We start from the raw sequence: 72089 nt of genomic DNA, 5'->3' as shown, positions 1-72089 counted from the left end.
GGGACCGCTCCAGCGGGAAGGTAAACGGCGTTTCCGTGCGTTGCTCTGGTTCGCCAGAAGCGGCTTTGTCATGCCGGCCACATGACCCGGAAGCTGTCTGCGGACAAACGCCGGCTCCCTCGGCCTATAGAGCGAGATGAGCACCGCAACCCCAGAGTCGGACACGACTGGACCTGATGGTCAGGGGTCCCTTTACCTTTACCTTTATGGAGTTATCTAACTCCTCCCTGTATAGGGAAATTTTTAAATGTTTTATTAGCTGCCCAGAGTGGCCGGGGCAACCCAGTAGCATGTGTGGGGTATAAATAGTAAAATTATCATTATGGAATGGGACTTCCCTATTTTCAATGGAGAAATGTTGGAGGGTATGTTCCAGTAATTGGTCTTGGCCTGGGATGTGTGGCCTGCCCAGGAAGTCATTAGACCATTGTTGACATCTTTGGAACCAGCAAGTGTCGCTAAGAATAGAACTCCTCACATGTTTTTTAAACAAGGAAGCTCAAATATCTAGAGACTGGAAACAATTCAAACTGAGGCTATCGCCTGATGAGAATAGATTGCAAATTCATTGCTCACATGCTTTTGAATGGATTAAATCTGTACGGTTTTACTGTCACAGAAGCCTACAAGAGAAAGGGAAAGGTGAAACTTGCATTTGTGACTAAAGATGCATTGGGCTGGACTTTTCAACAGGTTGGCTCAGTTTAAAGTGAATCATAAAATGATGTTCTGATAAGCTTGAGTCACTTTTGAGTTACTTTTCTGCTTTTAATTTTGGTTCAACATGCATAAGGTTATGCTCTGCAGCTTAAGGGTCAAAACTAGATGTGATGCTGTATGTGTCATTAAAAACTTCATAGTATTTTTTAAAAAATGATAATAGGCACCTCAGGAGAGAAGCTGCCTTTAGCCCTTTAGAAAGTTGCATGGCTGATCCAAAGATGCAACACTGTATATAGATTAATTCCAAGCATAGCAAAAGCCAGTTAATTTGCATTGCAAATTCTCTTCTTTTCTTTACTTAGATGTCACAGCAGAGACTCTTCAAAGCATGTGCCTGCTCTTTTGGATGCCACGCATTTTACTCTAATATTGCTTCCATATCAAACAGAAGAAATCAAATCACAAGCAAAAATGCAAAAGAATATTTAAAAATAAGAGGCACAATAACTTCGGCTGGCATTTGACTGTCACTTAAATTATGAAGCATGTTTATCATTGCAGGCTGGTAGAAAGAAGGAATTGACACCAGCAACAAAATCACCGCTTGATTATTTCTTCCTTTCCCACCCCCACCGGCTGCTTCCCAAAAATGAATGGCACTGAAGTGGATTAGCACTTATGCAGATAGAATTGTCAATGTCTCCTTGTTGAAAGTTTACAATATTGGCACACAGTGGTATGTTACATTAGTAAGATGAGGCCATGAGCATTACAAAGGGCACTTTTGTGTCATCCCTGGGATTAGCGAGAATGTACAGCTCAGGTGCAGACTGAGAAGTTACTACTCTGCTCCACTCCAGGCAGGGCCCCCTATAGTCACCTGGCCCTTTGCCACCTGGCTATGAGGAGGGGGTGAGCTGCGGTACGGCCAGGCTGTTTGTGTACTAGACACCACCATCCGACCATACCAGGCACAAAATATACCATCTTTCCCACTGCCCCTCTGCAGTGGTGGGGAAGCTCAGGCTCCGAGGGCTGGATGTGGCCCTCCAAACCTCTCTGTCATGGCCCTCTTAACTCTCCCTAGGTCACACCCCTCACTGGTCCTGCTTAACATCCTTGAGCTTTTTTGGCTGACTAAAATGTGTCCTTGATATAGGAGTCAACTCCTAGGGGCCGAGGTCCCTTCAGCCTCCCCAATAAAATATTTGAGGTGGCTGCCTCCCCTACAGAGTTGACGGGCATTGCCGTTCAAATGGTATGTGCACACCATGTCTTGAGATTGACTGTGCGGGGTGGGGCTTACATGGCCCTCCCCCGATTATTATTTTTCAGGACGTTTTTAATGTTTGATGTTATGTTATGCTTTTGTGTGTGTTGGAAGCCGCCCAGAGTGGCTGGGGCAACCCAGTCAAATGGGCAGGGTATAAAATTTTAAAAATATTTTAAAAATTATTAGTATTCAAGTTGGGACCCCTGGTCCTTGAATTCTGCTCATGCCTCTTGCTTTCCTGGGTGGAAGCTAGAGAGGGATGTTTGAGGGTATAGAGAAACTAACTTATATAAAGGTATAATTTATATTCATTGCTCCGCTCACTGCTGGCAATAGACCCTTGGGCGAAAACAGGAAAATTTCTTCATTGCCACCCCCTGCCCTGACCCATACCAGGCACAAAGGGTGGCTTACTGAGATGAGGGACAGGGCTTGTGCCCATAGCATGGAGAAGAGAGGCAAGCAGGGCAGCAGGAGAGAAAGAACAAAACTGTCCTGGTAAGTAGGTCTTCAACAGCATCATCAGGTCTTGGGGAAAGAATGATATTATTTGATATGGTTTTTTCACAGGGCGCTGGCTTCAACTTATTATTGATACATTTTGTATAGCCAGCCATCTAGCTATATTTGTATTTGATTGTATTTGATTCCTTTGCTATGGCTTGTGGCTGAGGCAAATAAATATTTTTATCTTCTTATGATTGATATTTGTAAACTGCTCTTTAACGGCTAAATAGCAGGGTAAAATGCTTTAAATAAATGCGTATGTAAACAGCATCCTATGTATCCAGCTCCTCCCTCAATAGTCATCTACCAGAAGCCATTCCACCAAGCTACAGCAGAATGAGAGATGGTTCTGCTGGGCCGAGAGACTGGCAGGTTTTGGCTCCTCCTCTTCTTGAACTCCTATTAGCAAAAATTCTGTAATGAAGAACTAATGACTGAGTTTGCTTTTTCCTCATCCTTCCCAGTGTCCTTCCCTTTTCTGTCATGTATTTTATATTGCGAGCCTGAGAGCAGGGAGGGATTGTCTTATTGTTCATATTTCTAAGCTCCTCTATAAGAGGCTTTTTGTCTGCCGAAGAACAGGGTAAAGATACCTCCAGAAAAAAACAAGAACATAAAGAAGTTATAAGCATCAGGGATACATTTGCGGTATCTCTCTCCAGGGAAAGCACTTGATCGTTACTGTATTATTTAAGACCATTTGTGTTGCATGTCTCTGCTGAATTGATCCGCCAATATGTCTCTTTCCCATGCTAAAAATAAATGTGCCATTCTAAGATGTGCCATTCTCCGCATGGACCATGGCAGCATTTTGAATACCAATTCAGTGAGGGAAAACTAGAGGCTATTACATGATTGCTCTGACTTTTCAAGTACAACCACATGTGTACACTGAGTAGTCTGCAGCCACTGCGCATTCCTCCTTACGCTCTCTGCTTGTTTCCTTGTGATTGTGCACCATCCTGCTACTTTTAAGCACCTCCTTTTCTTAGACCGTACGGTACAATTGCACACATTTAACGTATGCAGTTGAAGTATGGCTGGTTGAAATTCTGCAAGGTAAATGCAAGAAAGGCAGTAAGTTTAAAAGCTCCTTTTGCGCTTGGCCTGTTTGGGTCTCATCTGGTATACGGCAGCTTCCTACATACCTATGTAAAGTTTAACTATACATATTTACTTTGAGGATATTATTTTTTTGCATATTTCTGTGCCTATCTCTTGGTTAGCAATTGCTATTTTGATTGTTATTTTATTGTAATCTGCCTGGGTTTTTTTTAAAAAAATCTCTTTCTGTTATGACAGATGATAACAAATCGTTTTAGGCGCTGCTACAGGTCGTTTTCTTGAGCACCAGCTCATGTGCTTGCTTCCCTCTTTTTCCTTCCATGGAATTTTCCCTTTGATGGAAAAAGTGATTTAATCATTCAGTTTTGACTTAAACAAGAAAAAAAAATGTGCTGGCATTCTGTCAGGCAAATGCCTCATTCGGATGGCAGGCATCCAGCAACTTCATTTGGAAAGGAGCCTTCTGCATTCATAATTCATAAAAAGGTTGGCATGCGTCCTGTTAAAATAACAGAGGAAGAGAAAATATCCTTGCATTCAGAAACACTCTTCCCCAGCTTTTCGGAATTATTTATACAAAGGGATGTCATTTCCTAAATTAAAATCCACAACAACAATGTGTATATATAGCTGTGTGGAGGAGTAGAGATTAACAAACCTTTTTAAAAATGTGCCGGAGAACTGTTTGTGACGGTCACACATTATTCAAATGCTTAATTATCACTGAAAGTTAAGGAGGAAAAGGCAAACCCTCTTTTTTGCATGTTTACAAAGAAATGCACCACACAGGGCCATTAGGCAGAGTGAGGTGGATGGGGGGCAGCAGTGAGAAAAACCTTCCTTGGAGGTTTTTAAGCAGAGGTTGGATGGCAATCTGCCATGAGTGCTTTAGCTTAGATTACTGCATTGCAGGGGGTTGGACTAGATGACCCTGGGGTCCCTTCCAACTCTGATTCTGTGTTAGGGGAGAGCTGTTAAGGCCACACGACTTACACCCTTTCACCTGCTGCACTGAACTGTGATGTCTCATTGGCAGAAGTAAAGCTCAGCTGACATTGTGATCAGATGTTATGGACTGGTTGGATGCAGAGAAATGGTGGGAGGAACCAGCTGGGGAAACCCCAAGGGAAGAAGGCCCAGAGCCTGGGGACTGGGGGGTGGGACAATGATGGGTGGCCAGAGGGAGAAGACTGGGAAGAGGAGGTTTCAGAAGCTGAGGAGGGAACAGGGCTTAGTGAGCTTAGAGTCTGTGAAGAAATGTCCAAATCAAGCGGGAGGCCCAGAGGCAGACATGAATCTGACTGGGGAAGAGGCATGGATATCTCCCCCTCCTGCTGTGATAAGTTCCCCTCCCCTGTGGTCTCCCAAAACTAGGAGAGGCATGAAAAGGACAGAGGAGAATTTAGTTTCTCACAGAGTTTCAGATTGCTTAGGGAAAACCCTGGAGAGGAGGGGACTTAGGCAGCTGTGAGGATGCAGGGACCTCCAGTCTCAGGCTCAGCAACTGCTTAATGGGGACAAGAGTACCAGAGAGGAGTTGGTTTTCTGATGAGGCCTTACACTCCTGTGCAGATCCTGTTTTTACTAATAATTAACTCCAACTTGCTTGGTGTAACATACTGCTGGCTTACTCCTGTCATCAGATTCTGTATGTGAAATATGAGGTGCCAACTTGTTTTAGGCAACAGAATGGGCTGATCCTAGTGCATTTGTACATTTGCCAGGTCTGATCATATAGCAGTAGGGCATTTGTTAGCAACAGTTGAGCACCTTGCAGGAAATAGCCTTTGCTTTAAACAAACTTCTAGGGTGGGTGGATGAATTGTGCAGTACCTGGCCAGTGTCACAGAGGCAAGATCAGGATCAAATGAGAAAAATGGTTCTGATGAAACATAGGCAATAAAAGATTTAATTGGCACGAGCATTTATTTTGCTGCTAGTATATGGATTGAGAAACCGATCATCTCTACATCGGAAAATGCCATATATAAAGCAGACGGAAAGCCCTTGTGAGAGATGAAATGTCTGGATGTTCTTCAGATAAGCATGGGCCAATTCATGGAGGATAAAGCTATCAATGACTACACTTGGCATCATGGTCAGAGGCAGTAATGCTTCTGAATGCCAGGAGCTATGGGAAGGGGAAATGTTCTTGTGCTTTGGTCCTGCTTGGTTTCACATAGGAATCTGGGTGGGCACTGTGAGAACAGGATGCTGGACTAGAGGGGCCATTGGTCTGATCCAGGAGGCTTTCCCTCCCACCCGACCCCCTATCAAGGACATTAAGTGCCCTGTGCAAAGGATTCCAGGAGAGGGTGGAATACAAACAAAAAGGAGACATCGGAGTGTTTCCCAGCTGGATTTTACTCTGCCTCTCCCAACAGAGCATTCTGTCACCATCTGGCATGCGGGAAGGATATTTGTGGCATTTTGTTGTGCTTTTCATTAAAAAATGTAGTTTAAAATACAAGATTTGTATTTTGAAAGCTATGAGATAAATAATATATATATATAAAATAATGAAACCACTCAGGCATCCAAAGATGCTATGGATCCTAGCCTAATTCTAGGAGGAGGCATGAGTATATGGTAAATGGACCAATATTATTTGAATTGAAATTAAATGACATAACGCTGGTGGTGTTGCTTTAGTGCCACAATGATCCAAGATCCCACTCAATGGAACTTTGTTTTGATATATATTTTTTTATGGTCGGTGTGAAGTTATGGTTGCTAGTGGGATGTGAGTTGAAGCCAGAGAACACTTTCATTCAAAGCCTTTTACAAATGAGACAATTTTTCAGATGAATCAAAGAATTCTTTTTATAGCACAAAATAAATTAGATAGAAAACAAAAGTGCAACAAAATGCCTCTTACTGTAGGCTGCACAACAGATGTTACAACATGAATATATTTATTGCTTTCAGAAAGGAGCAATTCAGGGATAACAAGCAAAGGAGTTATACAACTTGCCCAACTTGATATTTATTTATAGGATTTTAGCCAACTGGGCCAGAAGCATATTGCAGCATATGGACCGTACAAGCAGCTTACAATGGTGCTGTGAACATCGATATTAGCATTAAACACAAATTTTGAAGCATTATCTCCATTATTAAAACGGGTACGTAACATGTAATATAATTAATGACAGGGTTATAAATTGCTACTAATCTGATTGCCCATGGTGAGTATGAATCACCTCTGGGTATGCTAGAAAGGGAACATTCGCTAATTTTGAGGAGTTTAGGTTCATTCATTCTTCCTTAATCCATCTACATACTAACATAGGAAGTTGTGGATAAGTGGACTAGTGCAAATTTGTGTGGGCTAGTACTATTTGTACACTCCTTGCCCCCCGGGCTGATTAATAACACATTTCTTCAGCCAAGTTTATATAATGTGCACATGCTGCTGTGTCTTTTACTGGTATTGCCTTCTGATACAAATCAGACTTCAAAACGACAAGCAGCCGCCAAAAACATTGATCATAATAGAATGCAACATCTACACCTTGCCTTAGGTAGCATTAATGGCAGCCACTGTTTCTCGGGCAGGCATGTGTTTTGCAGGCTGCAATCCAGCTCAGGAAAAGTACCGGTAACTGGAGGTCATAATGTCAGAACATTAAAAGGCATTAACAAATTATCTGGCATAGTGGTTGAGAATTAAGAATTCTCAGGGAAAACAGACAAAACAATAAAGATTAACAATCGGAGTTAAAGCATTCAAGAGTGAAAGCAGAAACTTTGGGTCAGCCACACGTGCTCAGATATACTATACCGTATTTCCATCAAAGAGATTGTATGCAACGTCATGGAGTTCTGCTATTCTAAAGGGATTCAGGTCAGGCAACATCTCAGAATTACAGCTATCAGAAACTGACCATGAGCCTGAGTTCCAGGGTTGTGGACTCCCACCTTCATTCTATAGCACAGGTAATTTATTTCCCAATGATTGGCCCCAAAAGGACTAAATTCCAGCTACTGCACAATTTCCAATGGCTAACTCCAGTCTTATAGCTTAAGCACCTTCGCCTTCTCAATTCTTTTCTGACAGCAACCCCCCTCTCTGCTTTGTATTAGTCATTCAAGAATTGCGGCTGAAACCTTTTCTGTGTTCCAACAGCAGTTTCCTAGGGAACAGCTTTTCAAAATATGCAGGTATACAACCCACCTGCACTGAAGAAGAAAAAAACATATTTTGATCATTTCTTTGTCCCCACCCCCACCCCAGTTCACTGAACTATTGACTGGATATGAGAACGTGTTTTATAGCCTGGTTGCCAAGCAGCCAGCCTTTTATTGGGCCAAGAGGTAAAATGGTCTTCTGTTAAAATAATCAGGATTGGGGGCTAAATAGTCAACTGACTTCAGAGCCTGCCCGCCTCCACTCATCATGACCCATCAGCTTCTCTCTCTACCATCATGCCCTGAGTCCAAGCTCTGTCCTAACTCACAAGGAGTTTTGTTTGTTTGTTTTGGTCTTGGCCTTACTTGCTCTTGCTCTGGGTGCCTCCAGGCTGTCAGGGATATGTGGGAAAGATTAAAGCGCATACCAGAACTTCAGGCGTGAGCAATGGAAGCAGACTGAGATGCTCTGTTCCCCTAGTACAGCAAGCCCACTTTTAAAACAAAATGGACTTTTTGTGGTTAGGAAAGTGACTAGGAAGTACATTGAAAAGTCTGAGATGAACAGATGACTAACAGGTAGATGACTAACAAGCAAAGTAGGACGAATGCAGACAAATCACTACAAATGTTCAGTGAAGATCAGATATAATCTAACTGCTGCGGGATGAATGCCCAATAAAGAGATCATCTGGAGGGGCCCTTTGTCTCCTGGCTCACCACTTTTGATACCCAATGTTCACAATCCTATTATGAGCTGCAAACAGAAAGTAAGCAGTCAGTGATACATCAATCTGGAGTGTGACTGTCACAGTTAATCCAGAACTTTGTTATAACATGATGACAAAGGTAGGAATGCTGTAAGGCAGACGGAAGCTAGTATCGATGATGGAAACACAGCACCAATGCATATTCTGCTTTCAGGTAGATTTAATGAAAGACTCTGTGGCATACTCAAGACATACTTAGCTAAGTCCAGATATAAAACGTGCTTAGCCCAGTTGTAACTATTCAGCTATGTACAGAATGAACATGCCACAAATGCAAAGGAAATCCATTTTAGCACAAACCTAAAAATATTTAGGTGATCCCCTAAGAGGAAGCATTTCCCCCCCTCCAAAACAAAACATAGATATCAGATAACAGATAACAGAGTAAATATTTACAAGTGCATTTCCTTTACAAAAATACATTTATTCCTAAGTAGGATAGACTGTCATTAATAATGACCTGGAATTTTTTTTCACTTCAATTTGAATGATTCATAAGCTAAACTTTACAACCACAAAAAGGTTTATTATGTTACCACTTTTGACACAGAAAAAGAAAAGGCTTAAAATAGTTCATACTTGAAAAGAAAATTAACAATGGGATATTATGCAATTAATTCTCTACGTACTTCAAGAGCCGTTAGAGTACCGATTTAACCACCAACTACATACAAAGAAGTTTAGAAGAATAACAACTAATCTCTCTCTTCTCTGGTCCCTACCACTTGTTGTGATTCTCAAGGCAGTTTATTTTAGACTTGGTGCTGCTCATTCATGCAAATCTGTTGCTGTGTCTACAGATCTTCCTCAACAAAATGCCATCCCATAGCCTTCCCTGCCTCCCAATTTAATACAGACTGACTGTTTCTGCGGGGGTTTTCTTTACTTATCAGATTTTCTGCGAACACAGTAAATCCATGGGATGACATTTTGATAAGGATGTTGTGTGGACACTGCACAAAACTTGCATACATGAGCAGCACTATATTCACAATAAACTGCCAGGTGGAAGCAGCTCACATCTTACAGGACACTTACAGTCCATCCTATGCAGGCAGACCCAGAAGTCAGTCCTACAAAGTTCTGGGGGTGCTCACACCCAAGTAAGTGTGTACAGGAATACAGCCCTCAAGAAGTTACCTGGATTATTATTATTTTAATGCCACAGTTTCTCTTTTCAATGGCTGACTGTAATGTGGTAGGCTAATCTATGCATTTTTATTGTCTAGTCTAGAAAGCAAATATAATTTTGTAGACAAGTTTTAAAGTTCAGTATTTTTTTAAAGTTAAAACTACGTTGAAAAGATGTATCAAAATGGACTATGTTGTGTATAATGAATAACACAGTGTTGCCTTATTTGCTAACCCACATGACATGATTGAAAGCAATGTTCTTTGCTAAAACAAACGAACAAACAAAAATACTACAAAGATCTGTAAAATGGATGTTAATACCTTGTCACATACTCCAGGCCTATTCTTTCTGGCTAAGGATTATGTAACTAAACCTCAAAGCTATTTTTAAAAGGCTGGATGAAATTAGGTTGATCAGTATTGGTTCATAGGCCAGGTATAGCAGAGCCACTGGCACTGAAGCAAAAGCCTTTGTACTTTTTTTGTAAGTGAGCATTTCTCAGGACCAATTTTAAAGCAACAGAGACCTTCAGGCACTATCCAGCATCTAAGATCATCATTAAATGGGAACCCCTTGCCAATAAAACAAAACAAAATAAACGCAGTTCTGGGAGGTAAATTCCATTCATAGGGGAAATAAGCCCCCTGTGTTTTTGTGTCATCTTTTACAAAGATAACTAAGCATTCTGGGAATATTTCCTGGTCTCTCTCTCTCTCTCTCTCTTAAATTACTAATCCTGCTTGCTTATCACTCATTGACCTTGGGAAATACGTATAAAGCAGAAATGCCCTTCTCTTATCACAGCACTGCTCTGCATAAAAGATTCTGCAAGAAAAGCAGAGTGTCACTTAGCACATTCAGCCTAACACTTAACTTCGCCAAGAGTCAAGAACAGTATACTTTATATTTCAATTGTCCAGAAGCGACACACACGTCTATCCTAAACTGCAGAAGAGGACACTTTCCATGCAATCTTTAAAGCAGTTTTGTGTAAACAACTTGAATAAGCATTTTAATCTGGGAAAACTGGGGATTTTAATCTAGGAAAACTGTTTGTGTGTGTTAACCCTACATACGGTAGTTTATATTCTAATTTAACAGTATTGCATTATATAGGCATTTGAGATTGGATGCCAGCGAAGAAAAAGAAAAAGAAAATCATTTGGCATGAAACCTTCGAAGAATACACATTACTAGCTAGTTGAAATTTCGTTCGAGGGAAGAGAAACCAGGCAGAACCTTTATTTCTGTGCAAGAGATAAATCTAAAACTGTAGCATTGGTTCAATCCTGCAAAAACAATCTACATATGTAACCTCATGTCTTATCCTATAGGGATCCCTATATGCCCTAAGCTTGTATAGGCATACTATTTACTGCTTACTTGCGGACACAGCAGTGCTAGAATTCTTTGGGCTGGGCATGCAGAACAGTAGTTTCAAATGCCCAGGGCAAGATTAAAAGCTTTCCATTTTTACTGTGAAAGGAAAATGCCCAGCCTGCACATGGGAAACAGCTTCAATGTCCATGGAGCAATTCTCTTTCACAGAACAGAGGAAGCTGGCCAGACTGTTTACCCATCCTGCCCAGCACTGTCCACTCTTTTCTCTCAGCTGCTCTCCAGGAAGCGGTCTTTTCTATCTTAATTTTAACTGAAGATGTCATTTAAGACCTTCTGCATGTAAATCATGTGCTTTATTGCTGAGGTATGAACTCTCCCAATAGAAAACATGCCTTGGAATGAGAATCCTCAGCACATACTAGGCTTATAGGAAGTGAGCAAACAGTGAAGCCATTGTCAGGTTTGGTTTGTTTTTTTTTTACCCCCAGTCAGTTTGGCTATGGATATCTCTGTGTGCGTTATCTTCATTTATGCAATATTTCTCTGACACAAGAAGCCTGTGATCATGCTCTATTAATGTTTCATATTTAATTTGTTCTTGGTACACCATTTATATATTTTTAGGAGTGATCAGATGAACAAATGGGTAGAATAGTCAGTGAACTAAGAAGTTAGAAAGTTCTATAGAAGACGACTGCACTTGGTGGTCCTTTCGACAATTACCCAACCAACTCTGTAGAGGCACTATACAGCTGAACCAGAAATGCAATGGTATAAGCCACAAAGAGGTTACATGTGCAAGAAACATTTTAAGGCTCTTAGTTTCACAGCTCACAAGTCTGTCTTGGATTTCCATGCTTTTTTTTTCAAGTGGAAAATATTTGCTCCCATTAATCAAGGTTATATTATTAAAAATGAAATGCAAAAAAAATAAAATAAAAAATAAGATGAACTAGATGTTGGTTCCCAGCCCTAATCCAAGATGCTACTGAAACTGAAGTAGAAAATGTTTGTAGCCGGACCCCAAATTCTTGTTTTTATATGGTCCTTTCTCTACAGAGAAAAGCAAAATTTCTACCAGTGTACAACATAATTACACAAGGTTTGTAATTGTTAGACTTCTGAGGATTTGGACAAAATACGTTTAAAGGAAGCATACTATTAAAATAAATAGATTACTTTGAGAATGTGTTTTAAGTCAGTTGGAATGAAGTTTTGAAACATTACATTTACCTCCATGAATCAAAGGATTTAACAGCTCATTTTGCACAGGAAACCAAAAAATAGTTCAGAAATAAGTTGCACATACTCCATTTGTGAAAATCAGAAAGTCTTTTGTTTGTAGGAATGTGAGAATTTTTAACAATGCTCAAGTTGGCAGAGAACTGATGGAGAAAATAAATCAGTATTTGTTGCTATTGGAGGATCCTTCAGATCTTAAATGGCAACAATTTCAGTAACTTAAATCAAGCCACTGTGCATACAACTGATCTGCACTGACAGATTTTTCAGGGCATCTTTGGATGTTACCTAAAAGAGCTGAAGACTATGGTCTATGCATCTTTTCCCAAGCTTTTGGGTTACATATGGGGAACACTATGGGGAAAAGTGGTGACTCCCATACCCTCTCCATGGCAAAGTACACACATTCTGGATCTGCACCCAAAGGAAGATGCAGGAGCTATTGTTCGGATGTCATCTAGGACTATGCAAACAGATACACAAATCAATTTCTCCTCCCCCTGCCCTTCCAGGTAAAGTCCAAAATCATTCTAGTGAAACACAGTGCAAATCCACATCCTAACCTATACACAGAAGTAGGCTTATATAATGTAATTAGGTCCACTGCTAGATGTTACCTGTGTGTGTAAAAAATATCTGGCTAAGGTCCAGGTAACTAGTTCCAAGAGCTTAAAGAAGCGATGGACTCATTCTTCTCAAGCAGCAGCCTCACATACAGTGAAACAACTGCTTTGGAAACGGAAGTGAATTAGAAAATCAGTTTTTGATATGGCATGAGTGGCAGGTCAAACTGTTGAAAGAGGGGGCGGGAGTTAGGCAGGTGCAAGATCTCTGCACCCAAAATAGGAGTGTATGCAAGTGGTACTCCTGCACCATGCCCAGAGCATTTAACAGGTCATAGTTACTGACACTGTCATCAAGTATAAGTTAGAGGAAGCCAGCGTTGGCTTTAGTCCAGCCAGTCCTTTTTCCTCCCACCTGCTATGTTGTGCCCGACACTGCTAATCACGTTGTGGGGCACAGAAATGACAGCCTACAGTATTTCACCATCTACTTCCTACTTTTACATGCTAGGGGTGGGGTATTTGTACTGCCATATTTTCCTGAAGTGAATTAATTACATCATAGCATCCGGAAGTGAATGTAGTTACTTGTAGTGTGTCGTTTACTCTACAAATAACTGTTTATTAAAACTTGTACAGATCATTCAGCTGTATTGTTTTGGCTTTTAACTGTGCAAAAGTAATGGAAGACAGGAAACAAAATAACAATATGTTACTAGCTTTGTAATGATATCCATAAACAAAACACAACATTTTTAAACAAGGAAGAATGCACATGCGATACCTAAGGCAGCCATTAGTATTTTTGTAACCCTACCACTTCTCAGGGGAAACCTCCCCCCTCCCTCGAACAGTCAGTGAGTTTTGGTCAGGTAGCTTTGTCACTCATGTTAAATCTGCTTCTGCTTCAGGTGTTACAACCAATTCTACTATAGCTTTTAGATTCCAGATAACCCGAAAATGTGGTTGAAATGCCATTAACATTTTACAACATGTTGATGTGTTACTGAATATACTAAAATAATACAGACGTATATTTAGGTGCAGTGGACCTTTCAAAACTACCTCTTTCCCACATCGTTGCCTTCAAGGAAATCTGAAAAGGGAAGCCTGCAACGGCAACAGTTTCAAAAAATACCTAACACTTTTTATATTACAGTTTATGACACTTCCTTTTCTTCTTTTATTTAAAAAAATATTATGTAATAGACTTTTAAAAAGACAAAATACCCTTACCTGCTGCATGTTTACAGATTTGCTATTTCTGCAATTTAAAACTCTAGGTTAAGTTATATACACTGCTGAAAGGATATGAGACATTATACCATTTCAATTCAATACAAACATGTTGCATTTAACTTTTCTGACACAAAATCTAAAATTTCAAATTCTGCAAAGAGACTGCTGTGTACTAACGAGTTAGCTACCTGGACCTATGGGGAACTGAATGAGAAAACATTAGTGGCACAACAACCACATTTCTAAAACATGTATTATATACAAAAAAATGTAAAGGCATATTTAACCTTTTTATACAGTACTTTCAAACAACATTTTTCAGTAAGATAGTTAATGGGGGGGGGCGGGGAAACAAACAGCAACACCACATGTGAAAGAGCCGATGGCCATCTCTGCTGATGTAATCAATGTTATGGACCAAGGAAGGTTTCTAACAGGCAAAGCAAGTATTCCAGAGATTCAGACTATACATTTAACTATTTGGCTATGACTCGCAAACTCTGATGTCACAAACATCTTATGAATGTTTCAGTAGGAGAATGGCACTTGGATTATGCTAATGGGGGGAAGATCGTTGATCAGCTGAAGAAAATGTCCATATCTGCATGCTGGAATTCTGATCTTGTTTTCCCACTCCCCCACCCCCAAATCCAGGCACGTCCATTCATTGTGCAATCTGTCGATGGGTAAATATAGTGCAGGTTTAATCTCAGTGGGATCTGGCCCTTTGGTCTAACCGAAGTCAATTCTGGGTCGATACTGGAGTACCATGGGGTAAGACTAGAACCACAATGAAAACAGAACAAACAATGACAGCATGTAGACATAAGCACATATGCAGCAGAATTATTTAAAATGTATCAAAATATTTTACTCATCAACTTATACACATTAAAGAAGCGAAACAAAAAGGAGGGGGCTCTGTAAATTAAAATAATAAGAGTTGGGCTAGCTCTTCCCATGTCATGTCAGACTACCATGGAGATGAGCTGAAATATTTCTCCCCAAATCAGACAATACATTGCCTAATTTCTGGACCAATCTGAACCCATTATTTCACTCTGTATAGTCTTTCAAAGCAGCCCCTATGCAAATGTCATCTCCAGTCTGTTTATTCGTGCCTGCTTTGAAGCAGTGAACCTGGCAAATCTGCTGCTGGGGGCCTTACTGGGATTCATCACATGTTCCAGAGACCAGGAGGAAGCTAAATACACTGGGGGACCTTGTGCCACTCACTATAGTTCAGCTTAACATAAGTGAAGGAAAAAATGGTGGGAGGACCATCATGTATACCACCCTGGATAAAACTCTCCTTCCTTTACTGCACAAGTAATTTTACTCCACAAAAATAAAATTTGGCAATTATTCTAATGCTATTCCTAAAATGCTTTGAAATCTTGACCTGAAATCCCATGAAGTCCTAAACAGCTAAATTAACTATTAACATAAATTAAACTATCCAACACCATCTTGGGTGGTGAAAGGCAGGCCCAGCTCACCTGTGAGGCAGTGTGAAGCAGCCACCTTGGGTGGTAAAAGTCCCTGAGGCAGTGCCTCCAAGATTTCTGGTGAGATCTTGTGAGACTTCAGTGAAATCTCAACAGAAATCAGTGCTGGTGCCAACACCACTTCTCTTCCAGCAGTAGAGGGGGTGGGGTGGGCAGCGTAGTGCAGTGGCAGCACTTCTCCTTTTGCCTCTGGCGGCAAAATGGGATGTGCCGGCCCTGTTTTCAGGCATTTCAGGGATCATCCCATGGCTGCATGAGAATGCAGCTTTAGTTACATGTTACGTTACTTGAGCAAGCAGAGCTATAGGAGGGCAAATGACCTTGTGACATTCTGGCCTATCGTTTTGGCTTATTATTTTACAAAAAGCTAAGGAATTGGATTATTTTATTAGAAGTTTGATTATCATCTCGCTACTGAACACACACACACACTCTCTCTCTATCTATATATATATATATACATATACATATACAGGTGTGTGTTCTTTTCCCAACTGTCTTAATGAAACATAGCTATGAACCATTCACTCCTAGTCTCCATGTATCCTAACAATTAAAAGTGTTTAAATCATACAAACAATTAAACAGCATCGGAGGAAGTCACCAAGGCTGCTGGTACTGGAAGCATCAACAACCACAACAGATAGAGGGGCCAGATACTACTTTCCAACTCCCATCTATGTGGTAGCCAGTCAACATCAAGTGCCAGCAGTACAGGGAGAAGCCAGCCCTCAATTGTTATAACATATCTCTGAAGTTTTCTTAGGATACTTATGTTTATATATCTATAACAAAGTAATCCTAATTTTGGCCAGGGGTCAGTGGGGTAAACACCTCAATGTTCTTTAACTTATAATGGCCAGGGCAGGAGGTAGGGGCAGTGACATTCACTTCTTTCCCTTTTGTTGGGTTGCACCAGCTGCAGGCTGGCAGAACAGACTGGGTCTCTCTTCAGGAGCAGGACTGGCTTAGGATCCAGCAGATCCATAGCTGCAGCAGGGGCTTCTGTGGTGGTGGTGGGGCTCCCTGCACCCCCATAGGAAGAGGCCAATGGGTGGGAATGCCCACTGGATTCTAAGGTCCTACAGCAGTGCTAATCAGGATGTAGGACTGTAGCCTTAGTGTCACTGTTTTATACTATTTCTATATTTGATATGTGCCTTGGGTATGCGAACAGAAAAGTAGGATATAAATTTCACAAACAAATTAATGAATAAATATTATTACACGCATTAAAATTTTTAATCTGCATGATCTTTTGAAAGCACCTGAGGCTTGTGACCTGCAAGGCTAATTTTGGTCTTGGGAGACTTTCTTATATGGAATTAAAAGGAAACCCGCCACCCACTGGGCTTCATTAACAATGGTTGTGTTAATGTCATCTTAATGACTATAATGTTTACAGTCGGGAGTGCCTCTTACCTGATAAAAAGAGCCATCCTGTGAGCAGACTTGCGAAGATGAGCAGTTCTGACACCGAAACTGCGAAGGAGACGAGTTTCTGATCAGATAAGAGGCATCCACAACTGGACATGGATTATCAGTCATCTCATATATAATTTTGTTTCACATTTGAGAATTTAATTATTTAACAATTAAGACAGGTATTGCATTGCTATCAGAGATTAACAGCAAAACGTATAACTTGTACTGGACAATTTTATTAGTAGGCATACTCATTTTATAATCAAAAGAACTAGAAAGGGAGAAAGGTGAAATTACTAGGGACTGATCTGAAGACCCCATTGTACAAGGGGAATAAAAAGCGCTTCCGCTTACACAGAGACACCCTCTATTGCTCCCTCTCCCTGCCTCCTGGTATACAGCTTCCCCACTCTTTCAGAACTGCCTGCAGAGAGTTGGGAGTGTTCTTGAAGGATCCTCAACTCTTTTCAGGATTTGTGAAGCAAAGGGTGCAGATGCAACGAGAGGGAATTAGGAACTTTCTCCTTGAATGAGTGAAAGTGCTTTCCACTTAACTTGGGAGGGCATAAGGCACAAACTGGAATTTAAAAAAAGGGCTACCTAAGGCTATAAGATATGCAAATAGTTTCTTAGTTGTGACTAATTTAGCATTCACTTAGAATGGAAAATATGTAATCCCCCCACCCATTATTTTATATTCAGTAGATGAATAGGGTTGTATACAACACTATGTGAGTTCATGACAAGCTCATGCAATGGAGCTTTTCCTTCCTCTGCTCCCCCCAAAAAGTATCTCCATGGTGCAAGTTTTTCTAATCTGATACTGTGCATCCCTCTCCTCTACTTATGCAGCTATTTACAGCTCCTGTGTTCTGTAGGGGCACTGCAAGGAAAAGGGAAAGGGAAAGATGTATTATGCAAGCTCCTATCTGCTCATACTAAGCATTAAACTAGTATAAGCCATGTTTTGAAAGTGCTACTAGTCTAAAGGACAATTTCTATCTACATAAATGATTACAAACCATAACCAGGGATTAAAAAATTAAATTATCTTTCTGAAGTCATCACTTTCGGCAATGCAAGTCAATTCCTTTCCAAATCTGAGAGTCCTTAAATATTCTTGCACTTAATCATTTCTCAGCCTGTCTGAGTCATTGCTCAGAATAATATAATAGATGGTACTAATGGTACCCTATCAAGTGCTCATCTTTTTGAAATGGTACTTTGTGAGGAAACTACTACTCCTGAGGCAGCTAACTACTAGATCTCTTTATGATAAATGTTCAAGCACCCTCCCAATTTCCCCAGATCTATTTCTCTTTTGTTTTTTTGTAACCACTTGGCATCAAGAAGCTTTGTCTTCTGTACTTTTCACTGACAAATACATTCCTAGGCTGCAAGGCCCCCTTCTCCCTGGACTCCATGACTTAATTTTTACCTTAGTTCCCAGCAAGAAGTGGCTACTGCCAAGTGGTTTCTTTGTTTACACTCTGTGCCCAGGCAGCCAAGATGGTGCTGGTTTGGAATAACCATCAGTTATCATGCCACTGTATCATAAAATTTGGGAAATCATGCAGACTATTTGGAAGCCAGCAATGCATTTTAAAATAGTTATTAATAAGTCCTGTTCAGGCTTCTAAACATAAATTTTGAAACTTAAGATAGCAAATAAGCTATATATACACAAAAGAAATTATTAGAGTTAAGTTATTTCTAATGTTATTTACATTTTCGCCTCGTAGTCTCCATCTTGTCATATAGATGAATTCCATAGTGTGATCTTTCCCCATGATCTCCCCATTGCATAGTACATCCAGCTTAGAAAGAAAAGGAAAAGGGAAGTACTGTAAATCGCAAAATAACCTTAAGAGTAAAAAACACAAACGTAAAAACACCAATTTCCTTTAAACTCTTGCAATGTTTCCTAAAACTGATTAGCATATAAGAGGAAATGATAGGGAATATAAACGAGAACACATTATCCTAGTGCAGCATAATGATATTGATCATTGTTTAACTGAACAAAATACAAACGAAATGGCCCTGATCCAGAAAAATCTTTTTACAAGTCCACATGTATTTTCACTTTCACTCCAGACAGAAGACCCAGCATCTATACATGCCACCTACAATTAGACAAACTAGAAAAGCAGCTTGGGTTGTGGCACATCAAATTGCAGTGTTTTTAAACCATGATTTACTTGGAAGACCATTTGATTCCATTATCAATTAGTAAAGGGCTTTTAGCGAGCATAGGAAAGCTACATGATTGTGATTTTTTTAAAAAAGTAAGGTGGAGAATGTACAAATAAATTTGCATATGCTGCTTAAGAAAAAAAAGGGTGGGGCAGCTAGTCTGATCATAAAGGAAGGTAAAGAATGATTTAGCATACAAGTACAGGAAACTGCCTTATAACAAGCTACAGTATTTGTCCATCTGGACCACCATGGGCAGCTTAAATATGCAACAGTTCTCCAAAGTTTTAGGCCAAGGCCTTCCATGTGATCTTAGAAAAACAACAAACTGGAGATGGCAGAAACTGAACTTGGAACTTAATTAATGCAGCCATGTGCTGTATCCATAGTGCTATGTTCCCTCTTCAAATCACTATTTATGGCCAAAAATGCCAATGTTCAATTTGTTGGCATTTGTGGTTATAGAACCTTCCTTACTCCTACAACTGCTTTCACCAATTAGAGTTGAAGGCTGGATTATTAATGTCTCACTGTCTGAGTGTGACAAAACTTCCTGTTTCATTGTAATAACACCCATCTATATCTATATTATTAATATTGCAGTGCATGTTTGACATTAAAGCCAAACAATATTTGTACATCTGAAGCCTGACATGATATGTCCATTTAACTTAATCACAGGAAGGAGTGTAAAATCTTTGGCTTGTTGTCTATCATACCTCATAAGAACTTGGAAGCTTTAATTTTAAACTTAGAAACTTCTTGATAGTCCCTACAGTAACTCGTGTAGAACACCGGATGAATTTCTTCATCAGTCCCTAAAGGAAAGAAGACAAAAAACTGTAAATCTGAATATACATTTCAGTCTTTGTTGGGTTCCAAAATGAAACCCAATGAAAAACAGACAAACCTGCTTGATCATTTATAGGATGAGAAAGTACTACACAGGGGTCAGCAAACTTTTTCAGCAGTGGGCCGGTCCACTGTCCCTCAGACCTTGTGGGGGGCTGGACTATATTTTGAAAAATATATATATGAATGAATTCCTATGCCCCACAAATAACCCAGAGATGCATTTTAAATAAAAGGACACATTCTACTCATGTAGACTCCCGGACCGTCCACAGGTCGGATTTAGAAGGCGATTGGGCCGCATCCGGCCCCTGGGCCTTAGTTTGGGGACCCCTGTACTACAGCTAGGTGGTAGAACACATTTAGTATTTGGAATCCTTAGGTTAGCTTCATTTGCCAAATTTTCAGTGACATCACAAACACTACTCTACTTAGCATTTTTGTTACAGCAGTGTTGTTGTAGGGCTGCATGCCAGCTGTTATAAAGGTATGCGCACAGGTGTAACAGAACTTTAATACATAGAACACTTTCCTTGTGAGATACAATTGGCACCCACTCTTTTAACCTTTCAACAGCAGCTGAAAACCTGGTTATTTGCCCAGGCTCTTAGTGGACTTCATTGTTAGTACTGATGTTTATTTTAGTTGGCTGGTTTTAACTACTCTATTTTTAGTACTTGTATAATGTGTCTCAATTTGTTTTAATTTGCAGTTAAATGGAATGGCATTTGCAATGAAGGGCAGGTAAGAAATGTTTTAAATAAAACACTGACATTTGAAGACCAAACAACACATCTGCCTATATTTTCGATTGCCGCTATATGGGAAAGTCCATAAACAGACTCCTGTGTTGCAATACAGACAAGCTGAACAAAATAACACAACACGATGGCCAATAACAATGGCACTAGACACTATTTATAGACCAATACAAATGATCAGAAATTATTGGCCATCGTGCTATATGGGAAAGTAGCAGGCTGATTTCAAGTGGAGAAGTGGCAATAGGCAACAGGGTGCTGAAACTTCCCCTTGCTGTTTTATGTATTCTAACAAGACTCAGTGACTGAAAATGAGCCCATGGGTGGGGGGCAACCTGGGTACAGGTGTTCCAAAGCAAAAGCAGGGGAAGGGTTCAGCCTTCCTATAGTTTTGGAAAAGAATATTATAGGTTTGTGGGTCAGTCTGGATGATACCCTGAGTCCCTCCAAGCCTGTGCTCCTGTATCAAGGAGGCTTTAAATCTACTAGAAAAGGTTGCTGAACTGGTCAGACCAGTTCTTTTGTCAAGGTCACTGTCCCTGGCACCTTAAAGAATGAACTCTATTGCCATAGAGACAAATGGATGGACCCCCACACACACACACACCTCACCTGGCTGGATGCCTTGCCATCCTAGGATGGAGAAGGATAGGCCAAGGAGGGCTGTGTATGTGATGTTGATGCTGGAAGCTGGAGACACAGAAGCATATTTGCTCTGTGCTAGACTCAAGAGTGGTGACTTGGAGCTTCCCTGGCTTTGAGCATCCCTTGAGGAAGCAAGATCTGTTTGGGTGTTAATTAAAGCTATGTATTCTAAAGACAGCACAGTCTCTTACTGACCTTCATCTCAAGGAAAGCAAACCCTGGGTAAATGCAGGCACCCTTGGCGCCTCTCACTGCTCATGAAATAGAGGTTTTACACAACGATATAGTTGCAGGAAATTAGAATCTTCAACTGTCAACAAACCTACGTTGTTTACAGCATGCAGATAAAAAGGGTTCATACTGCTCAAGTTATTTAAGAAACAAAAATATTATCAAAACTCACTTTTACTACATTATCCCCGGACTGCCCATTGTTACGTAAACAATCCAGACAAATAGCAATCTGTGGGTCACTCCTGTGATAGTCTTTATCATCTTGATTTTCATCTCCATCTTCATCATCTTTGGGATCTTCAGATTTTGGATTTTCTTCTGCATAAATAAAATAAAATAAAATGAAACTTACCATTTACACATATACCACAACCTTCAAGCAAACGGACTAAGAATGAAATCCACAGCATGCTTACTAAGCAGTAAGTTGTACAGAAACCACTGAGGCATAACTCAATGCGGTGGTGCCAAGTGTTCCTTCTTTGTGTTGTGGCAGTTGCACATGCAGTCATGAATAGGTCTATTCTATCTATTCTGCTGTTCAATATCTTCACAAGACTGCTATGGGAGGGTTTTTTGGGTTTGGGAGGGAGGTGTCATCAGTATGCTGATGACAATAACACCCAATTCTTATTTCTCTTTTTTCAAATAGCAGATTAAAGATTTTGACAAAAAAAACAAAAGCCCGAATTCTTTCCTTATGTATGCCCATGTGAAACAGTTCAGATGCACAAGAATGCTCCTAGGAAGTATAACTGGATAAAAAACATTAGAAACAGCATAACATATATTCTCTATATGCACAACTGTGTAGTCAACAAACTCTAGAAGCTGAGCATTTTACCGTAAGATGTGTATAAATAAGCCATGTAACTAACAGCTGCAAGAGTTAACTCCAAGGGAAAAAGCAACAGCTGAACATACAGGTGTAATTTTGCGAGCACTGACGTTTTTGACGTTTTAAAGTAAAATACACTGGAACTTATTAAAATGTTACTTTAAAAAAATTAAGGATATAATTACCATCTCCATTTTCTTGAGGTTTGTTTTTCTTCCAGAATTCAGTCTCACGGTATAGTTCCTCTAGTTCACAACAAAAAAAGGAGCATGATATTTCAGTTCAATTATGTTGGAATATCAACAGGATTGCAAAGGAAAAAAAGCAGCAACCAAATGAAGATGGGGAAACTTACGTTCTCGAAGTCCTGGGACCAACTTAAATATAATTTCCTCTAATGTGTTATCCAGCCTGAAGAGAGATAAACAGAAAGAAAACAAGTATTTCGATCTGTTTAAAAAGTTATCTTTTTTTTAGCTAGCTGATAACAAATTTTATGAACATGCATTCTAGAACTTTAAAGGAAACGAGGAAGAAAACTTTCAGAACGCTGTTTTTGGCAGCAATTATTTAAGCTACAAATCCCCCAAACAACTACACAGTTATATTTAAACATTGTTTGTGATCCCAAAGTACCTTCCTACAGAGAAGACTAGCCACAAAATGCCTGACCTTGCCTCCTTCTAATCAACCTCTGCTGGAAGTTCTACCGCTAGTTGCGATTGTATTGAGAATGTATGGAGCCAAAAAATATTGACAGACAAATGGAAAAGAATATAGGGGGAATAGGGTACCATTTTTTTCTTTGTCCACTAAATGTATCAAAATCTTTTCTCTGGTATGTGTGTGTGTATCAGGGGGAAGCATCTAGATATTACAATTTTCAGAAGAAAGATATCCAGAGAAGAAAAGTATAAAAATCCTCTATGTCCTCAGAGAGAGAAGCCTCCATGGCAGTAATCTGTACAAAGCAAAAACTACACACAGCAAAAAGTGTAGTTTGGCTCATTGTCACATAGTGCTAAAGGGACTTTATTTGCCCCCTTAAAATTTGTCTGCAAACTTCCCCTAAAAATAAAATTGTCACAGTCCTGTAATTTAGGTTTACGCTGTTCAGTCTTCCTACCTAACAGCTGATGCATGTGATAGCACAGCAGCCCTCGCCAGTTTTCCCCACATCCTCCAGCCCCCAGCCAGAAAGAGTACTTTCGATCTGGATTGGTGAGAGATTGGCAGAAAGGGCATTTAAAGGGTGTTTAGAGGGTGCTCCTCACTTACATGATTTTCACTTATGCGCATGGGGTGCCAGAATGTAACCCCTGCGTAAGTGGGGAATTGTCTGTATTTAAAGGGATGCAGGGTCATATGAGAAGCTTCAGGATTGATCCCTGTGAGCAGCTGATTCATCTAAAGGATAGACTTTCCCCTCAAACAGATCAGTTTGCAAAATTCTTCTGGAAAAAGGCAATCCATAAAAAATCTACTGATTCTCCTGTCCATTTACCAGTACAGAGCCAATAGACCAGTTTTGTCCTAAGCCAGTAGCAAACCACAGAGAGACAAGTTGCATTAACTGCCATTGATTATCATTACCTGGATAGTATTCATGCTCAGTTACTAATATTATATATTTGTATTACAATTTTGATGTACTTGTGCTGAAATGGGATTTCTAATAAACACTAAAAGTGAAGGTAGTTATGAAATATAACAAAACGAGGACACACAGCAGGTATTTCACCTGTACTGTCTGTGAGCACAGTTTTGCAATTGTACTAACAGGTGAGCATAGAACAATTTCAATGCTGGTTCAAGCCATTAGTCTTGCCTCACCTGCTCCCTTATCTGCTGCCGCCACTACCTCATCGAACTGGAAAGAAATAAAAAAAGTCCCTGCAACTGAGTGCCTGAGGTGAAAGCATCTCAGATACAGTGGCTTCAGAAGAATCTTGTGCAACAGATTATATGGGAATTGAAAGCATTCAGAAAAAGGCTCCCTGTAGGTAGCCATTCATGACCCAAATCATTCACTTTCTCCTGCCAGAGAAGAAGTGGAGGTAGCAACAGTACTGACCAAGGGGGAAGGCTGTTGGTGTTAATCAGCATATATGCCTTTTCCCATAGTTTCTTACTACTCTGCATATAGTAATGCTACCTTGCAACTTAGCATAAGAATAGTTCGGGAAATCTGGGCTTCCTGTTCTTTAGCAACAGAAGACAGTTCTGTGCATCTCTTTAACCATCTGTAAAATCCAGGACATGGATCCTGTTGCAGTTAAACTGTGTTGCAACTCAACCACTGAAACCAACAAAATACATTATATATCCACCTTCCAGCATGACCACTTGGTTTGGGGAGTTTCTGTTTGTTTGTTTTACATTTTAACCTCTTCTCCCACTATAGAAGTATCCATTAATAGTCATATTTGAAAAGTAAGATAAACTGCTCATCACATTTTTGCCTCCTTAACAATGCAAAGATTCTGGTTTGCAGAGCTCAGTTGGGGAAGAAAGAAGGTGAAAAACCCTGCAGATTCAGCAGAAGAAAAAAGGAGCAAAGAAGCAGAAACAGCCATGATCTGCTGGCATTATTTTCCCAAGGATATTTCCCTACTTGCTTCCCCATTACTAACAGGCACCTCATTTTTTTCCGAAGCCCATGATTATGTAGTCTGATCCGCCTACATGTTAGTTTTCTGTATGCTCTCCTACCCTATCCATAATCTCAAGCATATTTAAGGTTCTTGCGATTTTTGTTTGTTTGTTTAAAAGGCCATTTGTGTGCACCAGTTAGTTTTTTAGTTTTAGAAAGAAACTAAACTGATAAGTCATTGTACTGCACTGCATAAAAGACAATTATTTTGCACTGCTAGGAGCAGAAGAGTGGGCAGGCAGGTAAGGTAAAAAGACATGATTACACACACCATATCATGGGATTGCATCCTGGTCCGTCTGAAAGATTGGAGATTTACTGCCACTCAGCATAGATGCAATAATGTGTTAGATGGACTAATGGTCAGACTCGGTATGGCAGCTTTCTCTATTTCTGTAGGTAGCCAATCATGGCAAAAAACAATTTAAGACAAACTCCACTGAAATAAGTTGTATTTAATATCCTCTTACCGTAACATTTCTAATGGATTGGTCTCATGAACTTGATTTCCACATCTGGGACAGTCATTGCTTTCTTCAAAGTGCTGCACAATACAACTCTTACAAACTACAAAATCAAGTAAGAAATAGGTTATTAAGACATAAATGTAAATTGGATGAATGATTTCTGAATGCTATCATTTAAAAGAGCATGCCCACACCTATCACAAGTACACCCCAAATTCCTTCCTGCCTTCCTCATACAGTGTTAGGATTTTATTTCCAACACACCTGGTAAAATCTGCTGACTTCTCTAAACTGATTTGCATGTGCCAAGCTGCTCTCAAAATTCAAATCAGAGAAGCTAGGAGCTCCATGTGCACAGAGCATGCAAGGAGATTCAGATAGGCTGCAGAGCTCTCTTTTAATGTAAACTGAAGTGATTCATTTCAAGGTAACTTAAAAATTTAAAGCCAGGACAGGGAACTGAGACTCCTCAGATAGAATCATAGAGTTGGAAGAGACCACAAGGGCCATCTAGTCCAATCCCCTGCCAAGCAGTAATGTTGTTGAACTACAGCTCCCACTATCCCGGGCCATTGGCCACAGTCCCAACTTCTGGAGGGCTGCAGGTTACCCAACACTGATTTAAAGTAACAATCAAGATTTATCATACCAATTTAGGGAAAACACAAAGCAAAGCTTCTGAATCTGGGGAAGAGACAGATTTATGTTGCACATGTGCCTGCATTATTTATTTAAATATTTTAATTCTGCATTTTCTGTTCCATCAAGGCAGCCAACAACAACATCAAGGAAACCCCCCCCCCCCCAGTATCTGAACTTCTGTGTCCCTTCAGTGGATACCACCAGGTGTAAAGGGGAGAAATAAGTCTCCATATACTTGCAGTAGACATGTACAGGGAAGTTGCTAACTTCCAGGGACATGTCCACCATGGCCCAATTTGGACATCATGCTAAACCATGGTTTAGTGTGATGTTCATAAGCTGAAATGAGCCCCGGACTTCTCCCATGTACCCAGGAGTAGAATTTTGCTAATGTTTACTTTCAGTTTCTTCTAATCTTAGTTTATAGTCACCTGCGAACCAGATATTGTGTTATAACAAACTGGATGAATTTCCAAACAAGCCCACTTCAAACCATGGCTTCCGCCCCCCCCCCCCCCTTAACTGATCAGTCAGCTTATAATCATGATTCTTGGTTTGCACACAATAGACAGAGATCAGGGGAAAACTGAAAATAAATGTTTTTGGTCATTCTCCCACCCATACTGGATGGGAGATTATGTGAACCCTAGGCCTGCTCATGTTAGTTGTACATGTGATGCTAAACTAGGTATGTGGAACCTGTGTCACTCTACATGTTAATTGTCCCTTCATTCCTGACCATTAGCCGTTCTGGGCAGGGCTGATGGGAATTTGAATCCAACATGTGGACTACAGATTATCCACCACTGATTCAGCATGACATATGAATGTGGTGCATGTACATTTATATATACACAAACCCCTTTAATATTTATTACATTTATCCATCACTCTTTCTCCAAGGAGCTCAGAGAGGCTAACATATGATTCCCAAGCAGTTTTCCATCCAGGCATTCTATAGGATTAGAACTATTTAGCTTTAACACTTTATTTACTTTTTTTTTACTGTGACAAACACTGGTATACATGTGGCAAACATGCTTACACATGAAGGTGGCCTAGAATGGAAATCAGGACACTACTTAATTCTTTCTGAGTTGAGATACTAGAATGGAGGCCTCATAAATGAAAGAATGAAATGTTTATGGGTGCTACTTATCAATTTGTAGGACCATTAGGACCATGTTATTAAAACTACCCATCAAGGGAATTTAAACCTTGTACAGGATTGGCCTGTCAGTCCCACTTCATGACATTTTTGTATTTAGCAAAAACTTCAGCAGTTTCATGGCTTGTCAAAATATAACTACTGAACAAAGCTCTTTAAAACAACTTTTTTGTTTCTTTTAAGTTGAAGGCACAGGGAGATCTAAGAAAAATATAGAATACAAACTATGTCAACCTCCAGAAAGAACACAGTACCCTGGTATTCTGTGACACTTTTGTCACAGGCATAGCTCAACTATTTAAACTTCCTTCAACTCTTTGAAATTTCTGATATTAAGGAATAACTGTGACATATTCTGTAAGTGATACTGTTTGAATATTTGAAGTGTATGCTATAGATCAGGGGTCCCCAAACTGAGGCCCGAGGGCTGGATGTAGCCCAATCGCTTTCTAAATGCGACCCGTGGACGGTCCGGGAATCAGCGTGTTTTTACATGAGTAGAATGTGTCCTTTTATTTAAAATGCATCTCTGTGTTATTTGTGGGGCCTGCCTGGTGTTTTTACATGAGTAGAATGTGTGCTTTTATTTAAAATGCATCTCTGGGTTATTTGTGGGGCATAGGAATTTGTTCATATTTTTTTTCAAAATACAGTCCGGCCCCCAACAAGGTCTGAGGGACAGTGCCCATGGCTGAAAAAGTTTGCTGACCCCTGCTATAGATATTATAATGGTGTATATTATGCAATAGTATAATGATGCATAAACTTTATGTCTTGGTTTTAAAATTATGTTGTGTAGTGGCTGGAATGTGGATCTAGGATCAGTGAGATCCAGGTTCAAAACCCCACTCAGCCATGAAACACTGAGTGACCTTGGCCCAGTCACTATCTCACAGTCTACCTCGCAGAGTTGTTGTGTGAGGATAAAATGGAGAACCACGCAGGTTGCCTTGAGCTCATTGGGGGAAAGGCAGGGAATAAATGTAGTAAATAAGATAAAAATAAATAATTGGAGCAAAGACCATTTTGTTCCAAAGATAGATGCCTCACATAATCCTACTTACAAGTATGGAGGCACTCAGTTACTGTAGTTGGTTTGATAAGATATCCTTTACAGATACAACAGGTGATATGGGGATTGAAATCTTTCACAAAGTGCTTCCTCTGGGTAGCCATTCGTGGCACAGGCTGCGGCAATAAAATGGTTTGGACCTGAGCCGTGAATCTGGAAGGCGAAGGTGGCAGGATCACAGGAGCCGGTGAGCTGCCCTGTGCAGCTGGACTTCTCCAGGCATTTGATCAAAATCCAAGGGTCCTCAGGGGGTGACGATTCCTAACCTCTGCTTCTTTTTAGAGTTAGACATCTTTGAGCCCTGTAACATACACATACACAAAAATAAAAACCCAGGAAATGGAAGTCTGACAACAAGACATGATCCCACAGCCACACCGCAAACACAAAAGATGTTTGAACTGGCCTGTGGAAGGAAGAAATGCCTGCAACATCTGCATGCCTGTTGAATTTAGTAAGGAAAAGCAGGAGGTAGGGAGAGCCTAAGAGCTTGTGGTAAGAACACAGAGGTACAAGAGAAACCTAGAAGCTGGCAGCAGGCCTGAGAGACTAAGGGAGGGGGCTGCTCAGCTGAAGAAGGAAACATGTTCCTTCTAACAGTCAAGCCCCTTCTATAAACGGGGCTTCACAAATGGGGCAGCAGGAAAGTTTGTTTCTTCATTAGTTTTTTTAAAGCTATTTACTATCTCTCCCCCCCCCCCCGCAATTTATGGTCTCACAGCTTCGTCCCGGTCTCAGGGCTGCCCCTCGGACTCTCCCCTCTTTTAACGCTCCCCGCTCCGCCTTGCCCCGGCCTGCACGCCTCTCCTCTTCAGTTTCTCATACCTGGCGCTACCCCCGGCCCGCTCGCCTGCCGGCAAAAGAGAAAGGGAAAGAGCAGGCGCGCCCGGCCTCCGTCTGACTGAGGCCGACGGGACGGCCCCAAAGCGAGCCCTCCTCGCGTCACCTGGGCCACGCCGTTGCTGCGCGCGCACGATATCCTTTCAACCAGGGCTCACCTGGCCTCCTTCTCCCCAGAACCTCCTTTCAGCCCTGAAGCAGAAACTTGAGGGCAGCGCGCCTGAGCACGTGCAGAGTGCTTTTTCTTCCGCGCCGACCAAGCGCACCGCGCACAGAACCGCTTGAATAAGCAGCGCGTGCGCGGTTGCAAGGTTCTGGCTAGGGCGCAGAGAGCCGGTCGCCCAAGCCCGGCTCCTTTGGCTCAGAAGCCCGGAGACAAAAACATACACTTGCATTGTCAGCAAGACTGCTCAACACCGGTCTTCACAGAAGCCAACTCCTAGGGGCCGGGTTCCTTCGACCCCCTTAACATATTTGAGGGCGCTGTTCCCACAAAGTTGACGGGCATTGCCATTCAAATGCGGACCTGTCCCCCCCCATATTTTACTCAAGTTGGCATCCCTGCCAGTCTTCATTTGATTGGTATGAGGCAGGCGTGTGTTCAGGTCAAAGATCAGGTTTGCAGATAGCCTGACCCTGGCACCTCTCCTTTGCTCTGCCTTTAGTAAAAGGCACAAGGTAATACTTTTCCCTTAACCGCATCCAGCAGGCGTTGACTGAAAAACTCCCGTGAGCACCTGTAGAAGGGAGCGAGGATGCTAGCGGCTTGGTAGGCGCTGCTGCTGTCAGATATGTGGGGCAGAGCCTAGAGATAGCTAGTGTTGTCGCGCCCCCCCCCCATTAGAGAAAGAGTCCCCTTTCATTCCAGATCGCATTGCTATACTCTTCAACTGCACCTGTTTGAACAAGAGTCCATGTAGCACAAACTGTAACAAATCACACTTCACTGGCTTTTCCCTCCAGGAAAAGCACCTTCTGAAGGGCATCCCTTGCAGTGGAGAAGCATCCCTCTGCCAAATTATTCAAGAAGGTGAATATTGGGAGGACAGCAACTTCCCTCCTCACACCCAAGAGAGAATGAATGGGCTTTTTGTGGCAATAAAATATGAATGTTTTTAAAATTCTGTAGAAATGGCTGCTCCGCTGCCGTTAAAAAGTGAAGCATTTGGTCACAAGCTTGAAACAAATACTCCTATTTTCCTTCGTTAAATCTTGGATGAAATACAAGCCATAAAACATTTCAAAATATTACAGCGGAGTTGTGTCTATGTATAATTAAATAATCCATACCAGATCGCTACTATTGTTGCCCTGTTCAATTTTGAACTTGCCAACCTAAAATAAAAACTTCCCAAACAAGGAACAATTTTGGAATGTCCATACATTTTTAAAATCAAAATAGTCTGAAGTACTGAATTCAATCTTTTCTTGATCATTCAAGTTTATTTTAAATAGCTGCATATGTGTAATGCTGAAGTATAATCCCTAAATTCCCCCCTCCCAATTACTTCTACCTGCATTCACCTTCCTTTCCTCTACTGCCTTCATTACATCTGTTTGTAGACTGCAAGCCCAACTGAGGCAGAGATAGGTTGGTCCACTTATTTTTTAAGGACAATATGCATGGAGGCAAGTTGGCCCATGTAATAATTGCACAACGTACTTTAATATATTCTCTATTTAAATAATGGGAATGTACACAAGGAACTACTGTACATGTTTGATTCAGCAGTGATATTTAAGCAGCCTAAAATTGTTTGTCAGAGTAAAACCACAACAGACAGACAGACAGCAGTAACAATGCTAGTTGTGCAATCATGTGTCTGGCTGAAATCATGCAGATGTGTTGGCTCTACCAAAATTAGCCAGCTGTATGACTGCATCAAAAACTTCCCTTTTCAGGAAATCTGTCATCCAAGGGTAATGGAAGAAGTGCATCTCCAGCTGTGTTTCTGCCAATAAGCCTCCATTCCTTTTTTAATAAAAAAAGCACAACTCCATATTAGTCAGGCAACTTGACAATTAATTAGCCACTTCTACAGTTCACATAAAAACAATAATATAAAACCGGCACCAATAAACAAACAAAAAGAAGCAGCAGCAGCAACAACGGGAAAGTTGCAAAAACCGTCAACACTGTGACTCTCAATTGATGGTGGAGGAAAACCCCAAGATCAGCTATGGTGTATTATGTTAGTTACAAAACCAGAAAAGTAGCTTCACCTGCAGACCATTTTCAGCTTTTTTTGTAAGGCACATGTCCCTAAACTGCAATCATAGAGCAAGGAATATGAAAAGACTAAACCTATTGTACACTTCAGTTGTTTTATCATCCTGATACTTCTCAACCATAATACAGGTCTTTTTAAAATCTCATACAGGCTTGAAAGAGCTATACTTTAAAGAGAAAGTATATAATATAGAACTATCAGACAAAGATTTATAGAATGGAAGAACACTTAAAAATTACGTCTCAAATACAGTAATGAAATATTTGTCCCATACAACTCAGATGCAAATTATTTAGCCTGGCTTACCCTAAGGTACAAGAGGATTATGGTACTGGCTGAAGCAGAAATTTGCTTTCCCTTGAAATCAGTGGACCAGTGGATGCATTTAGAATTCGGGTGTGTAAGTATAACTTTGATCATGACCTAAACATGTAGCACAAACAGATACATACACACCATCCTGGTTATTGCTAAATGTCCGGTACACTGGTCTTACAGAATAAATTAGAGATTAGCTCTAATAGTTGTTCTGTACTTGTTTTGCAGAGCAGACTACAAAACTGGTTTGATTACTAGCTTTCACATATGTTATTAGGACTTATTGCTCTATCTATGCTATACCTCTCTTGATCCCAAAATTTCAATGTCAATTCTAATTTCTAATTCCATATATGCCTACCATTAAATGTCTCTGTTCTTGATCTGTTTGATCCCATTAAAGGGACAAAAGTAAATCTAAACCATTGCCTTAAAAAAAATCTTTCAAACATGCTATCTATGGCAAATGTTCATACTAGTTAAAGGGCAGGACACTGGATTTTGACTGAATTTCATGGCAACTTGTCATGGCCTGAAGGGAACTTGTATAGACAAGCAAGTTTATGTCTAGGATTGCAAATTAACTGAACAAACCCTTTTTGACTACTCATATAAGTTTTTATGTACATGGAAAAATAAGCTTTCAATTAATCATGTGATTTTTTATTATTATTCATTTGGCAAATAATGCAACTTTAATTGATTGGCGGGGGAACCCTCTGTGGGTTGTAGGTGACTATTCAGATGTCAGCCCTAGAAAGTATTTGATAAATTATTTCAGAACAATAGTTGTGAAGCAAAACTTTGTTTTTATTTTGATGCATTCCTATGTTGCAACACATATCATCTTCAAAAAGACATTTCCTTCTGTTTAAGTACTTTTTATAAGTAGCTATTAAACATTTTTTTTAAAAAAAAAACCAACAACCCTAATTTAAAAATAAATTAAATTGGTATGCAATTCTAATTGTAGCAAAAGCTAGAATAAATTGGCACCTTAGTGTCACATGCTAACTCGCACCACAATCCTGTGCATGTTTACTCAGAAGTAAGGCACTGTGTACAATGAGAATTACTCCTTGAATAGTGACTCTAGGGTTGCAGCCTTAATTAAACACTCAAGAAATAGCAGTAAAATTAGCACATTTTCACCCATCTACTGTATGCTTAAAATTAGTTCATTTGAGTTAATTGTCACATATAAATGCCTCCAGATTGTGAAAAGTCAACAATATAGTGCTTTAAGACGAAGAGTACTCAGACTGTGTGATAGCAAACCTCTTTAAGTCTAGGGAAAATGGTAAAAAGCCCCTTTCAAAGCCACTCTGGCTACATCTATTTCTAAATTAAAGTTTTTTTGTGTTTGCTTTTATATGCTTTTTGATTGTTTTAAAACATTTTAAGTAGGTTTGTTTGCTTTTTAAATGTATTGCTCTATCACAGGTGTGTTTGCTGCCCTGGGCTGCTTTGTGAGGAAGAACAGGATATAAATTTAATAAATAAAGGGAACATTGGGCTTGCCCTATTCCTCTAACACAGCATATGTTGGAATTTTGTGTATTTTTTTGAAATACCTGCATCTAAAGAGCTATTTTAAGCATATCCAATTATTTCTTTTACTGTTCTAAGTGCTGCCACCCCAATTTTACACAACAAGAACAAAACAGTAACCGCGTATCACTGCTTGTTTTCATTTTTCAGGTTCACAGGAGCGAAGTTCATATACTTTTTGTACAGATTTGCAGTGGTTGTCATTACCTAGCTAGTTATACAAAATTGTCCATAATTTGTAGTGATCAATTGCATCACAAATTGAGCACTATTGCCTCCAGAATCTCTTTTTCTGGCTCGTAACATTAAACGAGATTCTGCACTGTCAGCATTCAACAGACGCAGCATGCAAAAGCCATCCTATTTGTTAGGTACACGCACTCAAGCTCTTTATCATTAATCCCTTACTCTCAATAAAACTCTTGATTGGTTGTGGAGAAAAAGCATAGCCAGCCACATTAGTTCGTATGTTCCAAAATCTACAGTAATGCCAACCAGTGTCATAAAATAGTGAGCAGGCTTTTGAGTTCTTCAGAGCTGCTTAGCATGCTGGTACATAGCTGTCAACTTTTTCCCTTTTTTAAGGGAAATTCTCTTATCCCGAATAGGATTTCTCGCAAGAAAAGGGAAAAGTTGACAGCTATGATGCTGGAGGTTAAGCAGACTTTGAAAGATGGATGGCCATTTGTCCTGGGTGCTTTAGTTGTGATTCCTATATTGTAGGGGGGTTGGAGAAAATGACACTAGGGGGTCCCTTCCAATTCTGAGATTCTATAAAAACAGGAGAAGGGGCAGGGGAGAAGCTGCTGTGATGTTAAAGAAAGTGTACAGCTGTTTGAATGGCTTTGTCAGACGCATAAACGATGCCTTATGAGGAACGGCTTAGGGAGCTGGGTATGTTTAGCCTGGAGAAGAGAAGGTTAAGGGGTGATCTGATAGCCATGTTCAAATATATAAAAGGATGTCATATAGAGGAGGGTGAAAGGTTGTTTTCTGCTGCTCCAGAGAAGCGGACACGGGGCAATGGATTCAAACTACAAGAAAGAAGATTCCACCTAAACATTAGGAAGAACTTCCTGACAGTAAGAGCTGTTCGACAGTGGAATTTGCTGCCAAGGAGTGTGGTGGAGTCTCCTTCTTTGGAGGTCTTTAAGCAGAGGCTTGACAGACACCTGTCAGGAATGCTTTGATGGTGTTTCCTGCTTGGCAGGGGGTTGGACTGGATGGCCCTTGTGGTCTCTTCCAACTCGATGATTCTATGATTCTATAACCCTATGCATGTTGATGCAGAGGTACGTCTCACAGTATTCAGTAGGCCTTACTGTCTAATAAGTGTGTTTCTGACTGCGGCCAGAAGAAACCATAACAAACCACAAAACAATATAACTAGGGTACTAACAAAAAGAGGCAGCTGACCGCTGCCTCTTCCTGCCCCAATGCCTGCCTCATGTGTGGTCCAAGTCTTACTTTTTCAAAAGTAGTTCATTGAGGTAAGTGGTGACTGGTGCCCACTGGGTAGGGTAAAAGGTAGGGAGGCCAACAGTAGGGGGAGCCAGAGACAATTACGGGCAGAGCCAGCTACCGGTAAGCTTTGTCTTCTTCCTCCTCCCTGCTGCATTTTAGAAAGGCAACACTTGAGACTGAGGAGGAAGCTGACAGCCAGTGCCCCCCTCTAGTCTGGCTGTACGGAGGGAGGTAGACAGGTGGGGCTGGCTGAGAGAAGACTGAGTTTGGTGGGGCAGGGTCCACTTCCTTGAATGGACCAGCCTCCATTCCTTATGGTTGTGCATTCATTCTCCTTTGGTTTGTGCTCTGATGTTCGCACCTTTAGTGTTTTCTACAGACCAGTCCTCAGGATTCTGGTCAACAGGGGGTGGGGGAGATGAAGAGAAAGCACAGAAACAGTGAAAGGTGTTGGGAGGTTGAAAAAGTGATTACTAATAAAGAGGGGTTTCTTTGTGTGTGTGTTTTCAGATCCTTCCCAGTGCCCCTCCTGCCCGAATCACGGATAAGCCATGAAAACAAGCTTATGAAAGGAGCAAGCACCCGAAAAGAGGTGAAATGTCCTTCCATTTTGCTCCCAAAGCAAGGCCAAAGGACTGAGCAAGGTTTCTTTCTGGTGGTAGGGGCTTGGGTGTGCATGTGGGCAGTATATGCTTTTCAGACAATCACAGTGATAGTGATGCAAGAATAAATAAAATTTAATACTTCAGAACAAACATTGTTATGTAGGTAATTTTTGATTGGCTTTTGACATGCTTCATTTTTGTGTGTCTTGTGAAGTTGCATAGGAGAAACCGCACTCTACGCATATACTTTCTCAATTTGGAACATTCCCATTTCATGTTAAAGCTCTTTAATGCCGGTGTGCCAACAGTCCCTGTAGTCTAGGCAAAACTGGTCCCCAAGTGGCAAGAGTGTTGTCTAGCAATGCTAACTTTCATTTTCCCACCAGGGATTGAGCATAGGTTTCAACATTGGAGCTGCTTTCCACAGAGAAAAAGAGTAACTCACCCCCCCCCCAAGCTAACTCTTTGTACATCTTGTTGCACAGCCTTTCAAAGTTGTTGGGCCAGGTGGTTGAGAGGGCCATGATTCAGACTGGTGGAAAGGGTTTCTTGGCCATGGATGGGACAACTGAGAACCAGGCGGATATAGAAAAGCAGGAAAATGCCTGTTTTTAAAACTCAGATGAAAGGATGTGGTTTCTTTCGGTGGTAGATGGAGATGCACTTGGGCAACAAAATCCCTTCACAGGAACATGAACAAAAAACATGTCACAGTAGACAGCATGCTTACAAATGGGCCTTAGACTGGGCATTAGAAGAGGTGAAATGGATCTTAAAAGTTGGCCAAGCTTTGTAAGTCCAGTCCTTACTGCAAAAAGCCCAAAGGTTTTTGGGAAGCAAATTTGTTGTTGCCAATATGCCATTGAATCCCACCTGCATATACCAATTGTCTGGAAGTACCCCTAGACTAGCATGCCCAGGGGTTCCAAAACACCTGGAGATGGCTTAAACCAGGGCTTTTTTTCAGCCGGAACTCAATTCTGGCACCTGTTTTTCTAGAAAAATACCACTGGCTTAAACCATTATTATCACTCCTATTTTTTCTTCTTCCACACCGCACTATGTGAATGGTCATGAGAGGTTTCACAGCGTTGACCCAGGGTTCTGTCTAATGAAACTGTGCCCAAAATAGTGCATGAAAATTCATTAACTGTTTGTGTACATTACATTTAACTTCACTTCTGTTGCAAATGCCCATCATCTCCACCATCAAGAAAGCAATTGTATACAACACCTGTACAGGATATGAATTTGCAGCAATGGACCAAGTATAAGGGTGCTTCATATATTACAGTAGAATTAGGAACACATGAAAAAAATAGCACATGGTATCTCATACAATGAATGAAACATGGAATTTGCAGTTAAGGTATTCCACTAAGATCCAGATTAAAATATGTTGTGACAAAATCCACATTATACCACCCTAGACATACTGCCAGACTGCATCTCAGCTTCACTTCTGCTAAAGAACTACAGAATCTTATCGAAACCTGTTGTTTCATATTATTTACTCTTACTACAAACTCCCTTTTCCTCTTCTGTCTGTATTCACAACTGAGAAGTTAGTTAAAAACATTCCAGTTAAAATTGTGCCTGACCTGACAAGAGCAGGATTATAACTCCTGTTCTAGTTCATTAGACAATTCAAAGGTATTTTCTCTTAAATATATGGGTGAATGAAGCAACTCAGCAGCTTTGTCTTTCCAGACTGCAGTGTGATTTGTTTGTTTGTTTGCTTGTTAAAGCTACAGGGAGGAGAAAGGGAGAGAGAAGTCCTCAAACAGCAAACACATTCACCTGCACTAATTTATTCAAGCTACTTTTCCACAGATGGGCAAGCGAATTTGGATGGTTAAAATGCACATGGATGGTTTGGATGGTTAAAATGTAAATGTAATGTAAACAATAAATGGTGGACTGAAATAAATACATATGCAGCTTATTCGTTCAGTCACCACCGCAAACTACCGGTATTGCCAATTTTAGATGAGCCGATCCTAGTTTCAAACCAGTGGCAGTTAACAGTTTCAAAACTAATATCCCACACTAACATTTATTTTTATTTTTTTAATGGGAAGTTGATATAAAAGTTGATTCTGGCTGGGAGCAGTTCACAAGATCTTGTATTTTTGTTCATATGCAAATGACTCTAAGTTCATGTGCCATTGATCTTGGATTACAATTGGCCCTAGAAAGCCCTGGAGTAAAAATTGAGGATGCTGCTTCTTCTCTGCCCTTACTGAAATGCCTTTCCTAACCGTTTACCTTTCCTAAAACATAATTAGGTGAAAGGCCTGCTTCAAAATATAATGTATGTCACCTGCATGCCATCTTTTCTTCTACAGAGATGATGAGAGAAAACAACAGTATTTATTGCTGCTTATGAGTAATGATTACAAGTCTACATCCCCCCACCAAGATAGACTACTTGTAGTTAGCATATATGATGCCTGATTGTGAAGCTTCCATCTCTGCACGTGTATTTCATTTAGCCCTTTCCCTCTACTCATGAAGCACAGGATTCTTTGGGGAAACTACTACTAATTTGGTAAAATCATAAAGAGGACAGACTGCTCATGTTGAGTCTTGTTAAACAGCCACAACAGCTTCTTGCCTCTACCCCTGTGTTACACACACACACACACACACACACACACACACACACACACACACACGTCAGTCTGTGCCAATACTATAATGCCTTATTATTACTTCCATTAAGCCCAGTCTGTGGAATTCACCTGTTTCTAAATAATTCCTTCTGACCTTCACCAGTCACAGGATTTTATTATCAGGTATAAAAATCAACATGGAATTCAGATATGACCTTTGGGAGGAATTAGAGAGTTCGTGTATAGATTACCTCATCTTTCTGGGAACATTAAGGAGAACCAAATTATCTGCAATAAGTATGACCTTGCCTCTTCTCATCCTGTTTTTCATTGCAAAACAAGAATGGAACAGAGTAACATAGGGTTCTTCTGGCCCTGGAAGGGTTGTGTTAGATGTAATCTTATCTCAACATATACAAAACTGTAAGCATTAAAGACAGCTACGTTCAGGTAAGAATCCAAAACCCTGTGCTGTCTGGAAAGGCAGAAAAGTCTCATGTCATTCAGCACTTGTTTGATCTTCTTGTGCTGAGCAAAGTTTCCTTGTTTAATACTTTGATTTTTCCAACACAACATCCTGTGATTAGAGATTGCTTTCAAGACTGTCTTGATTTTCTGCTCACAGTGCAGCCTATATTAGCCAGTTGGATGTGCATGACCTTATATATCACATCTCCACTATTCCTGTGTCATGTAACCAGTGGTGGCTGACAAGGTCCTTCGTTGGGTGAAATCACCCAGCATCGTTTCATGGCAACCAGGCGGGATTCTTGCTCATCTCTTTTAGTCCTGGGAGGTGTAGGATAGGAAGGTTAGGCTGCAGCCAGAATCATGCGGGTTACAGCTACATGGTTTTTGACTGGATAATCATAGTTGTGCAGACAAGGACTGTTGGCATCAGCTTCAGCACACCTTGCCTCCATTGCTGCTTCCTGGTGCTTAACAGTGTGGATGAGAATTTTCTTCACCATAAAGCGACTGCTGGAGGCTAGCAAACCATCTTACCTGCTGTTGCTGCCTGCCATGGGTATAGTAGCCAAGGGGGGCAGGGAGGGGCAGCTCTGCCCTAATCAATAGAAATCAATAAAAATGCATGGCTAACTGAGGTTCTGCCCCCCCAAAAAAATCCTGGCTACGCCTATGCTACACACACAACAACCTTTCATCGTGATATACAGAGGCCACTAGTACCCAGCACAGTTGGCACTAACCACACCAATGTGTGAGGCTTCCTTGTAATGTTCCTGAACAGCAGGGCTATATTGACATGCTGTTCATTCACCCTCATCCTGCTACACACCTGCACAGGATCAAAGCTGCAGGATCAGACGATGGAAGAATAACCTATGGATTTCTACTACTCCAGACAGAGCCTCATTAAAATGATTATTTGGAAGTGTTGATACTAGCAAATATCACTAGCAGCCTGACCCTGCCCATCTGCCCTCCACCTTTGTTGCAACCCTCTAACGTAACATTAGACCCCTGGAACAGCTCAGTCGGTAGAGCATGAGACTATTAATCACATGGTCCTAGGTTTGAGCCCCATGCTGGGCAAAAAGATTCCTGTATTTCAGGGGGTTGGACTAGATGACCCTTGTGGTCCCTTCCAACTCCACAATTCTACGATTCTAAAAGCATAGTGCCTGCTCTGCTAGTGCAACACCAGAGCATGTTGCACAGCGCTGGAAACTGACATACCGTATTTACTCTAATGCCCACCTTTTTTGGCGAAATTACGTTGTGAAAATTAAGGTGCGCATTAGATCCAATGGCACATTTACATTCACCAGCAAATACCTTTTTTTGGTTTTAAGGTTCTGAAAACTGAGGTGCGCATTAGATTCGATGGCGCATTAGACTTGAGTAAATATGGTAGTATAAGATGTCAGGTTGGTATAGCTGCCCACAGTTGTACAACAGCCATATCAATGATAGACGAACAGGAAACAAAGTTTATCGTTACTGCATTCAGGGAGGCCTCTCTGCTTTCGTGGAACTGCAGACAACTTTGCCACTTCAAACATGGCGGTTCTGACCTGGTTTGCAACCTTTTCTTGCTAGCCACTGCATTCTGCTTTAACTACATGAACTTGCAGAGTTGCCACTAATGAGAACAAAATCACAGCTAGGTTCACAGTTAATAAGCCAAATAAAGACAATGGTTAAAGGAATAAATAGGCAACATGGTCACTTCGAACTGACAAAGGACGGTGTGCATCTTTCAGATCCACCAGACTCCCACACAACCAGTGTCACTATGGGCAGTTTTCATACTGAGAGAACAATACAAGATGAACAATATGAGATGAGAATTGGCAACCGCATAAAGTTTGAAAATTCTGCCAGTGGATTTGAGAATCTTCAGATTGAAGTGGACTGGATTTTCAAGCCAAACCTACAGCAAGGGTCTCTATAAGCCAAGCACAATTTCAGACAGAGTCCAATGCACAGCAGATCTATGGAATTTGCATTGTTCACTGCCCCATTCCTTTTCTCAACCTTGCAATCCTATCAGGACTAGTCATGGGGGCTTTTCCAGAAACAGGACAGTTATGGTTGGGTTTTCATCCATTTCCGTTGAAACAGGAAAGCAGCAGTCCTCCCATTCTCAGTCAAAACAAATGTATGACAACCTTACAGTTACAGAAAATCTTGCTACTTTTAGTCCCACTCTACAGACACTTTGAATATTTTAACACTTATTTTTACTTTGCAGGATTTATATTCTGCTCAATCATCACAAACATCTAAGCGGTTAATATGAAATAATATATTCATTAGCATGCTGAGAATAGGGTAAAAAAAAGTTGTTCTAATATTTGCCAGAAAACAAGTAAAAAAGTAGTCTGGGTAAGCTTTCTAAACAAAAAAGTGTTTAGGAGGTGCTGGAAGCAATACATCCAAGGTGCTTTCCTAATATCAAAGGGCAGGATGCTCCAGAGATTAGATGCTGCCAAACGGAAGTACCGAATCCTTTGAAGTGCATCAGAAATAAGGTCAAAGATAGTGATGTAAGGGGGTAATCAACAAAACTCCTGTGTTAGATCGAATCATAGAACCGTAGACTTGGAGGGGACCCCAAAGGTCATCCAGTCCAACCCTCTGCAATGCAGCAATCTCATCTAAATCATATGACAGCTGGCCCTCTAACTTCTGCTTAAAAACTTCCAAGGAAGGAGAGTCCATCACCTTCTGAGGGAGTCCGTTCCACTGTCAGACAGCTCTTAATGTCATAAAGTTCTTCCTGGTGTTTAGTCAGAATCTCCTTTCTTGTAACTTGAAGCCACTGATTTGGCTCCTACCCTCCAGAGCAGGAGAAAACAAGCTTCCTCCGTCCATAAGACAAAGATATCTGAAGATCGCTATCATATCTCCTCTCAGCCTCCTCTTTACCAGACTGATCATACCCAACTCCCTCAACTGTTCCCCATAAGGCTTGTTTTCTAGACCCTTGATCATCTTGGTTGGCCTCCTCTGCCAGCTTGTCAATATCCTTCTTCAATCGTGGTGCCCAGAACTGGACACAGTACTTCAAGTGTGCTCTGACCAAGGCAGAATAAAATGAGACTGTTACTTCCCTTGATCAGGACACCAGACTTCTATTGCTGCAGCCTAGAACAGCATTACTGTTTTTTGTTGCTGACTATTGTTACTAAGACCCCCTAGATCCTTTTCACATGTACTGCTGCCAAGCCAAGTGTCTCCCATCTTATATTTGTGCAGCTGGTTATTCGTAGAACATCTCAACTGGTACACTCTGACTGGTTGTGCCTAACTCCAACTGACTCCTCCAGCCTCCTGTGTGTACTTTCTAACCCAGCTTCATTGGTTGTTTGTGAGACAAGACAGTATTTGGTCCAGTTCTTTGGTCTTCTGTGTCTTTGCTTTAAATGACAAAAAGTTATCACAATGTAGCTAGCACTGCTCTACAAGTTAAAAAGATGTAAAGAACGCTCCCTTCCCCCCACCCTTTCTTATCAACACATTCAGCAGTCATGCTTTATGAAAGGGAAAAGATCTACAAAATTATTTGCCTCTCATTTTCTGGGATCAATGCATCAATAATAGTCCAGTCTAAATGAAACCAATAGGCATTATTGCATGACTATTTCTTTTTTCCAAGTAATATCTGGCATTAGGCAATGCTGTTTTAACTTTGGTGGGGCAACTGATTTGACAGAATTTAGATGGCTGTTCTGATCTCGCATTTGTGGCTGCCATGGTACACTTGGTTGCTTTCACAGACATAGCTTCTGCAACATCCTATATCATACAACTGTGCAAGTCCACCATGCAGACCTGTTGCAGCAAATGGCCACTCTATATTAGGCACACAGATCTGTGCAGACTTGTCTGTATTTGCAGTAGCCCAAAAGCCTTCAAGTTGGTTAATTAGCCACCAGAGTCCTACATGCTTGCACTCTGCCTGATTCTGAGCCATGCAGCACTGACATTGATGATGCTTGTACTTGGCTTTTGTGGACAGTCACAGGGCTACGTCACAGGATGCTCTCCATCAGTCAGTCAGTCAGTTTTATTATGGCAAAAGCCAGCAGCACAGAAAATCATAAATTGAAACAGAGAAAATCGGCAACATCATCACCAGAGATAAAACAATTACACAAAGGAACTTTACAATGTGTTATTCAATAAAAGAGATTTACGCTTCTCAATAGCTAAAGTGCAGAATTTGGCCGCATCATATGATACTAGACTTGAAGAATCCTCCAGAAGATATTTTCGTAAAATTTCGGGGAAGGATTCCAAATAGTGTTGTAAGGGTGTAAACTTTGTTAAAAGGGGTAAAATAAATTGAGCACGTTCTTCACTATAGAATTTGCAAAATAAAAAGATGTGAGTAACGGATTCTACCTTGTTAGACATGCAGGGGCAGAGACACTGGAACCTTCATAAATTTGCCATACGGCACTGCTGAAGGCATTGGATGCTCTCCATCCTAAACAGCTCTTGGCTCAAAGACCCTTTTAACTCAATGGCTTGTCTTTCCTGAAAGGTGGTAACTCACTTCAGCAATTAGATCTGGAGAACATTATTTAGTACACCAAACTTTGGTAGTGGCTAGACTTGTCCCATTTCTGTATAGCACCCATCTAGGCCTCTGAATTGCATCAGCAGAACATGCTCATGGCCTAGTCCTCCCTTCTCTTTTGCCACTTCCAGAAGAGACACTGCATTCTTTCTCCCACCTCTCATTTCCCTACTCTTGGGTATAGCAGAGCTAGCAACAGACTGCACATCTCCAGTCTGTCTATTCTGCAGCTCTGGGCTCTCTCCCTCCCTCTTCCCAACTCTTCTCACAGTCATCAGCACTCAACATCCTTGGACACATCTGCCAGGGCCCTAGCAGGACCCATTGCTGGTGCCTGTTCTGGGGAGGCCTTAATCCCCCACTCCTGGCCCTCTGCTGCCACAGCTCATCCAGACTTTCTTTTGTGCTATGCTTTCCAGGCGCAGGTCTACACTTTGTAAGTCCACCTGCTTTCACCAGGAAAACATGCTGTTAAGGCTGAATGGAAACAAACAACAATTTGCAGAAAACCTGTTTGCTGTGTGTTCTGATTCAACAGTAAACAGCGGGGTTTCTTGGGAAAGGTGCGGGGGCAAAAAAAAACCAAAAAAAAAAAAAAACCGCTCAGACACTGATCTGAAATGCACAGGCCTGTGCCTGGGTCTGGATGAGCCCTTAGTCAGTTCATCAGAAACCACCAGAGAACCACCAGAAGCAAAGGAACTGGGCAAAGTACATGCCTACAAAAAAAACAGTAGTAGTAGTACAGTAGTACTATTTTGCACAGTTACAGCCCTACTGGGGCCATGTGGCCCATCCTATGCACATTGATACAGGACAGGCACTTTGGTCACATTGTTTCCAGCACCTGCTAAAAAGCTTTTTGTTTAGGCAAGCCTAATCAGATGCAACATGTATTTTAATAGGTATTTAAACTACTGATTCTATTCATATTTGGAGTTGTTTAAAACTTTTGACCTTTATAAGGTCAAAAGTTTTTATAAAGGTCAAAATTTTTAAACAACTCCAAATGTGAATAGAATCAGTAGTTTAAATACCTATTAAAATACATGTTGCATCTGTAACAGAGATACTATTTATAATCTCTTACATGTTATGTAAGCTGCTTAGGAGTTTCAACAGTTCAGTGGCATACAATTTTTTTTATCAAATACCAATAAATAAATCCCAAACCACAGTAGTAGGGCACTAACTGCAGACTGTACGTTTATGGAATCAATTTACTTTGATCCTACAGGGGTGCTTGCTTATGTATTTCATTTACATCTCACTTTCCTTCCATCACGAAACACATCGCTTTCAGGTAGTCTTCCATCCAGGTACTGGCAAAACTCAGACCTGCCAAGCTTCAGCAAGGTGGCTGCATCAGGTGTCTTCTTGCCACTTTACTACACCATGTCTTGCAATGTGGTCATGAATTTATTTTGAAGCTTTCAACCTTAATGATTCAATATTCAACATTGTCTTATAGTCCATAGCATCACCAAGGCAATCTCCAAGAAGGAAATCAAAGTATTAAATAGTCCACAGGCGTTTCCCCTAATCTATGGCAGGAAAAGCAAGATAAGATTGCTGGGAAAGATTCAAAGCTCCTATTAATTTCAAATGACCTGGAACATCCTGGCCGTAAAGAGACTCCCCATCGAAGCACGTTTAGGATAACAATTTAACACACCAATTCTAAACAGGTGCGCATGAAAGCAGGCTTCAGTCCCAGGCAAAATGTGTTAAGAATGGCATAGGTGTAGCATAATGGTTAGAGTGTTGGACTAGGACCTGGGAGAGCAGGGTTCAAATCCCCACTGAGCCATAAAGTTCACTAGGTGACCTTGGGCCAGTCACTATCTCTTGGCCTGACCTACCTCACAGGGTTGTTGTGACAATTAAATGGCGAAAACCATAATATGAAAACAGCTTTTGGACAATTAGTATCTTTTTACAATGTGTGCAAGTTCTTCTGACTCTCTCTCTCAACACACACACACACACACACACACACAGCGAGGTGAGTCACTATTCTGTGGAACTGATGATTCATCCATTCAGTCACCATCTCCGGGCCATACTAACAAGCAAAAACACGTGGGTTGTAATCCACAAACCACTTTACACCGAAGGTCCTTCTCAATCGGCCGGATTCGGAACGGCGCCGGATTTTCTGCCCCCTCACCCACGCCTCCAATTCCTCAAATATTTATTCCCTATTTCCTTCATGACGAAAGTGTGTGTGTGGGGAGAACAACTATGCGCCCAGGGAGATGGGTACCAGGAGCCTGAAGGGGGGACGTTTCACTCCTTAATGCCTTTAACGCTCCCCTTTACCGCACCCACGAGATCAGGTGTATTATCAGCATGACAGTTTCACTTTTGAGATCAGACAGGTGTGTGTTTTTGTGTGTGTGTGTGTGTGTGTGTGTGTGTTTGTGTGCGTCCGCGGCATCCGTGGCCCATCGGCGCCGTCAACACCGAGCGAGCGCCCAGTTCTCCCTTCGCCACATCCAGGACGTGCGTCGCTCCTCCATCTCCTCCTCCTGTGACATCTTATATAAGAATGATCCGAGCAAGCTCCAAAAGCGGAAGGCGGCCGAGCCACCCCGGGAGTAAGGAGCCGGCGGAACGGGCGCTCCTCCGGACAAGGAGCTTTCGTCAAAAACTAGCGACATGCTAGAAAAAAGCCCGGCAGGGAAGAAGCGACGCAGCAGCCAAATGCAAGAGACACCCAACAGGATGATGAGGTGGTGGTGGTGCGCTCGGTTCCCCATTGCGAAGCTCCCAAGCACCATCGCCAGGACACCTTCCTGCCCCTTTCCAGTGATGGGAAGTCCCAGCTTCCCTTGACTCGACGCAGGTTCCTTAATTATAGGAGGCGGCGGGGACACGGGAGAGAAAGTTAACTCTCCGCTCTCCCGGCCCCTTCCCGAGCCTCGCAGGAGCAGCCTCGCTACCCTGCCCGCCTTTGGCTTCGGGTGGTGTTGTTGCTGCTGCTGCTGCTGCAAGGCGCGATTCCGACAGGAGCACGTTCAGCAACTTGTTATGACAGACGAGCCCTCCTCCTCCTCCTCCTCCCCCGACGCCATCCCGCTGCCCTCCCCCGCCTTAACTTTCCTCTGGGGTGGCGAGCGAGCGAGGGAGGGAGAAGCAGGGCGGCCGGGGACGAGCGGGCTGGCTGGGCAAGACGCTTTCCCTTACCTTCCCCCGAGCAGCGCAGCGGGAGCGCCCCGAGGACGCGGCGCGGGAGTTACGGGCGTGAGGCAGGCGAGGCGGTGCGGGGAAGCTCGGCGCGCTCGGCGCTGCTATTCAGCTGACAGGACTTCCACGGGGGAGGGAGGAGGAGGAAGGACGGGGGCAGGAGGAGGAGGAGGAGGAGGAGGAGGAAGCCTCGCGCGGAGCGGCGCGGAGGGAGCGGCGCAGGGGGGCGGAGGACTTTCCCAGGGCTTGTTGTTTACGCATTGCTGCCCTGCTCGGTGCACGCAATGCACTCTCTGATTGGACGCAAACTGGGGCACAGCCTTTCGCCGCCCGCCCTCGCCGCCGCCGCCGCCTCGCAGCCATGCCGCTGCGGCCGCCGATACACGGAGCCCCGCAGGGGAAGAGCAGGGCTGGCAAGTTCTGCCCCGCTTTGAGGGGACTTCGGCTCCCGTCGCGTGCGCGCTCCCGACTCTTCCACACTCGCCTTCTCTCTCCCCCTCCCCACTCCCAACACAAACGTGCGCGCGCGCGCAAGCGGAGCCAATGGTGTCGGGCGGCCCTTTTGGCGAGCGCGGAGTTTACCCTTCTTGGCCTGGCTGCGCACATGCTGCCAGGGCTCCGGCGGAAGGAGCGTGCGCGTCGCACATGCGCACCGGGGTCCCGCGAAGCCGCGGCCCTTCCAGCCTGCCCTTACCCCCGCCTCCGGATTGACGGGAATTCTTAGCCGTGAATGGTGCGCGCGCGCGAGAGAGAGAGCAGTCCGGTGCCCGAGCGAGGTGCAAACTCCCTTAGCAAAAAAGAAAAAAAAAGGGGGGGGGTTAGAATATTATTCCTCCCGCTGATCTCTCGTCCGTTCACTCAGTCTCAAGATCTTCCAGCAATTAAAAAGAGGGACGAGGGGGACGCAGCTAAAGGGAATTAGCGCAGCCCGATTCCAGTTGCGTTTTGCGCACAAGTGAAGTCGCACTAAGTTCAGTGAGTACGAAAGTGTGATCAGGCTGAAGCTTAGGCACTTATTAGTGCGTAGTAACAGCGTGGTGGGAAAGTTTATTCCGACGTGAGATAACCAGATACCATCGTGGGGCAGCTTCCCTGCGCCTCTGCAGTACTGACGACGCGCTACTTTGTGCTTGTTGGCATGCCCTGCATTATACTACTGTACTATTGTGGGCGTATAAGCGGAATCCTATATTGCATTTGCTCTACAGCGAATCCGTGATCTAATTGTGGAGAAAGGAAGGCGGGATGGGGGAGTTTATTAATGAAATCCATGCCCCGCTTCTAGACCCCAGTTTTAATCAAATCACACACAGAGACACACCCCACAGGTAAAGAGGACTGGCACGAAGCGCCCCCAGGGAGACTGCTGGGCTACACATTTAATGCTATCACTGTTGGACAGAACTGAGACAAAGGAATTTTTTAGCACATATGTGTTAATTGGCTTACCAATACCAAGATGTGTTATCAGCAACTTTTTTTGTGAATTACCATGATGAAATAAGATTTATGTTTACCAGATTTTTTCCCATGAATCCAGGGACGACTCTTCTTCTTCTTCTTCTTCTTCTTCTTCTTCTTCTTCTTCTTCTTCTTCTTCTTCTTCTTTTTGAAGCTGAGTAGCAACACGGAGTCAGTAGTGGGGATGGTGAGGCAAAAGATCCTGGGCCCAAGCACGCATGCATATTGTATAAATACGCCCTTCTTTCACACCCTGTGAAACATAATTGCAAAAAAAAACACAAAAAACTGGGCAACGTCTGCCCACCCACAACTCCTGAGCCTCCCCCATCAGTCAAAACAAAGGGGAGGAGATCTGTATCACCGGACGTCCCTGGTTCCCTCGGCAGTGGCGGTGGCAGTGGCAATGCGGCAGCGAGCAGCTCCTGAAGCCAGCCAGAGCCAACTGCTACCAGGCTGGCTCCGGGCTGCTGCTGCCACATTTCCTGGGGACAGATTTGCAAATCCGGGGGCGTCTGGTAACCCTAAATAAGAATGGTCACTATCTGTGCTGTTTTGCATTTCGTTTATCCTGAGCTCACTGTTTGCACACACACACACCCCACCTTGCCCCATCTATGTTCCTGCACTTCAGGATAACACTTCATGCATCTGATGAAGAGTGGACTGTAGTCTGCAAAAGTTTATCCCATAGAAAGTTTTTAAGTCTTTAAGCTGCTGCAAAATTCTCTGTTGTTTTCTTTATACTAGCCACTCCCACCTTGGTACCTTCCAGATGTTTGGATTAAACTTCAGTCAGCCCAAACCAGTATGGCCAGTGAATAGGGATGGGGGGAATTGTACCGGTAGTCTGTTATAAGAATTCTAAGGTCCCAAATATAAAATGAACGTTCATAAATGCAAACACATAAGTATATAAACCATGTATCTGAAATAGTACAGGAGAGCAATCTTGGAGTCATTTTGACTCTCCCAAACTATTTTGACTCACCCAAATTGACCTAAAATATTTCTCTGCAAGCTTCTCCATTGTCTTTTGCTTACCTGTCTTAAGGGTGTCTTTGTGTACGAATAGGGTGAGCCTGTGACCTGGATTCAGGAACTAAAAGTATTTACCATCACAAAAGAGTGGCCAGGCTGCCCAGGTAAAGCAATCAGTGACCATTAACACATATCCTGGCAAACAGGATTTCTGCTGTGATGTATGTATGATGTTTAGGGGGGTGGTCTTGAGCTACAGGGTGGGCAATTACAAAAGTCTATATAAGGGATTGCACACCATTGTTCGGGGTTCCTCCTTTGTGGTGAGTGAGGACCCTGTTGCAACAGTTTAATAAAGATCAGGCTTACTAGCTGCTTTGCTTCTCAATATTATCTGGTTGGCCTCTGTTATTTTCTCCTACTGATAGGGAACCCACTTAAGGACTCTGTACGGGCTCTTGGATACCCCATAAGGGAAAAGGAGCAGGTTTTTTCTTTTAATATAGTCCAATAACATGTGGTGTTGGAGCAAAGCTGCCTGAAACCCTGGAGGGCTGCTGATAGTGTAGACAATACTGGGCTGGAAAGACTGACTTCGTATCTTTTTGGTATCCTATATTGTGAGGTTGCAAGGTCTTAACCCTGAAAAATTCCAGCAACAAAAGAGGGTGATGATTATTACATTTAGATCCCACCTTTCCTCCAAGGAGCTCAAGGTGACGTGCATGGTTATTCCTGTCATTTTATCCTCACGCAACAACCCTGTGAGGTAGGCTAGGCCATCAAAAGTTACACAAAGCAGCTGATGGGTGTGGCAGAAAGAAAAATGGAGAGGGAGGAGGGTTAAAATAAGCTTTTGGTTTTGTGGGTGCCACCTATGCTGTAGTATTCTGCTTGCCTAAATAGTTGACCAGCTGCCCCCAAGGGCCAGTCCATATCCACCAATCTCTAAATAGCCCTAGCCTTTAAATACCTGGTGCCCTCCAGAAGTTTAGTTCTACATCAGCTCCACCCAGCATGGGGCCTACTGAAGCCCAACACCCAGTTAAGAGCGTAAAAGTGTGGGGCTGAAGTAATGCAGCCCTCCCTTGCGTTACCTTTCAAGACGGAGAGTGTAGAATTATTGTCCCTTTCTCCTTCACCAGCCAATATGTGCAAATGGAAGGAAGCACAGCGTGGATGTCACTGTCACAGTGATCTCATTGTCAGTCATAGCACAGCCCTGTCACTCATGGCTCAGAAGAGTGGAAGACAGAAACCGTGTTGATGGTTGGGTGGGAAACTGCATTCCCCCCCCCCCCAAGGGTTAGAAACTTATTTTTAAACGAAAGCTGACAAATTGAGTTGGGAAATGCACAGGACAACAGGATAGTATCACCAAAGAAAGGGTGTCAGTGCAGGGAAACACTGAGCAGGAACAGTTTAGTGCCAATCATGTATCCTGATCCTCTGTATATTTCATCAGAAGTAAGTGCAGTATTGGTGAGTTGAATGGGACTTATTCCTACATGTACTTAGTGTGGAGAACTAGCCCAAAGCTAGGTAGGGGTTAAATTTTGTGACAGTTAGAAACCCTTAGGGGCGGGCTCAACCTGGGTATAAAACACCCCTCCCTGTGGTCAGTAGAGGGGTGTTGAGTTGAGTTGAGCAGTTGAGTTAGTTGAGGAGTGAGTCAGGAGTGAGAGCTGGGAGTTTAAGAGTCTGAGGTGTAGCATTGGTGGAAGTTAGCAGAGAGGATAAACAGATTGTGAAACGTGTTGTTATTGTTATTTAGGTGACTGTTAGAGGTAATAGGCCGGTATCATTTAGAGGTAATAGGCCGGTATAGGACCATCGTTATAAGCTTATTGAACACCTTTTATTTATCAGCAACCACAAGCTTTTGTACACAATAAACAACTTCTTTGTTCACATTATCCTCGTCTGTGGTAAATGAAGCAAGCAGGTTCCAAGTTAGCAGTCTGGTGGGTTGCAGCTGGGGACCGTTTGTCGTTGGTGCAGCACTCATAGACTGTGAAACGTCCAGGGGTGGCTGTACAGGGTGGAAGTGCCCGCGACACTTAGGACTACAGTCTTATGGACAAACTACCGGTAGATGTGACAATAGAGATGTATGAGTGCTTCATCTCTCTCTTTTAAATAGCAAAATAGCATCTTGGGGGGAAGGGATCCTTGTGCCATTTTCCCCAATTAAATATTTATTTATTTATTTATTTAAACTGTGGAACTTGCTCCCATAGAAGGCAGTGATGACCATCAACTTGGATGACTTTAAATGAGAACTGGACAAATTGGTGTAGGATAGGGCAGTCATGGCTACTAGCTGCAACAGTTGGAGGCAGCACTGCTTCTGAATACCAGTTGCCGCAAACCACAGGAGGAGAGAGTGCTTTTGTGCTTGTGTCCTGCTTGCAGGCTTCCCACAGGCACCTGGTTGTGAGAACAGGATGCTGGACTAGATGGGCTCTTGGCCTGATCCTGCAGGCTCTTCTTATGTTCTCGTGGAGGGCAGGATGTTCGCTAAACATGCCTTACTTCATCTGGAGTCCAGGCCTATAAACATGGTCACGTATCTACCAGAGGAAGTGCTGTGCTTAAGATTGCCAACTTTTACAAACAAACATACAAGCATCAAAGCCCAACTGGACCTCTTCCTGTGCTTTTAACAGCAGCTTGACATGCAGAAACTGAGCATGGGAAGCTTTTCCTGGCATGGAGAAAACGTAATGGGGAAAGCTTAGCCTACTTAATTTCTGCACGGCTAATGTTAAAAGCCATAGGAGTTGGGCCAACCCTAATAGCGCTAAAAGGAAAGGGTAGGCTTGTTTTCAAAACATACGGAAAGGCCCTAAGAGTGCCCGGCTGAAACCGTGTGGGATTTCTGACCTATGTAAACAAAGGTGGTTGATTCAGAATAACTCTTAAATCAACAGCTTCTGAAGCATTCCTGGGGAGTTTTAGCCTTTGAGTAAATATTCAGCAGAGAAGATGCTTAGCAGTTTGCATAGTTTTTGTTTGGTGAAAGTATTAGCAGCAGGCAGAATCCAGCCAAAGTTAATAACGCTCAACACAAAAACCATTAGTTTCAATGGGAAAGTTTAGCATAGGGGGCAAGTGTTTCCTTTTGAAGTGAATGGGACAAACAGCTCAGCTTTCAGAGGATCATGTAGCTTGTGCACTTCATTGATTTCTTTGTGTTTATGGCGAATGGACACCATTCCTTTGTAGCCAAATTTTACAAGAAGTGCAAATTGTGGTTTTAAACATTTTCTTATTACTCATGTACTATGCTGCTGTATAGCATGTAGCTGAATGGAAATATTATATGTGTAGAAAGAAGTTTGTCCCCCCTCCCCAATTAAAGTCTATGAAACCCAGTTGTTAGGATGAGATTGGCCCAGGGCGGTCCAACCTCTCAGACCAAGTAGGCCGCAAGTACTTTGACACAGAAACTGCAGGCCACACACTGGATTAAATTTCCATATCATAAATTAAAAGTGTTTGCAATATAGTTAATATTATTTAATGGGCACAGTTAATTGAGTGCATATAATTAAGTACACAGTTCACCGGGGACCAAGTTGCATTGACACCTGCAGTAATTTCAACGTGCTGATTTCAAATCTGAAGTTGGTTTTGTTCTGTAAGCTCTAGGTTTTTTTTGCAATTCCTTAACTAAGCCTAAATGTTGGGGCTATTCTATCGGAGTTATTTCCCATGGTGCCCAGAGCACCGAACTGTTTCTCAGGCTATAACGATCTCTGGCAGGCAAGCAGCCTGATAAGCAGCAAGGACTCTCGCATCAGTTTTATGTAAGTTTATTTACAAGAAAAACACATCCAGAACATGGCATTCCACATGCTCTTATTAACAGTAGTTGCTCAGTCTGACTCATTGCCCCTCCTCCAACAGGAAGGATGCCCAAATCCCACCTTCTCCTTCCCTTCTGTTGTTTTCTAAGCTTCTCCAGTCTCCTCATTCTGGGACTGATTGGCTGGCTTGTCTCTTCCCCAGAAGACACAGCCTCTGACTCTGGCTTATCTGCTTGTTGCCTGGCAATGCTTTGGCCAAATTCCAACTCTTCCTCTCCTTGGGCATTAACCGTGTCTTCCTTGGGAAGGAGGGGGGCCCGGGCTGTCCTCTCTAAACTCTGACAGCTCTCATCTGCAGAGTCGGCCCCTTGCTCAGCTCAATTTCTAAGGCTGACGCTTCTGCTGCGCTCGGGGGGGGGGGCATGTTCCTGACACTGGCTGGTGAATTGTTCTTCTAATTATACTACCACTTTCACTTCCACCACTGGCTGAGTTTTTGACTGCTCTGTGGGACTCTGTTCCACTTCCCAACATTTACATGTTTCCTCTAAGCAACAGATCTTCTCATTTCAGTACTTTGTCATCACCACAAAATGACAGGCTTGCACATCTGCATGTACCATCTATTCCTGTGATGATACGCGTCTTGAAAGATCAAGCAGCGCTAATGTGGTTTTACAACTACAACATTTGTGGTTGGTAAAGTCTTTTCATAGTACCGAGTGCTGAAAAGGAGTGAAGTACTGATTACTGGTGCAACTTAACCAAAACATAGGAACGACCAATTTGCCATCTTGCTGCTTAAATACCAAATGTGCCTTGCCATGAAATGTCCATGAACATCTTACCTATTAATTTAATAAAAATATGTTTATGCAGCTATGTCACAAAAAATCAAAGTGGTTTACAACATTAAAAACAAGACAAAACCATACAATAAAAGCATAAAGGGTTTAAAAACAAGTTGACAACCAAGATCAGCAACCCATTGTGGGGGCGGCACTCTTAACTGCTTGCATAGACCTGGTGGAATATAAAAGTTTTCAACAGGTGTTTGTAAGTTAGCACAGAAGGCACCCACCGAATCTCAGTTGGCAGGGTGTTTCGCAGGACCCAGCCAATGACACTAAAGGCTCAATTTCTTGTTGCTGTCAAATGAGCCTCACCAACTTGGAGAGATGAGCTCAGTGACTGAGCTGAGATAGGAAGGTTCACGTGACCCCTGAGGAAGGTGGAAGGGCATTCTGCAGTATATGTCAAAAAAGAGCAGAATGAAATCCAATGAAGTAGGTAACTTAAGAGGAACAATCTCCCCAGAAGAATTGTTGTGGGTGGAAATACCAAATCAAGAGAGGCAGCTAAAGAAGAAAGTAGTTTAATAGTGGATGATGCAGCTACAGTTACATGGATGGGTAAACAGTTCACTTTCAAGAAGTTGATCCTTTAGAACCAGCTAGGGGGAAGGCAACTGGGAGTAGTGTCCATGGTTTGATGTATGTTTTCTCAAACCAGTTGGCAACAGTGACCACACACGCACACACACACCAGCCAAAGTTCAGCATATATGTAACTGGGAAGGTGCCCACAAAGTCCAACAGAGTCATATTTAAATTCAATATAGGGAAACCTCAAAAAAATATGAAGGAATTTATTAAGGAGAAGTTAAAAGTTGAAAGGGAAGCTCAAGACAGTTCAATGTCTTCAGGGCACTTGGAGGTTATTTAAAACCACAATTAGAGAAGCTTAGCTAGAATAGTATTGGGGAGTAGGCTGTATTCCTTCTCCTTTCTAATTCCTGGATCCAGCAAGTTTTAAAATCTAAGGAAGGATTCAAATTGTTGGAATAGCCAGACAAGCTTATTGATAATGACCCCCTAAATATGAGTCATTGCATAATTTATTTAGGAAGCACAAGCAAGCTTGTCTTGGTGCAAAAAAATCTTCATCTTTTTTTGTGAAATCTATTTTTTTTAAATGAGTTTTTGAGCTATTTTTAATGAAATTCGTCCAAATCAACACTACTGACATGGGCTGCCATACGTCCAGATTTTCCTGGACATTTCAGGGTTTTCCGCTTGGACGCTGTTTACAAGCGCTGAATGCCGGCTTTGTCCAGGGAATTCTGGATGTATGGCAACCCTAGGTTAAAAGGGGGCCCTGCGTCTGAAAAAGCTGAAGAACTGCCAGTCATCTGGTGTCACCGGATGACCCACAGCAACATTTTGCCTTTGTGGGCCAGGAATGTCAAGAGGCATACCTGCAGAAGAAGATTCTTTGGCTCCACTATCTCGAATTCAAGCCAGTGATACGAAGGGACAGTTTTTCCTTTACCGGTGGGCTTTCAGCCATACAGGTACATGCTGAGGAAGATCCTTTGCTGGTGCTTCAAAAAAAGATTCAAGTGTGCTGTCCGGGAGTGTTCCCATTCCTTCCTTTGCATCAAAAAGTGGGCATTTCTTTAATTTGGAGTCTTTTCCTGTCACTGTGCAAGTCTGTGCTTCATTTTAGCTGCAGCTTCCCCACATCTGATGCCATATAGCAGTGTTTTTCAACCTTTTTTGTGCAAAGGCACACTTGTTTCATGAAAAAAATCACGAGGCACACCACCATTAGAAAATGTTAAAAAAAATTAACTCTGTGCCTATATTGACTATATATAAAGTAATTTTTCAATTTTTCCCACGGCACACCAGGCAACATCTCGCGGCACACTAGTGTGCCACGGAACAGTGGTTGAAAAACACTGCCATATAGGACAACCTGATGCAGGTAAGACTCCTCAGCCTGCCAGAGGTTTTCCAGTCCTTGTTTATATATTGAATCTGTACAGTACGGAGCAGGCCAGCGGTTCTTCTAGAAAGCTGATACTTCTGTGCAGAGAGTACAGATTATGGACAGACAGATCTACCTACTGCAGCCAGCAGGGGCGTAGCAAGGTAAATTGGTACCCGGGAGCAAAAAAGTTTTTGTCAACCCCCCCCCCCCCAGGCATGGGATGGTCAGGTGGTACCTGGTGCGGAAAATTTCTTGTCAACCCCCCCCATTGATTTCCCCCCGCCCCGCAAATATGGTTTTATGTTATTTCATATTTTCTTACAAAGGAATAATAACAAGTAATAATAATAAAAACTTTTATTTATATCCCACCACCCCCAGCCAAAGTCAGGCTCAGGGTGGCTAACATCAGATACATAACATTGGTATAAAATCAAACAATAATTAAATTACCTCCTAAAAACATCTCAAAATCAAATTAAAGTCTAATTAGATGGCTTTCCACAGGGTTAGGGTTCGGAACAGTAAGTGTTCTCTGAACTGAAATTCCAGCCTTCATGACATAGGAAAACAGCTATTTTGGTGGAGGAGGGTCAAGATATTAACCAATATGCATGAAATTTCATATATAGCTATATAATCCCCAGTATAGTAAGATAAGACCTTTGGAGCAGGCATTTTTTAAAAAAAATCAAAAAAAATTGTTCCTTGATAATTTGTCACCCCCTCCATTATGGAACATGGGGAGGCCCGCCCCCTCACCCCCCCTTGCTACCCCCCTGGCAGCCAGTATTTTTTCCCTTCTTCCTACTATGACCTGAGCTGTGCTTTTGGCTTTTCAAAAAAAAAAAAATCGCCCCAGGCGCTTGGCATGTTTATCCAGTCAAATGTTTATTAAGTGCCTTTTTTAAAAAGCCAATCCTTAAAATAATAATATTTGAAATAGTGCTCTGGGCAGAATCCCGTAATATTTTTTTTTTCTGGATTAAAACCGAAGGCACCATTTCCTTTGGCACTCAGAAAGAGTACAGAAAACTGCCTTATAATGAATCAGACATGTAGCTCAGTGCTGAAGGGGTTCTCCAGGGTTTCAGATAGGAATCATATGCACCCCTATCTGGAGATGCTGGGGATTGAACAAGAAATCTTTCTGCATGCAAATCAAGTGCTCTGCCCCTGAGTTGTAGCTCTTCCCACCCTCTTCTCACAATTGCACCCGTGTATTTTCTTGATCAGGTCCCGTAACAAGGGATAGAAAGAGATGCAGTGAAGCTTCCTTTCTAAGTAAACCTGCCACATTTCCACGGGAGGCTTTGGGTAAATGAATGGAAAACTGGCGATCACCAGAAACACCTATAAATCTATCACTGTGCACAAGTCTCCATGGACTGCTAGTATCAGAACGATCCAAGGAATAACAACAGACCTTCTTAAGTTCAGAAGCTTTCATGTACATATAATGACCATCGTTCTTAAATAAATAAACACCTCATGCAAAAATGATTGCTTTGTGGGTGAATAAGCAGACTGCATGAAAGCTGAATGTAATGGGAAAAGTAATCACAAAGACTTTGGAGGAAAGAACTGGTATATATTTTTGTTTCTTTAGAATGGAGGATTAAGGATGGATTTCTCTCTCTCTCCAAGATTAAGTTAATTTACCCCTTCTTTTTCAAATGCAATAGAAAACCCAAATTTGATAAATGGCAATTGTTTTACTGATTTGTTAATTACTGTATTTTGTATGATTTATGTTGTAATAGGGTTGCCATACACCCGGATTTTCAAACAGTTAAATTATCCTATGTTGTAATTGCAATGTTTGTTATTATTTATTGTATGTATGCTCATTCAGAGATTACCTTGACCAGGGCAGGGAAGGTTAATGCGATGCAGTCTGTTCCCACCCATCAGGTATAGAGCTGTGGGTGTACGTACCTAACACTGATGTTTTGCCGTGTGGGACTGAGCAGCAACCTTCAACCGCCCTCTTCTTCCTCCAGCGAAGGTGCATAGCACCCATGGCTGGCCAAATTATTTTGCCACCTGGGTCAGAAAATCTCACAAGCACCACCTCTTCCCTCCGTCAGGAAAAGTGCAATAATAATCGATAAAATAACAAAGAATCTGCTGCACTTTCACGACACTCCATGCGTGCCACCTAAGGCAGCTACTTCATTCTGCCTAATGCCAAGGATGGCGTACTTTAGCCCGCTTTCAACTTGCAGTCGTGAATCATGCAGATAGCCCACGTCGTTTGGTTTGCATTCACCTCCCGTCATTGGGTAAAGAAAAGGTGACTATTTGTGTGGTATGTAACTCTGGAATTCCTGGCATTCATGACTTCCTCAGCATGCTGTCATGCCTCTGCTTCCTTCTTTGTGTCTGGACCTGCCAATATTAGACCCCAGTTTCCAATTTGGGAAGAGACTTTTTTTTTTTTGGATGGAATCTGATAGGCACATGCCATGCAATCTGCTATTAATTTTTTTTAAACAGAGCGGTAGGAAATCTGTCTCTCACCCACAGGAAAAGCTATGAGTTGCACAGATGTATTTATTTATTTTCTAGAAGATAATATGCCTTGCATATTGCGCTCGGAATGCGCACTGACTGCGGCCCTCTGCAGGATTTCCAAGGAGCTGCTAACTTCATCCCACAGGGACAACGTGAGCCTTTCCTGTTTCGGAGCCCATGAGCATCTCCACATGGGTGTGCTTGCCACATTGCAGCTGTGTTCGCTGAAAACAGGGGGAGCTTGATATGCACAGCACTCCTCAATCCACAGAAAAGGGCACATTCAACACGGGACATTTTCATCCATGGACAATAACCTCAAAATGATATCTCATTTTTATAGCAGCCAGCAGGCAACATCCAGTCAAATTGTTTTGCCACTGGAGGAGCTGAATCTATCACATACAATTTTGTGTATGCCAAGCCGTTTCGGGCAAACCACTTTCCCCATGCCTGACACATCATATATGACATCCATCAGGTGCTGGAAACTTTGCTAAAGCGAAGCAGAATCAGGAGTACCCTCTAAACACTCCTAAGTCTTATTTTGAATAAAAAAAAATAGTGCATTTGATGAGGCAAAGGGGCTTCCTTTAGCAGGTGTGGCTCACATATACATAATTATATTACAGAGCAGAGATTTCCCCTAGGAAATCAGACCTATGATATATGGTGGGCCTGGAGCCTCTGAAACTTCTCACTACTCAGACATTGATGTGTGTGTAACTTTATGCAAAATTTGCCTATTTTGCATAATTTATTCAGGAAGCACAAGCAAGCTTTTCTTGGTGCAAAAAATTCTTCATCTGCTTTAACATACCCTTCAACATTTCTCCAATGAAAATAGGGATGTCCTATTTAATAATAATAATAATAATAATAATAATAATAATAATAATAATAATGGTAATAATATTATTTATACCCTGCCCATCTGACTGGGATGCCCCAGAGACTCAAAGTACTGTATATAAAAACATAATAAAACATTAAACATTATAAAAATTCCCTATACAGGGCTGCCTTCAGATGTCTTCTAAAGGTTGTATAGTTACTTATCTCTTTGGCTCGGGGGTCCCATAACTCCATACCCTCCCTTGAAATGGGGATGTCCTAAGGAAAAGCTGGACATTCTGGGATCAAATCAGAAACTGGGATGGCTTCTGTAAATCCGGGACTGTCCCTTGACAATAGGGACACTTGGAGGATGTGCTTTTAGCTCCCTAAGGAACTATTAATCACAGACCAAACATTTTTACAATTCTTTCTCATCTTTTCAGTATGCCCACACTCTGAAATGCCCCTTGCCTTTTGGCCCGCATTTACTGTCAACTGCCCCCAATCTATACTGCAAATAGCAAGCTTGTCATCCTGATAAAAAAGATTAGCTAGGCCCCGATCAAAATTAGCAGCCTGTGCCCTTTCCCCAGACACTTCTGTCTGCCTAAATTTAATTTTGGATGTTCAACGAAAGTGAGGCTCCTGATTAGTTAGCGTAAGGATGAAATTTGATATTGCAGATATGCTGGCTGAGGAATTTAGAATATGGCGGAAGTCCAGCTATGCCAGCATAAACCCAGACATGGCTCTCATGAAATGAGATATCGTGAATATGGCAGTGCGACTCCAGGCTGGTTTGTCTAAAGCACTGGTCCATCTGCACTGCCAGTGGAAGGCCCAGAGGTATGAGGGGGCAGAGACATGAGCATAATGTTGTCATGATAAGGGAGAAGCAGACATAGACAGGCAGTGTAATGTAGTGGATAGAGTGTTGGACTACTAGGTGTAAATGGGTATAAATGCAATAAGATAATATGCCAAACCCTATACACCTTTACACCACAGTCCCATTGCCAGCAGCATTACACTAGTGAGGAAAACCATGCATCAAACTCAACGGAAGGCCAAAAAAAAAAAAAGGTCCCCCTGCCCCCAAAACTCCTTCACCAAAACTGAGCATAGGATTCAGACCAACTCAGTGCCCATTTACAACCCACCAAAAGCAGTATATAAGTACCAGACGGGAAGACCATAACTCAGATGTAAGGGTACATAGCCCCTATATTTCTCTGGCCTTGTGTTATGGACACAAGGGAGAACATTGATACGGGAACTATGGAGAAAGGGCACTTGTTGTCAGCAAGAAGGGTGCATTGCTGATGCATGTCCGCTCAGAACTATAGTTTTTCCTGTCATGGGGCTCCTCCTGACACAAACACCAAACAAGACACATGCACATAGGCTCTGCTACCATTCTTTCCCAACAAGGTTGTGAATTTTGGGGCAAGTGACTCAGGCAGCAGTTCAAAGTGCCGGGCTTGGGCTGCAGCGATGTGCTCCTCTGCTAGAACAGATAGTACACACAGTTTGTCTTAACTTGCAAAGCTGGCAACGGGGACCTGCATTACCAGTGCTGCCTGTATGTTCTCTGCTTCCTCTCTTATAAGACAGGGATAAATCTGCAGAAAAGGAGAGCCTGTTTCCACACCACAGATAATGTGGGGCCTGTGTATGTATGCCTGTCTCCACCTATGTGTGGCGGCTGAGACAGTGAGATCACTAACCAGCCTTTGCACGTGCATGCTGTGTGATCAAAAACACATTCATCGTACATGCATTGTTGGTCCACCCCTGTGATGCAGATTCTCTTCCTATCGGTCTATGGGTCTTCATCTTTAACCAGGACTTGAAGGAGACAGCCCACCAAGAGGACACCCTCAAACAATAGAGGACTGTCCTTTATAAAGCAGAACCCAAGGCGAACTGACACCCACAGCCACTTTGCACCAACTTCGCTGTTGTGCGATCCCATCCCACTGAGGAATGAGTCTGTGATTCATGCCATGACCATGTGAACATAGCTAGTCACGTGTGACCAGGGTCATTCACAGCTCTGCTTTCAGGTGTTTTCATTCAATATCTTCCCAGCGCTTCTTTCAGAAACAGCAATTTTCTGAGGTACAACCAGGACTTGCTGGGCGCATGTAGACACACCACATATTAAACATAATTTCTCATTGCTTTCAGCTTTGCTAATGTCCATAAAGGCCAGAGTCACCTTGCCCTTCTGTTTCCCCTCCTCCCCCCAAGCCCAGAATACAGAATACAAGACTGTATATCATAATAACCCAAGGAGGCCAATTCCAATCTGGCAGGAAAACTGCTAACTCCCAGTTTCTAATGCAATTAAGGCGCAACAAGATTGTTCTGGCAATGTCTTAAACAGAACACTTTTCATTAGTCAGTAGCCAGCATCCCAGTTGAGCTGGGTCAAGCTGTTTCTCGTGTAAAGGCACCAGAATGTTAATTAATGCCTTACATGTTAATATTAATTAGCACAGAAGAAGGCTAATTTGTAGCCAGTGTAGGCGCTCCCACGGAAAATCCAGTTTCCCCTTGGTAAACACAGCATCTGGGACAAAATGTTCACCTTCAAAAATAAAACAAAATACTGGTTTCTTTTGGAACTGAGAAAATGAACATATTGTTTTGGTTGTAAGAAGCGAGTCATTCAACCAGTTTGGTCGTAGTGTGTGTGTGTGTGTGTGTGTGTGTGTGTGTGCTTGCTTGTTTTTCTTTCAGCCTATGGCACGTCCAAGCATAACAGTGCTTTGGATCTTGGCTGATGTTTCTAAGACATGTCTGGGAAACATGCATATGTGATAAACAAGTTTTAAGCTACCATAAGTGGCAAGCATGTACAAATGGTGGTGAGCTGGCCTAGATCTCAGTGTCTTGCCATATATACAGGTGGAAAGGCAAAATTAAAGCCCACATAATCTTCTGTGTGGACTGTTCCCTTTTTGCAGAAGAACCCAACTGATGCAATAATAAATAAATAAATGATAGATAGATAGATAGATAGATAGATAGATAGATAAAACATCAAACATTAAAGACTTCCCTAAACAGGGCTGCCTTCAGATGTCTTCTAAAAGTCAGATAGTTGTTTATTTCCTTGACATCTGATGGGAGGGCATTCCATAGGCCACTACCGAGAAGGCCCTCTGCCTGGTTCCCTGTAGCTTCACTTCTCTCAGTGAGGGAACCGCCAGGAGGCCCTCGGAGCTGGACCTCAGTGTCTGGGCTGAGCGATGAAAGTGGAGATGCTCCTTCAGGCATACTGGGCCAAGGTTGGACTGGTTGGATGCAAAGGAGTGGTGGGAGGAACCAGCTGGGGAACTCACAAGGGAAGAAGGCTCAGAGCCTAGGGAGTGGTGGTGGGACAACAGAGAGTGGCCACAGGAAGAAGACTGGGAAGAGGTGTCAGAAGCTGAGGAGGTAACAGGGCTTAGTGAGCTGGGAGAGTCTGTGGCAGAGAGGAGTCCAGAATCAGAGGCAGAAGCTGAAGCCGCAGAGGAGGATGCGGGAGGCCAGGAGGCAGAGACGAGTCAGGTGAAGAGCCACAGGTGTCTCCTTCTCCTGCTGTGATAAGCTTCCCTCCCTCCTGGTCTCCCAGAGCCAGAAGAGGCATGAAAAGGGCAGAGGAGAGAATGGCAATATGCAGGTGTAATCTTTGATTGCTTGGGAAAAAAAACCCAGGAGAGGAGAGGAGAGGACTTAGGCAGCTGTGGGAAAGCAGGGACCTTCAGTCTCAGCAACTGCTTAATGGGGACAAGAATTTTCATGCGTGATAACAACAGCAGCAGCAGCAGCAGCAGCAGCAGCAGCAGCAGCAGCAGCAAACGGATGTCAAAATGTGGAAAACTGAAGACTGGAAAAGTGTGAAATGGAGAGAGAGAAAACTGACCAACCTGTCCATCCGCAGGTGGTTAATGTGCATATTACTTCACTTTGAAACATGATAAGCCCACCTTGCTGCATGTGGGGACCTCCATATTCATTCTGCTGAGGGGCCCCCTAGATATCTGCCCTGGAGTGCACACTGCATATTTCTTTCTCTTCTTTCTGCCTTTGCCTCCCAGGTGTTCCAAAGTTTCTCCGTAATCAGAAACTTCAGAAGCCATGTTTTGTTTTGTTTTTAAAGCAGGTTGATTAGCCTTGATTGTGTGAATAACTTTCTGCTATCAATCCCCTCACTTGGATCCTTCCACTCCTGCATTTTTCCAGCAGAACAGATCCTTCACTCTGTCAGTGACTTTTTCTCTTGCTCAGGATTGCCAAATGGAGCCAATTTTATTACTCTCTTAAAAAGTAAGTTGGAAAATCACGTGACTCTTTACTGCACCAGTAAAAGGATTTTTATTATAAGCGGCCACTCACTTTTCATTTGTCTTTCTTCAGTGCATCCATTGGCAATGCCACCTGACATATTACCGATTCAGCAATAATTCATTCATTTCAGCACCTCTCATTTTATGGATTTGACACATTTCCAAAAATGGGGTCATAGAGGATTTAGGTAGGTGTGTGTGTGAGAGAGAGGGGGGAGGGGATAGATACTAAGGCTTCTCCTCAAGACTGGATTTTCATTGGCATTAGTTTCTGTAAAAATGTAACAGGTTAGAGGCAGAAAAATGCACCAGGCAAGCAGAAGTTATTATTTCCTAAGGAGTGTGAATAGAAGGCTGAACATAGGAACTTTTAAACTCACAACACAGTCATTATACACTTACAAAATACAGCTCTGTCCGAGCATCCTTTGAAAAAACTGGGGCAATCCCATTTAATGCACATTTAAAGCACAATACTCTCCCAAAAAAATCCCGGGAAATTTTAGTTTGTCAAGGATGCTGAAAATTGTAGGGAATACACTGCAGCTCCCAGGATTCTTTGGGACAATCCATGTACTTTTAAATGTGCTTCAAAGAGATGGTGTGGATGTTACCTGTTGTTACATTTTGACATGATAAGTTCCTAGGTTGCCATTTGTCCTTGTTTATTAACTGACATGGTGCCTTCGTTGTGCATGTCACTATATAAAGTTCAGGGGAGAGGTCCCTGCCCCCAAGTAGTTTACAGTCTATAAGTCAACACAGGGAAAGAAGCAGAGGAAGAGGAAAGAAGTATTGCCAAGGTTAAATGGAGAGGCAACATGTGGTTGTTTCAGTTGCATGTTCTCATCGTGCCTATCCAACCACATTGGCAGGGAATAAATAATAAAATCACCAACATTATTAGGTAGGCCGAGGGACAGTGACTAGCCCAAGGTCACCCTCTGGAGATTTCAACCTTGGTCCTGGAGGTCCTAGTCTGACACTCTAACCACTACACCACCCCACCCAGGCTGATTAATTTGTTGTGAATGCATGTGGTCTACAACTGGACCTGGGACAGGGTTGAAACTGCCCACATTCCTAAATAGCATCCCTGCCTCAATAGTATCTATTGTTCCTCTCTCAGCCATTAAGGATGGCATGTGAAGTCACTAGAGTTCACGGCAGTCTCTGCAGATCATGCTTTTGAAAGGCTTCCCTGCTCTGCTACAAATATGGTGCTGTCATTTTCTTTCTGGTTGCTCCAACTCATTCCCGCCTCCCCCCTTTTCCTTACTTCAGTAGAATTTTGTTGCTAATATTAGCAGCCCTGAGCTACTGTATAGCCAACACCCCCCCTCCACAAAAAACCACTTTTTAAAATAAAAAAGCTGAACATGCAATTGTTTGAACGCTCCTGACATATTTCTTTTATGCTATCTCTAGCCTTTTATGTGGTTTCGCTCTGCTCTAGAAGTGTGTTAGATCTATGCACTATTCTTTCTGTGCTGTTGCTGTTACACTTCAGAAATCTGTTTAAGGGAGGCTTGTTAATATTAATTAAAACCAAACGAAATATAGCAAAGCAGGGTATAAATGGGATAAATTTAGTAATTCAGCAAAGGAGCTTTACAGCACCTCATTTTTATTTCAGTTTAAAATAAGGGCAATTTTATATACCGTGACTCCTTCCACCATCCTCCAAACCCTCCTGTTTGAGAGTGGAGCCTGTATCCTGATGGGCTTCTTGTGCTGCGAAAGAGCTCTGTACACAGACGCAGAGGCAATATTCATAATGTTTCACAGATCCCTGCTGTTGCTATGGAAATCAGTCCTTTTTAAATCTATGTGCAAATGCAAGCCTCTCTCTCGGAGCAAAAGGTGTGCATGAGTCAAATTATTTGTTGTGCATTATTCCCTCATGACCTTGGTGCCATCAGGGGAAGAAAAGGATTATTATTAACATCTCTGAAGGGAGTGCCTGTCATCAGGAGGAGATTTGCAAGTCAAAGCGACTCAAGGCAAGATCGTCTGCCAAGCACATTTTCTGTGTCATGTGCTGTTGGTTGGTTATTAGAAATAGTTAAGAGGCAACTACACGGGTAAGCAAATTCAGAATGGAAGCCTTTGTGCCAGTGGGAGGAAGGGAGAAGAGCCAGGAGTGAAGCGACAAACAGATATCGGAACCAGGGCTGGCTCTACCATTAGGCAGATGGAGGCAGCTGCCTCAGGTGGCAGATGCTGAGGGACATGGAGCAGACAGATCCTATTATGTGTGGCACTCACCCTGCCCTGCACCCCTTAAGCTAGCCTGCTGCTCTCAGGTGCAGTGGAGGATGAGATCCCATTACTACTATTTGAAATGAAATTCAGCTGCCAACCTGACGGACAGAATGAGACGTCATTTGGTCCTTTGCTTCTGGCAGCAAAATATATTGAGTCAGCTTTGGTTAGTGTACCACTGTGGGGACTTCATTGCAGTTCCTCCACTATTTTTACCAGACTGAATTTTTGCTATTTTCTTCATTCCTTGTGCTACTCGGGTGATCTTAGGGTTGTTTCACACATTATGATAGAAGGAGCGTTGCTTGCCTCTCCCTATCAGTCATCCATCTCTCTCTCTCTTGTAATATTTGAAGAGGGAGACATGCATACAAGTGTAAGAAGCCCATGCCCTGGACGATAGAGTTGGAGACAGATGATAAGAGATGAAATTGCTATGATAGAGGCACTGTTGCCATTGCTGTGTACACACACACACACACACACACACACACACACACACACACACCCTTCTCCCCAGCTGTCATCATTAGTCAAACATGATATACAGGCTTTAGAAACAATAATCACCCACTCACCTACAACGCTAAACTTGTTCACCAGAGGTGACAGAGTCAAGAAAGTCACACAGACAAAGTCCAGAGAAAAAAGAAATCCTAATAACACTTTATTGATGAAATGGAACAGAAATAGTGTTTAATTTGTGGAGAAAGAAAAAGAGATGTTTTGTGTTTCTTACTTCTGGCCTTTTACATAGCAGGGAGACATTCAACCAAACATACAAAGGAGAAACTCCCTTGAAACTACACAACTAACCAGGACATGTGCCATCTCAATGAAAATCATGCTGCTGTTACTGGTTGCTAAGCAGTACCTCCTCCACCACAACCCTCTGGATCAACTTGGTAGTAACAGAATTAGCCCTTAGTTTATAAACTGAATGATCCCTGCTAATTCGCTTCTAACAAATAGAGGGATGACTTGCACACACGTGAGACGGTGATGCTCCTCCTATATTTCTGTCCACCTGCAGGAAAGGCAAGCATCCATGTTGTGACTTATTTCATGTGCATGAAGGGAGGTTTTGATAAGAAGGACCATTCACACATGCTATCCCTCACCAACTGTCGGGTACTTTATGTGGAGAATGGCACCCATGTGATTTTTCAGCTGGGATTTCTGCACATCCACATTCTTTTGACAGGATACTCTGAGGAAAAATTAACTTCATTGTTCCCATTCTGGGATGTGGGATTTTGTTGTTGTTGAAGTAACAGAACAATTGTCTGTGCAGAACAATAATTCAGCTGATTGTGCATTCCGTGTGTGTGTGTGGGGGGGGAAGTAAGTTGGAATTAATCAGCGGAGAATTTTTTACAGTTCAGTATTTAAATTCCTATTCATGTTTCTCTTCATATATCACACATTTTGATGGTTTCCTACACTTAGCAATGATACTGATAAAGTAACTAGGTCACACATTGAATATGCTATTTATTTGCAAATGTGTCTCACAGTAACAGAGCAGTAGCATTTTTTCTTCTTCTTCCAAATTTGAAATGTTGAGTTTTGTGCGGACTAAAAGCAGATGAAAAAGGCTGCATTTAAAACCGATGGCTTCCTCCAAAGAAATCTAGGAGCTTCAATTTTCGGTATTGCAAAATTTGGATAAGTGCGAATTTCTAGGGTGAGCTGTGCTTTAGTTCACATATTGTTTTGTGCTGCTGCCCATAACCCACTCATAACTCTGCCCTGCTCCACCTTTTCCATTGGTGTATCTTTACCAGAGGAATGGTTCTGCTGCCAGTATGTTCTACCAGCATATTGGGGGTTGGACTAAATGACCCTTGTTGATCTCTTCCAATTCTGTGACTCCATATCTGCCATGGCAGACACGTAACTGGCATCCTGCCAGTGTAGCAGAGTTTCCTTTGGATTCCTGTGAATATTTTTAACAATATTATAAAGCAAATTATGTGCTATGCACATAAAAACATATTGTGCCCATGGCTCCATTTGATAGCTGATATGCAATGGTACTTAGCATTCAAGTATATTTGACAGCTGGCACACAATGGGACACCATTTAGCATATGGCAGTAATTGATAGATGGCAAGCAATGGCATTTACTACTTAAAAGCTGGCAGCTTGTGAGATTTTCTATTTGATGCCTGCCATAACCAAAACATAATCAAAAAGTCTAAAGCACTCAAATGTGGATAGGGGAAATAAAATTCTCTGCTCACAATCCAGATTTGTACTTCAAATATGAAATGTCACTTCGAACCTTTGAAGAATTGGCATGCACCCATACCAGCATTCCTCAAATACCTTTAATGACAACCTTAAGAGACTTCAGTCCGAACAGCTCAGAATAAGGAAGCTAGCATCCCATACTGTGGCACGGGCAGTTCAGCGCACCGTGGCCAATCTGAAGAATGCGCTATCGTCCCCATGTGACATGAAAACTGACCCTGTAAACAGCACACCATTTTTAGCAATTAGATATCTATTATGAATACCCAGCAGCTGCAGCTGGGAATAGTTTCAGGCATGAAGTGTTTGCATTCTCTATGTATAGGCAGGTTTGGTGTGTGTGTATGTGTGAGAGAGAGAGAGACACAGAGAAAGAGAAAGAGGGAGAGAGACAGCTGCTGCAATTTGCTTTATTATTTGTTTGTTCAGCCAAGCCCCTTCTGTTTTTGTGACATCACATCACTGGCCTTGACTTTGTGGTTTTTATGAATGTACACATACAAAAAGCACACCCCCAGTTTGGATGTGTACATATATTTTTTCAGTAAATGTTTTTACGTAGACTGAATGAACATGCCTATCTAAACACACCTATGAGCACAATGGGAAACCTTTCCCCTTTCCTTTCCAATAGAAACCTTGTGACTTAGAAATTTCTCCTGCCATAGCCATCTGAGTTCAGATCTTCCTTTGCTGACTAACTTGCTGAATTGTATCTGCACTGTGGTCCCAGAGAAGACCCTCTACTAATACAGCTACTGAAGAGCTGAACTACACATCATACAGGCGTTTCACAAGGCACAACCGTCCCTGGACTATGCCAGCTCAGACTACAGAGGCAGCGACTCCATAACTGAATGATCACCTATGTAATATACCATGGAACTTGGCATGCCAGAGAGAAAGATTATGAGATAGTAGATGAATTACATCAGTTGTGGCTTCCGGTGCTGGTCTGCCTTAATGGAGGCAGCTCCCATGACAGCGGGAGATTGTTGGCGAAGGAAAAACAAGGAAGTTTGAGGGTAATTCTCCTTGCAAGTTCCCCCCAAGTACAGTGGGGAAAAGGCTTCTCGCTCTGGCATGGAATGCAGGGGGCAGGGAGGCACTGAGTTAAAAAGCACTTCACCTGCCGATAACCCTCCTACGCCACCATTAAGAAGCAGAGGTTCTCCTGTTACGTAATTAGAGTTTAATTTGGACTAATATATAGGCGCGTGCTAGAAGAGATGAGATCATAGACTGCGGAACTGAACCAGCTGCAAGGTCGTTAAGTTTTGAACTTGAAAGAAGTCTTTATTCGGTGCAAAAAATGGTGTGGGGGAGAGGAGCCTATGCCTTCTTGATATAACACCCCCCAACAGTTATGATTTGGCAACCTTCCCTGAAATGATAGTTTAAATTATGTATGGAGACGTGGATTGCAGCTATGGACTATAACACCAAATGGAACTGTGTGTGTAAAAAAGAAGAAGGGAAAAGGGAGGAAAGCTCTATTTTGCAAAAAAGAAACTTACAGTAGAGCTGACTTTTCTTTATTCTCTATTTTTTGTGGATTGAACTGAATGGTGCTGGAAGGACTTGGAATTTGATTTGATGGGTGGGAAGTATATCTGCTTAATTTTGGCTGAACAGGGGGTGAATGGAAACTGCGTGCTTGCCAAGGAAGGCTCATTACTGAGCTATCTGAAGTGCATTAGACACTCTCCTTCCCAGGCTGAGAAAAATGGTGAAAATGGAACATTTACTGAGCTGACCCTTCCCTATTCTCTATTGTCTGTGGACTGAACTGAATAATGCTAAAAGGACTTGGAATTTAATTTAATTGGAAGTATATTTGCTTATCGTCGGCTGAATGGGGCGGGGGGAATGAAAGGAATATGTGTGCTTGCCAAGGAAGGTTCATTACTGAGTTATCTGAAGTGCGTTTAGATCACTCTCCTTCCCAGGCCGAGGGGGAAAAATGTCGAAAACAGGACGTATACTGGAACAGTGTGATTTCCCCAGCTGCTGTCGAAGTTGTAAAACAATGTGAACACAGATCTTCGGGAGCTTTTTGGTAAAAGTTGTAAAACAATGAACCACGCAACAGAGCAATGGAGAAATTTTGAATCAACAATGGGATATTAGCTCCGCCCAAGGCATGATGGAAGCATTGGCTGGGAAAAGATAGACATAACATTTTACAAGGACAGGAAGGAACACGTGGACAGAATAATTGTCACACACAGGAGGAATAAGGATATAGGTTCATCTATAAGTTTATAAATGATTTAATGTGTCAAGTTGAATGGATGTAGTTAATATTGCAGTTGTTAAATAAGAGATGGTAATTTTGAATGGAATGTAATTGAGAGGAATAAGATCTTGGAACGCAGAAACAGAGTAAATTATCAAACCATCAATTCTAGCACGCGGGATGCCACCTAAATTATATAACTTGGCATCTGAATGACTGGGATTAGCAATTGCATTGTAATTTGGCATTGTTATAATGAGGCTACCATTGGATTATTGTAAATGAAAATCAATAAAAATTATTGTTCAAAAAAAGAAAAAAGAAAAAAAAAGAATTACATCAGTTGCACACCATGCTGTCATTTATACCACATTTATAGGCCCCTTTCAAAACTGCCCCCTCAAGGCAGCTGCTAGCTATGCCATGTCCATGTTACTATATCACCTCAGAAAACACACATAAAGCCTCCAGTAACATGCACAAAGTCTCTGCTTTTGTGTTTGTTTCTGAATACACTTGTTAAAATAAAAAGGGGAAGCTAAAACTAAAGTGCCCTCTACTTGGTGTGAACTGAATAACAAACTTTGTAAGTATCAGTTGTTGCATTGGTTTTGTTTTGTTCTTGTTTATTTATAAAGAAACAAAGGAATCTGACCAGGGGTGGAGAACGTACAGCCCTTCAAATATCACTGGACTACAACTTCCATCATCCCTGATCGTTGACCATGCTGGCAGGGGCTGATGGGAGTGGAGTTCAACAGCAAGAACATCTGGAGCATAATAATATCTGCTCCCTTACTGCTGAATTAAGACAAAAATCATGATGGATAGGCATAGGAGCAGCTCATAAGGGCTGTGGGGGCTTTGGCTACCATAATAAAATATTTGAAGGGGGCTGGGCCTCCACAAAGTTTATGGGCATTCCCATTCAAATGGTGTGAGTGCATGGCATCATGTGATCAATTATATGGGGTGGGGCACACCTGGGCCCCCACAATATTTTATTCAAGTTGGCACCCCTGTGGATAGGTCTGTTAATAGATAGCTAAACCTCCATGCTCAGAAGCAGTGACTGAATGCCAAATACTGTGGGCCAGGAGGGAGAGGGAAGGACATTCCTGTTCCTCTTGTGGATTTCTCAGAAGTATCTGGTTGGCTACTGGTGAGAACAGAAGAGTGGACCTGGCAGATTTGAGGCCTGCTACTGCAGAGATACCATATTCAGTTCATTTCAGTACTGATGGGAGACACAAACCTATTTCAAGACAGTAGAGATGAAATTCAACAGAAGGGATTTCTCTGTGCACAGAACCACTTCTGTAAAATGCGTCTGCAATTTTAACAGAAGGGATGAAAGATATTTGTAGCAACTGCTCTCTCCATAAACCTCAAACAGAAATCTGGTGAATTACCCTGCCCATTGCTACAATTATAGAAAAATGTGCAGCACTTAACCCATTCATATTTGAAACTTTAAATACTGTTTTTGGTTGGTAGATGGTTGATCTGTAAATGTCAGCTAGCACAAGGGAGATATCGAGGATTGCTAAGGTATTGACTTGGATGCAGCCAGCAAGTAAACCTACCAACATTTTCTTAAAAGGCCAAGTCAAAATTAACCACCCTTTCGTCAACGTGTTTGGCATCAACTAAAACGAGTGCTGCTGAAGCTATTTTTCAGTGATGGCATTGAAAGCATGCATCTATTCAGGAAAGATTGCCCTCATTCCAAATTGACTTTGCCCTCAGCAATTTATTTACAAAACCAAATGTTTGTGGCTGTTTATGGCGTGAAAGCTGCTATAAACAGATTTGCCCGGCACACTTCTGACCAGGCGTTTAGCAGAGTTGAAATAAAGTCGCAGCAAGTGTGAGGAAATCGGTCCTGAGTCTTGATTAATAAGCAACACACAATTGTTCTAGGCAGATTACTTTATTGCCTGCCATTAAGCTTAATGGTTACTATTTACGGAGACTGCTGTGGATCCCCACAGTGGCAGATCTGCTTGCATCCTCTCAGCACAGTCCAAAACCAAAACTCTCTTTTAGTTACTCTCACAATAATGCACTGTGCATGTCCATGACTTCACTGTCTTATCTTTGCACCTGTGTAAACAATCCAGAAATAGAGGAAAATAACACTGGCTAACAACAAGGCCAGTGGAAGTGATGATATTCCAGCTGAACTATTTAAAATTTTAAAAGATGATGCTGTTAAGGTGCTACACTCAATATGCCAGCAAATTTGGAAAACTCAGCAGTGGCCAGAGGATTGGAGAAGATCAGTCTACATCCCAATCCCAAAGAAGGGCAGTGCCAAAGAATGCTCCAACTACCGCACAATTGCACTCA

At 42.2% G+C, this 72089-nt stretch overlaps 1 protein-coding gene across 4 annotated transcripts; it reads right to left on the bottom strand.

Annotated features, from left to right (window-relative positions):
* Positions 1-13262: 13262 nt before the first annotated feature.
* PCGF5 (polycomb group ring finger 5) lies at positions 13263-46379 on the bottom strand. 4 transcript variants are annotated; one of them, XM_033149240.1, is made up of 10 exons: positions 46257-46379; positions 28383-28691; positions 25512-25608; positions 22744-22799; positions 22574-22633; positions 21720-21868; positions 19778-19876; positions 18590-18679; positions 16860-16919; positions 13263-14709 (listed from the first exon to the last, which is right to left on the bottom strand). In XM_033149240.1, exons 2-10 carry the CDS (start codon positions 28492-28494, stop codon positions 14662-14664), a joined length of 771 nt encoding a protein of 256 aa, XP_033005131.1. In that variant the 5' UTR covers positions 28495-28691; positions 46257-46379; the 3' UTR covers positions 13263-14661. The 4 variants fall into 4 exon arrangements, with proteins under 4 accessions (XP_033005131.1, XP_033005130.1, XP_033005132.1 ...); XM_033149239.1 differs by lacking the exon at positions 46257-46379 and adding an exon at positions 29216-29340; XM_033149241.1 differs by lacking the exons at positions 16860-16919; positions 46257-46379 and adding an exon at positions 29216-29340.
* Positions 46380-72089: the final 25710 nt, after the last annotated feature.

This window comes from Lacerta agilis, chromosome 5 (assembly GCF_009819535.1).
Source record: "Lacerta agilis isolate rLacAgi1 chromosome 5, rLacAgi1.pri, whole genome shotgun sequence".
Classification (NCBI taxonomy): Eukaryota; Metazoa; Chordata; class Lepidosauria; order Squamata; family Lacertidae; genus Lacerta; species Lacerta agilis.
Note: the sequence above shows the minus strand (reverse complement) of the source record. Positions and strands in the feature narration are given on the sequence as shown.

Bases quoted from the DNA above. Each gene is read 5' to 3' on its own strand.
- PCGF5 (XM_033149240.1), bottom strand. From the start codon at position 28,494: ATGGCTACCCAGAGGAAGCACTTTGTGAAAGATTTCAATCCCCATATC. The intron at 25,609-28,382 runs GTAAGTAGGATT...TTGATTTTGTAG, and splicing joins AACTGAGTGCCTCCATACTT to TTTGTAAGAGTTGTATTGTG. The intron at 16,920-18,589 runs GTAAATAACATT...TCTCCTTCGCAG, and splicing joins GGAGACTACGAGGCGAAAAT to TTTCGGTGTCAGAACTGCTC.